The sequence below is a fragment of the Ranitomeya imitator genome, chromosome 2 (genome assembly GCF_032444005.1).
Source record: "Ranitomeya imitator isolate aRanImi1 chromosome 2, aRanImi1.pri, whole genome shotgun sequence".
In the NCBI taxonomy this organism is placed as follows: Eukaryota; Metazoa; Chordata; class Amphibia; order Anura; family Dendrobatidae; genus Ranitomeya; species Ranitomeya imitator.
Window position 1 is genome coordinate 382,402,052 of NC_091283.1, and position 72,089 is coordinate 382,474,140.

Sequence of the window (72,089 nt, forward strand, 5' to 3'; positions counted from 1 at the left end):
ACTTTTACTGTGATAAAGGTCCAGGATACAAGTTCCCATTGATGCAAAACTATAAATCGCGAGATCTGGGAGACCCAATCCACCTGTCAGTTTAGATCTACTTAATGTTGTATATGAAATACGTGCCCGATTATGAGACCAAATAAAACGAGTAATTATTTGTTTGAGGCGGGAAAAGAAGGAAGCTGGTAGGTATAGGGGAATTGTTTGAAAAAAATATAAGAGACGAGGTAGGAGGTCCATCTTAACTGCATTGATCCTACCCAGCCAGGACAATTGGAGCTTGTGCCATTTCTCCAGATCTGAGTTTGTTTTCTGTAGAATTGGTGCAAAGTTGGTTTCAAACAGTTTAGACGTTTTGCTTGTAATTTTGATACCTAAATATGTAAGGGAATCAAAGCGCCATTTGAATGGGAAAGTCTTCCTTAATTGATCCACCAAGGGGAGTTGGAGTGAAATGTTTAGGATTTCGGATTTATGGGAATTCATTTTGAAGTTACTTAGGAGGCCAAATTTATGTAGTTCCGAAATAATGTTTGGTAGGCTCGTAGAGGGGGACGTAATATATATAGGAGAATTGCATCTGCAAAAAGTGCTAGCTTATGTTCTTCAGAACGTAGTTTTATACCCTTAATTGATTAGTTGTTTCTCAAGGCCACAGCTAAATGCTCCATTGTTAGGATATATAAGAGGGGAGAGAGTGGGCACCCCTGCCTTGTACCATTTCTGATCGGGAACATTTCTGATAGTGTGCCGTTTACCTTGACCTGAGCACTAGGAGAAGAATACAAGGCGGAGATCCTACGCAGCATATTTTCTTTTAGGCCAATTTCCTCTAGGGTCTGAGAAATAAATTCCCAATGGACCCGGTCAAAGGCCTTTTCAGCATCAATTGACATGATACACAGGGGGTCCCCCGCTCTGTCAATTAGAGAGATAGTTCGGATTGTGTTGTCTCTCGCCCTGGAACGAAGCCCACCTGGTCCTGGTTTATTAGTTTTGGTAAAAGGGGGCATAATCTATTGGCTAACATTTTTGCATATATTTTAATATCCAGGTTTTTTAAAGAGATCGGGCGGTAATTATCGCACGTAGAAGAGTCCTTGCCAGGCTTAGGGAGAACTTTTATGTGAGCGATGAGTGCCTGTGTAGGGAAAGAGCCCCCAAGAGAGACAAAATTACAAGCCTTCAGAAATATTGGACTAAGCAGAGTGTTGAACGACTTGTAGAAGCCTGCTGAGAACCCATCGGGGCCCGGGCTCTTGCCCTGTTTCAAGGCGCTAATGATTTCCGATACCTCCTCCACTGAGAATTCCTTTTCAAGATCAAGTAGATCACCTTCAGGCAGAGTGGGTAGTTTATGTTCCTGTAAATATGATTTGATTTTATTACGGAGAGAATGTAGTGGAGCCTCTTTATAGTGTCCCGCTATATTATATAGAGATTTGTAGTATTCGCTGAAGTTGGACAGAATATCTCTGGTGTTAAACACTTTCTTCTCCTCTTTGTTTTTAATAAAAGGAATGTAGGTATTGGGATTACGTTGATTAAGGGCTCTGGCCAAGAGTCTACCACTTTTATTGCCGAGCTGGTAGAAGCGGCTCTTGAGTCTTTCTCTGAGCCATTTGGATTTTTGGTCTATTATAGATAGCAGTTTTTGTCTGGCCGAGGAGAGCCTAGCAAATGTGCTGGCTTCAAGGTCTCGTTTATGTTTGTTTTCTAATTGGTGGATTTGTTCTGTTAAGCTAAGTATTTCCGCTGCTCTTTCTTTTTTCAACCTAGCGCCATGAGAGATGAGGACGCCTCTTATTACACTTTTCAAAGCTTCCCATTTTACAGTGGGGGACGTGGTGTCTTCCTCGTGGTCAGTCAGGAAATCTGTGATTGTTTGATCAATCTTGGATTTACATATGGGATCTTGTAGCAAGTTTTCATTCAGACGCCAGGAGAAACCTGGTCTCGAGGCAGAATGAAGTGAGATTGTTAGGTAAATAGGAGCGTGATCTGACCACAATATCGACCCCACATCCGCCTTTACCTGCATATCAAGCAACTTATGTGAAACGAAAAAATAATCTATTCTACTCTAAGTGTTATGTATTTTTGAGAAAAAGCTATAGTCCTTAGTTGGGTTAAGAACCCTCCAGACATCTTCCAGTCTCATGCTGCGCAGCTGGGATCTTATTTTGTTAATAGAAGATGTAGAATATGAAGACTTACCCGAAGAGACATCCACCACAGGGTTCATAGGAATATTAAAGTCGCCCCCAAGTATCACAGGAGAGGAACCAGCAAACTCCTCAAGACGTTTTTTGCAATCGGCTCCAAACTTCTGTTGCCCTTGATTTGGGAAATATACGTTAGCTATTACAAGTTTATGAGCTGCCCATGTGATAAGTAGGAAGATATATCTACCATTTTTATCATTTGGGAGTCCAAGATCTCAGGCATAAAGGATTTGTGGAAGGCTATTAAGACACCCTTTGACTTTGAAAATGGATTTGTGCTGTGATACCATTTGGGGTAATTTTTCTTGATAGAGTGTGGCACCACACCAGTTTTGAAATGTGTCTCTTGAAGCAGTAGCACAGAGACCCGTTGTTTGTGACTATCAAATAGGACCCGCCTTCTCTTTTCTGGGATATTTAGCCCCTTCACGTTAAAGGAGCAAAATTTAATTTCATCCATTATCAAATACTTTTACGCCATCTCGCGACACCACGCGCTCCATCCGCCGAAACAAACGACAGCCAAGTGTAGTAGGGAAAAAACACTGGGAGGGAGGGGAGAAAGACAGGGTGAAGAAGAAATACTAGAACATAGAAAACATAGAAGAAGGTGCGTTAGGGTTGACGCACCCAATCTGACTTTGCATCTGTATAGTTAGGGCAAAAGAAAGGAGAAGAATAATTCTCCCCCCCCTTCCCTCGCCCGTGCACCTTTAGTGGAGTAGGGAAGCCAAGGGGAACACTGGCTCCCCCATCCCCCCGCGAACTTGTTAGGTCCCATGAACAAAAACTTGTAAACGTGTAAAATCTATTTAAGCATAACAATAACCCTTGCATAGGCAAGATGTCCCGCGTGCCATCAGAGAATAAGAGAGAAAAAAAAAGGGGGGGGGGAAGCGAAAACACTGATGACAAGCAAGACACCACGCGCTCAAATGTCCAGGGATTAAGACTAAACCTCCAAGGCGAACCCACAGTGAAACCATCCGCCCCATCAGGAGATTCAATCAATTAACAATAAGTATCCATGGGACCACTCAACTGCAGCAGAGTGTCTAAATACATTGCAGCAATGAGTAGAAGCTAATTATAACTAGAGAGAGAAAAAAAAAATGGGAACAAAAGAAAAGAACTTCATGGAGGATCAGAAGAGCCTTCATTGGTGTGTCGATTCTTGGAACGGGGGACCTTGAGCCACCTTGGAGGAGCATCTGGGAGTGTTGGAGTTAGAGGCCAGTCTGGAAGATCTATTAGTGGAAGTTCGAATGTGCCTAGGAAGTTAGCCAGGTCCCCGATCCGGCAAAAGTATGCGCTTTTGCCTCCTTTGGATGCTGTTAGTTGGAATGGGAACCCCCACCTGTAGGGGATATCTCTTTCCTTGAGAGCCGCCAGCAAGGGTTTCAAGGCTTTGTGCAGGAATAGGGTGCGTCTGGATAGATCTGACAGGAGTAGTATTGGTTGGCCTTCAAACTGGAGAGATCCCTTTTTCCTAGAAGCTATAATAATGGCCTCCTTAATTCTAAAGTAGTGCACCCTGCAGATGACATCTCTAGGGTGTGACTCAGACGTGGGTTTAGGACCAAGAGATCTATGAATCCTGTCGAACTCAATGGTGTTGTCTTCGTGATCGCCGAGAATGTCCAGGAATATTCTCTGGACTGTGCGGTCTAAATCCTGAGGACTGACGGATTCTGGGAGGCCACGTATACGGATATTGTTACGCCTGTTGCGGTTTTCCAGGTCTTCAAGGCCAGATGACATTTCCTCCAGTTTCATGGTATGATCCATTAAGATTTCTCTGTGAGCCTGGAGTTCTTGTGAGATATCTTCTTGTGTCTTTTCCACGTCCTCTATACGCGATGTGAATTCCATCTGCGGATTATGTATCTCCTTTTTATACGAGTTCTCAAGTCTGCACGCAAAGCTTTCTAGATCTGTTTTGGTTGGGAGAGCTTTAATATATTTACTCAGCTCAGCTATATTCATGTCCTCAGGCAGGTCTTTGTCTCCATTACTATTGTCTGTTGATTTTTTAGAAGAGATATGTGAAGACTGAGGCTCTTTGGAGGAGGAACCATTTTTATGCGGGGTTTGCGACATTGTTGATCTGGTATTCCTTGTTTGGAGTGGCTGGTTTAAAAACCGTTCCATGTCCTCTAGAGAAGACTCCTTGTGTAAGCTTGTGGGTTGTCCAGAAATCCTTTTAGTTTTACCCATGTATGTCTGCTGCTATTAATTGCCCGTGATAGTGTTCAGGGGAACATGGGGGTGCAGTGATCACCACATTAGGCCCAGCCCCCCATCAGCAAGCCCCCTCCGAGGTGCATTTGATTACGATCTTAGGGTTAGTGGGGCATGTATAATGTTCTGAGCCAGGAAGGGGGAACCTCTGGATGCTATAATCGATCCCAACACTAGGTGTCACCAGAGGTCTAGATTTGTAGAATGCAGGCTTACTGAGTAATATGCTGGCAGTCTGTGTTTCCAATATTAATGTAGGAAAGGCACAATGACAGCCCCGTATAAAGCAATGGCAGGGTGACTGCACCGCTTCTGCAGTAAGGCTGGTGAGCAGGACAGTATGCTGGTGTGCCGAGAGTCTTAGGTATGCCCGCACTATGATGGTGTTTCTCTGTAAGGGGATCTGTCCCCAAGATGGCATCCACCCTCCCACTGGCGGGAAAACGACCAGCACAGGGAACACAATGGTGGGCGTCCCGGGGGGTCTCCCGTCCCACCTGTACCAGTCCCACCTTGGTCGCCCCTCTCCTAGGTGAGGAGTGGTCTGCGCACTCTTCAGGGTCTTCCCTGCAGGAGCTCTAGCTGAGCGCGCCTGCGATGCTCTCCTCTCGGGTGCCGCGGGAGGTCCAAGGGTGGGAGGGCCTCTCTCTCACCACCCCCTAGCTCGGCGGGGGGTCCGCAGTCCTCTCACTGCCGCCTCGCACCTCACCATGCGCCGTCTGCCGGACTTCCCTTTGCCGTCAGCGGTACCTGAGGAGTCCTTGCTGTGCCAGCCTGTTTCTGGTGCGGCTGTGCTGCAGGGCCGCTCTGTGCCTGAGGGTCCGGTGGGAGATCGCCTGAGATGTGCCTGAGGGTCCGCGGGAGATCGCCGGCCAGGGGTCCCCCTTGATCCAGGTGTATTGCCAGGTAATAACTGGTGGTCCGTTCTTGGTTGAGGTCTGGGGAAAGACCTATATCTCCTCTTTGCTGGAGGAGATCTCCACCATGCGTCCTTCTTCTCCAGCAGCTGGACACGCCCCCCTTTTTGATCACTTTTTATTCAATTTTTCTGTCAGTTTGATGAAAAAGCATCATTTTTGTGCGATTATTAATTGTTATGGTGTTTAATAATTAATAAATAAAGTGACCGTTTTATAGTTCCGGTTATTCCGGATGCATCGATACCAATTTTATGTTCTTTTTTTTTTTTTTTATCTTAACTAGTGATGAGCGAATATACTCGATACTCGAGATCTCTCGAGCATGCTCGGGGGTCTTCCGAGTATTTTTTAGTGTTCGGAGATTTAGTTTTCTTCACCGCAGCTGAATGATTTACATCTGTTAGCCAGCATAAGTACACGTGGGGGTTGCCTGGTTGCTAGGGAATCCCCACATGTACTTATGCTGGCTAACAGATGTAAATCATTCAGTTGCGGTGAAGAAAACTAAATCTCCAAACATTAAAAAATACTCAGAGGACCCCCGAGCATGCTCGAGAAATCTCGAGTAACGAGTATATTCGCTCATCACTAATCTAAACACAAAAGCTGCGTTTTTAATGGTAAAATGGGTTTTCGTGATCTTTGTGTGCTTTTTATGTGGGGAGGTGGTGTTTCAGATTTTATTTTTTTAATCTTGTCCTCTTAGTCCCACTAGGGGCATGAGTTCTTTTCATTTTGATTGGTGGTTTTATGTACTGTAGTGCTTCTGTACATGAGACCATTTGGACACGTTGAGTATTTGAGTTTTTTACCTCAGTATGTGTAAGCCAAAACCAGGAGTGGGTGATAAATACAGCAGTGGTGCATATGTTTCTATTATACTTTTCCTCTCATTGTTCCTCTCCTAGTTTTGGCTTACAAATACTGAGGTAAAATACTGACCCAACACTGAACATGTGAACGTGGCCTTACTCAATCTGTAAGACTCTTCATATATGAGTGCAAAACAGGCCATCGTACGCTGGGGTTATTAGATGATCTCGGGATGAAATGGCATCCATGGGCACTCTCAATGACAATCTTTGGGGGGTCTGATAGTGTTAAAGGGGGAGTTTTAACTAACTTTTAACAACTTAGATGCCACTGTCGGGAGAAATCGGTTCAAGAACTTGTCAAGGCCAAAGCCTCTGGGTGTCAGCTGTCGTAGGATTTGTGCTCGCTGGGGAAGTACTATATACTTAAGTCTCAGTGCTGCGAAAAAGCGTATTAGCGCTCGTTAAAGTGTTAAAAAAAAAATATCTCTAATTAATTATCCAGCACCATTAATTTGTAGGACACCAGTCAGTGATAACTCCGTCTGTGCTAGTATAATTATATGGGATTTGTTATTTCTGATGAGGATAATCTCATAACATTGTAGTCCTATTAATGAGGGTCAGGAACAATCTCAGACAAATCCATAAAAGGCGGCTCAAAAATTATCCTTCCCCTCATCCAGCACCATGACAACCAGCACAGCAGAGTCCTGCAGACACTGAGGTCCCTGATCATGTGACCCCTGACTCCTCCCCTCCTGTGACCTCATCACAGGTCCTGTGCACACAGAACAGCCATATATGTGGAGTGCGGCTCTGCAGGTGGAGGTAGGTGCTGGAGATTCCCCATTACTGGGCGCAGGGGATATTAACCCCTTAGGTACTGAGAACATTTCGGGTTATTACGTAGTCGTATCCCTGTTAGGCTTTGTTCACACTGCATTCTGGGGCTTCCTTCTGAATTAGGGGATAGATTGCAATGATGTGATTGTAGTGAAGTGGTCATTTGTTCAAATGGGGACGTAGATGTAGCAGATCACATTTCGATCACTGTAAAATCGAAAAAAAACTATTAAATTGACAATATATGCTCATTGGTAAAGAAAAACTCATATACTTCAATAAAGGGGTGGTTCCGAGTAAAAACCAAATTTAATTCTAACTCCTTATGTAATTAGTCCCATAATCTAAGCTGTTTTGTAATATACTTTGTATTAAAACATCCCCACCGTTCCCTAACTGCACTGTCTAACTGCTATGCTATTTTTTTTGCCTATTTCCTGTGTGACGCTTCGTTTGAGAATTCCTATGTATGATATATATATAGTTAGGTCCATCTATACTTGGACAGAGACAACATTTTTCTAATTTTGGCTATAGACATTACCACAATGAATTTTAAACAAAACAATTCAGCTGCAGTTGAAGTTCAGACTTTCAGCTTTCATTTGAGGGTATCCACATTAAAATTGGATGAAGGGTTTAGGAGTTTCAGCTCCTTAACATGTGCCACCCTGTTTTTAAAGGAACCAAAAGTAATTGGACAGATTCAATAATTAAAAAAAAATGTTCATTTTTAGTAGTTGGTTGAAAACCCTTTGTTGGCAATGACTGCCTGAAGTCTTGAACTCATGGACATCACCAGACGCTGTGTTTCCTCATTTTTGACGCTCTGCCAGGCCTTCACTGGTGGTTTTCAGTTGCTGTTTGTTTGTGGGCCTTTCTGTCTGAAGTTTAGTCTTTAACAAGTGAAATGCATGCTCAATTGGGTGGAGATCAGGTGAATGACATGGCCATTCAAGAATATTCCACTTATTTGCTTTAATAAACTCCTGGGTTGCTTTGGCTTTATGTTTTGGGTCATTGTCCATCTGTAGTATGAAACGACGACCAATCAGTTTGGCTGCATTTGGCTGGATCTGAGCGCACAGTACGGCTCTGAATACCTCAGAATTCATTCGGCTGCTTCTGTCCTGTGTCACATCATCAATAAACACTAGTGACCCAGTGCCACTGGCAGCCATGCATGCCCAAGCCATCACACTGCCTCCACCGTGTTTTACAGATGATGTGGTATGCTTTGGTTCATGAGCTGTACCACGCCTTCGCCATACTTTTCTCTTTCCATCATTCTACAGGCTGATCTTGGTTTCATCTGTCCAAAGAATGTTCTTCCAGAACTGTGCTGGCTTTTTTAGATGTTTTTTAGCAAAGTCCAGTCTAGCCTTTTTATTCTTGATGCTTATGAGTGGCTTGCACCGTGCAGTGAACCCTCTGTATTTACTTTCATCCAGCCTTCTCTTTATGGTAGATTTGGATATTGATACGCCGACCTCCTGGAGAGTGTTGTTCACTTGGTTGGCTGTTGTGAAGGGGTTTCTCTTCACCACGGAGATTATTCTGCGATCATCCACCACTGTTGTCTTCCGTGGACCCCCAGGTCTTTTTGCATTGATGAGTTCACCAGTGCTTTCTTTCTTTCTCAGAATGTACCAAACTAGATTTTGCCACTCCTGATATTGTAGCAATTTCTCGGATGGGTTTTTTCTGTTTTCGCAGCTTAAGGATGGCTTGTTTCACCTGCATGGAGAGCTCCTTTGACCGCATGTTTACTTCACAGCAAAACCTTCCAAATGCAAGCACCACACCTCAAATCAACTCGAGGCCTTTTATCTGCTTAATTGAGAATGACATAATGAAGGGATTGCCCACACCTGTCCATGAAATAGCCTTGGAGTCAATTGTCCAATTACTTTTGGTCCCTTTAAAAACAGGGTGGCACATGTTAAGGAGCTGAAATTCCTAAACCCTTCATCCAATTTTAATGTGGATACCCTCAAATGAAAGCTGAAAGTCTGAACTTCAACTGCATCTGAATTGTTTTGTTTAAAATTAATTGTGGTAATGTCTATAACCAAAAGTAGAAAAATGTTGTGTCTGTCCAAATTTATATGGACCTAACTGTGTGTGTGTATGTATGTATGTATATATATATATATATATCAAAAAACACACTCTCCTATGAACACCGGCTATGAGCTGGCGTTCACAGGTGATTCACAAAGACAGGCATGGGGTTCTTCTGCAGACCCCCGACTGTCATGGCAACCCATCTGTGCCCGAAATCAAATGACCGGGGCGCTGATGGGCTGGATTTGTCATACGCTTCTGACTGGCGGGTGTTGAATCTCTGTCAGTGATTGACAGCAAAATTTAACTGTTAAAGGCACTTGATGGCTGATTGAATTAGCTAGTATAGCAAGTCAATTTTTATTATTATACTTTAATAATTTACTGTCTTTGTGAAAACCTAGACAAAGAAAAAGTGGGGTAGTAGCTTCTTTTGAATACACTCACCCCAATATAGGTTGATAGCCTTAATGATAGGTAAGCATTACTATATACTATGTGCACACGTTCAGGATTTCTTGCAGAAAATTCCTGAGAAAAACCTGAAATTTTCTGCAAGAAATCTGCATGCGTTTTTTGCGCGTTTTTGATGCTTTTTTTGGTGCATTTTTTATGCGTTTTTTTTCTGGAGATTTGCCAATGCATTTTGTAGTGGGAAATCCACAAAAACAACACGCAAAATTAACCCCTTTACCCCCAAGGGTGGTTTGCATGTTAATGACCGGGCCAATTTTTACAATTCTGACCACTGTCCCTTTATGAGGTTATAACTCTGGAACGCTTCAACGGATCTTGGCGATTCTGACACTGTTTTCTCGTGACATATTGTACTTCATGATAGTGGTAAAATTTCTTCAATATAACTTGCGTTTATTTGTGAAAAAAATGGAAATTTGGTGAAAATTTTGCAATTTTCCAACTTTGAATTTTTATGACAGAGATATGTCATGTGAAATAATTAATAAGTAACATTTCCCACATGTCTACTTTACATCAGCACAATTTTGGAACTAAAATTTTTTTTTGTTAGGGAGATATACGGGTTAAAAGTTGACCAGCAATTTCTATTCTATTTTTACAACACCAATATTTTTTAGGGACCACATCTCATTTGAAGTCATTTTGAGTGGTCTATGTGATAGAAAATAACCAACTGTGACACCATTCTAAAAACTGCACATCTCAAGGTGCTCAAAACCACATTCAAGAAGTTTATTAACCCTTCAGGTGTTTTACAGGAATTTTTGGAATGTTTTAAAAAAAATTAACATTTAACTTTTTCACAAAAAATGTACTTCAGCTCCAATTTGTTTTATTTTACCAAGGGTAACAGGAGAAAATGGACCCCAAAAGTTGTTTTACAATTTGTCCTGAGAACGCCGATACCCCATATGTGGGGGTAAACTGCTGTTTGGGCGCATGACAGAGCACGGAAGCGAAGGAGCGCCATTTGACTTTTTAATGCAAAATTGACTGGAATTGAGATGGGACGCCATGTCACGTTTGGAGAGACCCTGATGGGTCTAAACATTGAAACCCCCCACAAGTGACACCATTTTGGATAGTAGACCCCCTAAGAAACTTATCTAGCTGTGTTTTGACAGCTTTGAACCCCCAAGTGTTTCACTACAGTTTGTAATGCAGAGCCGTGAAAATAAAAATTTCACAAAAATTATTTTTTAGCCCCCAGTTTTGTATTTTCCCAAGGGTAACAGGAGAAATTCGACCCCAAAAGTTGTTATCCAATTTGTCCTGAGTACGCTGATACCCCATATGTGGGGGGAAACCACCGTTTGTGCACATGGCAGAGCTCAGAAGTGATGGAGCGCCATTTGGAATGCAGACTTAGATGGATTGGTCTGCAGGCGTCACGTTGCATTTGCAAAGCCCCTGATGCACCTAAACAGTAGAAACCCCCCACAAGTGACACCATTTTGGGAACTAGACCCCCAAAGGAACTTTTCTAGATGTGTTGTGAGAGCTTTGAACCCCCAAGTGTTTCACTACAGTTTTTAACGCAGAGTCGTGAAAATAAAAATTAATTTTTTTTCCACAATGTTTTTTAGACCCCCAAATTTTTATTTTCCCAAGGGTAACAAGAGAAATTGGACCCCAATAGTTGTTTTCCATTTTGTCCTAAGTATGCTGATACCCCATATGTTGGGGTAAATCCCTGTTTGGGCGCACGGGAGAGCTCAGAAGGGAAGGAGCACTGTTTTTTACTTTTTCAACGCAGAATTGGCTAGAATTGAGATCGGACGCCATGTCGCGTTTGGAGAGCCCTGATGTGCCTAAACAGTGGAAACCCCCAATTCTAACTGAAAAGCTAACCCCAACACACCCCTAACCCTAATCCCAACCATAACCCTAACCACACCCCTAACCCTGACTCACCCCTAACCCTAATCCCAACCGTAAATGTAACCCTAACTTTAGCCCCAACCCTAACTTTAGCCCCAACCCTAACTTTAGCCCCAACCCTAGCCCTAACCGTAATGGGAGAATTTTTTTATGTTTCCCTAACTAAGGGGGTGATGAAGGGGGGTTTGATTTATTTTTATAGCTGGTTTTCTAGCGGATTTTTATGATTGGCAGCTGTCACACACTAAAAGACGCTTTTTATTGCAAAAAATATTTTTTGTGTTACGACATTTTGAGACCTATAATTTTTCCATATTTTGGTCCACAGAGTCATGTGAGGTCTTGTTTTTTGCGGGACGAGTTGATGTTTTTATTGGTAACATTTTCGGGCACGTGACATTTTTTGATCGCTTTTTATTCTGATTTTTGTGAGGCAAAATGACCAAAAACCAGCTATTCATGAATTTCTTTTTTTTTTTTTTGGGGGGGGGGGGGGGCGGCGTTTATACCGTTCCGCGATTGGGAAAATGGATAAAGCAGTTTTATTCTTCGGGTCAGTACGTTTATACCGATACCTCATTTATATCATTTTTTTATGTTTTGGCGCTTTTTATACGATAAAATCTATTTGATAGAAAAAATAATTATTTTTGCATCGCTTTATTCTGAGGACTGTAACTTTTTTATTTTTTCGCTGATGATGCTGTATGGCGGCTCGTTTTTTGCGGGACAAGATGTCGTTTTCAGCGGCACCATGATTATTTATATCCGTCTTTTTGATCGCGTGTTATTCCACTTTTTGTTCGGCGGTATGATAATAAAGCATTGTTTTTTGCCTCGTTTTTTTTTTTTTACGGTGTTCACTGAAGGGGTTAACTAGTGGGACAGTTTTATAGGTCGGGTCATTACGGACGCGGCGATACTAAATATGTGTACTTTTATTGTTTGTTTTTTTTATTTAAAGAAATGTATTTATGGGAACAATATATATTTTTTTCTTTATTTAGGAATTATTTATTTATTTTTTTACACATCTAAAAAAATTTTTTCTTTTACTTTGTCCCAGGGGGGACATCACTGTATAGTGACAGATCACTGATCTGACACTTTGCAGAGCACTGTGTCAGATCAGCAATCTGGCATGCCCTGCTGCTGGGTTACCAGAGCCTGCTCTGGACCCGGAAGTACTCCCTGCAGGACCCGGAAGTAGCCTCACGGCCATTTTGGATCCAGGGCTTGCAGGCAGGAGACGCTCGGTACAAGGTGAGCACTTCGCCTTGTACCTATCGTCTCAGGGAAGCCCCCTCCCTGCGCGATGCTTCCCTATACCGCCGGCACACCACGATCATGTTTGATTGCGGTGTGCCGGGGGTTAATGTGCCGGATGTCAGCTGCGATAGTCAGCTGACACTCGGCCGCGCTCCCCCCATGAGCGCGGCCGATCGCGCTGGACATACTATTCCGTCCTTGGGACTTAGGGCCCACCCCACATGGACGGAATAGTACTTCCAATGTCAGAAAGGGGTTAATGAACATGCTGCGTTTTTTACCGCAATGCATTTTTTTCGCGGAAAAAATGTATCATGTGCACAAAACATGCGGAATTCATTCTAAATGATGGGATGCATATTGTATGCTGGTTTTTGTGCGGTTTTATAAAGTTTTTATCGCGAAATAAACGCGAAAAATCAGGAACGTGTGCACACAGCCTTACAGTTGGTGTTGGTTATGCATCAAAATCAAGATATTTGCTCAAGGCAGTTTTAAGAAAACCAGGCTCAGTCTTGGTTTGCAAGCTGCAGAGCAGATGGCTCTGCAACACGTGGCTTGTGTGAAGTAACACGGAGCTAAGGGCAGCAATAGTGCCTGACATCCCTTAGCGTGACACGGCGGTGCAGTCACCCTCGGCAACAGGTCTCAGATACAGACTGTCTTGATACCCCGGTTGCGATCCAGAGGATACAATTTGCTTTCCATTTGTGAGTTTCTTTGGACATTAAACACATTTGCTTTGAACTTTTCTGTGGTCCCTACCTATCTGTTGCACTGCACCCACTCCGCTGCACTACATTAGGTAGGAGAATGTGGACAGTGTGAACTGAGACATACCCAAAGACCGGTGCATGTCAGTTATTAGGCCTGCAACACTGCAGCCCAAGCCTACCAACAAAATTGAGGAGCTTTTGAAGCAGTTGATCCTCACTCAGTGACAACAACAGAAGCAGCAGCAGCACAATCACCAGCAGCAGCTGCTGTATCGTCAGCAGCAGAAAACTAATGAGCTGATCCTACACACCTGCCACCACGGTTCGTTCAGAGGCACAGTATAAAATGTGGTCAGCCTTGAGGAAGATGAGTTCTGAGGATGATTTGCTGGCCTTCCTCTCCGTGTTTGAGTGCACAGCAGAGCGGGAGAGCTTGCCGGCGTCGCAGTGGGCTGAAGTGCTGGTCCCCTTCCTGTCGGGAGATGCCCAGAAGGCCTACTTGGACCTCAGTTTGGATGATGCCCTGGACTATGAGAAACTCAGAGGTGAGATGCTTGCCAGACTGGGGGTTAATACATATGTACAGGCTCAGCAGGTGTTCTAGTGGTTCTTTGCAGAGTCTCCCCCTGCCAGGTCTCAGGCATATGACTTGTTACAGCTGGTAAAAAAATGGCGTCAGCCTGAGTCCTTAACCCCTTACCGGATGGTGGAGAGGGTGATGGTCGATCAGCTAGCAAGAACTCTGCCAACCGCTATTTAGCGTTGGGTGGGCCAAGGGGATCCCGGCACTCTAGACCAGGTGGTCAGCCTCATTGAGCGGAATACAGCCACTCAGGACTTTGTACGGGACTCTGCTCCACTACGATTAGCACATTGGACCCCACTAGCCCAGGAACCTGGGAAAGGTCCATGACCCTTTGCTGGGGCCAATCAGGACCAAGCCCGTACTGAGGGGGTACCCTGAAGTGAGAGTGACAAGAGACCAGTTTCCCCTAAACTAGTCCCGGAGTCCAGTTGTGCCACAGCTATTAGTTGGCAGTGCCATGGGCCAACTGCCCCTTGACAGCTGAACCCTTAGACTGTGGGTTTACTTGGCATGTGTCAATGTGTGCCCGGGCACTTTTCGCCGTGGATCCGTTTGTTCTAGTGGGTGAACGACATCTGTGCCAGGTGTGTGTAAACGGACACCAGGCCGAGGCCCTCATGGACTCAGGAAGCCTATTGACACTGGTACATGGGTTGATGATCTCGGGCTTGGAACCCACTGGAAAGAAAGTGGGCATGGTTTGTATACATGGTGAACTTCGAGGGTTCCTCACAGCAGAGGTTACTTTTCCCACCCTGTGTGGAGAGATACAATATGTGGTGGGAGTGTTGGAAGACCCTTCCCTATGGGACTGTTTTGGGAAGAGACTTGCCCCTGTTCTGGTCCCTGTGGGAGAACAGGGTTAACCCTCCCACGATAAGTGCTATTCCGAGTGCGGAATCTGAAGATCCCAAGTCAGGGATACCTACCGTAGGGGTTGCCAACTTAGGGACAGAATGTAACCTCAATAGGTCTCCCCTAGAGATATTGGCAGGAGAGGTTGAGGAAACTCCGCCATTCCCCGAGCCAGAAGTGTCTTCTGGTACGTTCAGGACAGCTCAGCTCCAGGATCCCACTCTGGCCTTGGCACGAGAAAGGGTAATAGAAATATATTGGGTGGCAAAGCAACTGGATGCAGAGGCAGTTTTCCCCTGCATGGTTATCCACCAGGATTTGTTATACAAGGTGGATAAAATCTGGGATAAAGTGGTGGAACAGCTGGTAGTGCCCCAGATGTACCGTCGAGCAGTGCTAGAGATGGCACACGCATACATGCTGAGGGGGCACTTAGGGGTAAAGAAAACACAAGAACGTATTCTGCAGGGGTTCTTTTGGCCTGGGATTTATGCTGAGATACAGAGGTATGGTGAATCATGTCCCGAGTGTCAACTGACCACACCCACTACACATTTCAGGAGTTCTTTGGTACCTAGTGTCTATTATAGAGGTACCATTTGAGCAGATAGCAATGGATCTGGTGGGACCTATAGCAAAATACATCCGTGGCCATCAGCTATTCTGGTCGTAGTGGACTATGCCACACGGTACCCAGAGGCGATACCACTTGGTCACACCTCGGCAAAAGTAATCACCCGCGAGCTGTTTGCAATGTTCTGCCGCCTTGGACTCCCAAAGGAGATCCTTACAGATCAGGGGAATCCTTTTATGTCCAATGTGACAAGGGAGCTATGTAAGCTGCTCCACATTAAACAGCTGCGCACCTCGGTGTACTACCCACAGACCAATGTGTTGGTGGAAAGATTTAATAAAACCCTTAAATCTATGCTGAAAAAGGTGGTTTCCAAGGATGGAAAGGATTGGGACATGTTGTTGCCCTACTTGATGTTCGCCGTTGGCGAGGTACCGCAGACTTCCACGGGATTTTCACCCTTTGAGCTACTGTATGGCAGGCATTCTAGGGGTCTGCTGGATGTAGCCATAGAGACGTGGGAGCAGGAACCTACGCCATATAAAAGTGTAATGGAGCATGTGGCCAATATGCAGGATCGGATCTCAGCAGTCATGCCTATCTTAAAGGAGCATTTGGTGGATGCTCAGGTGGCGCAGAGCCACGCATATAACAGAAAGGCCATGGTACGCTCCTTTAAAACAGGAGATCGAGTTTTGTTCTTAGTACCCACCACCAAAAGCAAGCTTATGGTCAAGTGGCAAGGGCATATGAAGTTCGGGAATAGGTTGGGGAGGTGAACTACCAAATATACCAGCCCGGGAAGAGAAAACCCAAACAGTTGTACCACATTATTCTCTTAAAGGCGTGTATGCTTACGCATGTGACTCCCAAAGTGTCATCTGGGGATACTCCGACAGCGTCCCGGACGGAGGCCGAGAGAGAGGTAAAGATAGGAGGCACTCTCTCGAAGCTGCAGTGTCGAGAGGTGCGGAAATTAGTACAAGAGAATACTGATGTATACTCTGAACTACCCAGTCGCTCAATCTGGCTCGATCGTCACGTTCCCAAGGCTGATGGACATATTGCTACCCCATCCAAAGTATGCGTCAGCGTACTTGGATGACATCATCATCTTTGGTACTGAATTGCATACCCACATGTCTCGAGTTCAAGAGCCTTTAAGAGAATAATGTGGTACAACTGTTTGGGTTTTCTCTTCCCGGCGAATCCCAAGATATGTGCAATATGGCTCGGGGAAGCCTGACACTTGGGATAAGTGATCGGCCATGGGGTTATCAAACTCCAAATAAATAAAATCAACGAACGATCTTTCACGTAAAACAGTCTTATGTGGTTTATTTTCTCCATAAACCATAGAAACATGAACAAAAGGCAAACAGTCTTACATCAGACAGACGAATCCTCAATGTCCATAGTAGATCTCCGCTCTCTCAGGTCTGTGGGCACACAGGCGGTGCCATGTCCAGCAGACAGGCTCTATGGCCTAAACACGGTCTCTCTGTGTACTGTTCAGGATGTCCATCCCCACTTGGAACCGTCCAACACACAGGCCCTTCTGTAGTGTCCAGCCGGGACACATGGAAATCTATCCACACTGACAGACTCCCAAAAACTCTCCACCCATGTGCCAAACACACCTCCATTACATAGTTGTAACCACACCCAGGTACCTATCACATGGCTAGTCAGGTGATCGTGACATCACCGCAGGTCCTCAAACATACAACCACACACAGGCTTCATCTTGGGTGTTCAGACACCCCCTTTGGTGGGTATGTAGGTGACTGGACCCACCCAACTCTTCAAGTCACCTGGAAGCCTCCCAATGTAAAGTAAATCTCTCAGCAGTAGATCTGCTGAGAAAAACACACCCAGGCTTCCATCACAGGGCCACCCTCCTCTGTGATACATAATAGCCATTCATCACGACACCGGTCAGTGTCTCACCATCACAGTTACGCCTCCAAGCGTATCCTGAGGAGCCCATACAACGCCCCCTAGCTGTAACAGGGGTCACTGTCTCACAATATAGACATTAAACTTATATTGTGAGACAAGTAAGTATACATTGAATTAAACTTTTCATACTGAAGATGACTCAAACAAATGGAAAGATCTCATCTCATAAGTTGGAACCCTCACAGATACATGGTAGTAGCTTGCATCTGGCATCAGACAGGAAATAATTGCAGGCTGTCTGATCCTGTGCCCCAAAACTCCCACCCTTGCAAGACAGTCCACAGCTGACCATGGAAAACTACTTCATATCTTGAAGTTCCCTATGCGCCTCCCGACGCGTTTCCTCCATTATGACTTGCTCAGGGGAATAGCATATATGACTTGATTAGTCCATGGGGGATGATGAAATGGAATCTCTCATACAGCAGTCCAGTATATGTGTCAATACCTCTGTCACCTGTCTTTAACTGGGGCTATTTAAATACAAGTTCATCATCTACAGGTACATTCAATGTGTATTGATCAAAATGTAATTACCTTATATGCACCAGTCATACCCTTCATACCTTTCACCTCCTGTTATCTGATTGCATCAGCCATCAAGTGCATGGAAAGATGCGGGCTCAGTATCGGAGCCCACATCATAGACAAGGACACAGCCTTTGACTTAAATTTATGTTAAAGGTCGTGAAGGGGTTAAGCAAAGTATCACGTCAGCTAAAGTATCTTGAAGTGCAGTTATTTCAACTGCCTGGAATTAACATCCATCTCCTCTCTTTACACAGGTACAATATCTGCTTGCTGTCATCTACTGCTTATTATCCTGCAACATTCCCTTTAATGGTACAGTGTCTTCTTGCTGTCATTTACTGCTTATTATTCTGCAACATTCCCTTTAATGGTACAATATCTGCTTGCTGTCATCTACTGCTTATCATCCTGCAACATTCCCTTTAATGGTATATAACTGCCTACTGAATGTGTGCTAAATCCATTTGTTGCATTCTACTCACTGCTGTGTATCCATGCTGCAGCTACAGGAGATGTTATCCGGTGCAAGGTGTTACAGCATATGGATGTGGCCAGGCCCAGTGCCTTTGATCATGTCACCTCCCCTGGTGTGTTGGCCAATTGCTAATTTATCCCAAATTAGGTCCCACAATCCCTTTCACCTGATCCTCTACTTGGTCCTATTAATTTAGTAGCTTTCTAGGGGGGCATGCATGGGGGTCAGGCACACGTCTCTTTGCAGCAAAAGTATCACGGCAGCTAAAGTATTGTGAAGTGCAGTTATTTCACGGCAGTTAGTCACGGCAGTAGTCAGGACCCCACTCTATGTATCTGTCTCTTTTGAGTATGTCAGCTGAGTAAGCACTTATTACTTGATTTTAGCTTTTCTATTAACCCATCTTACTCCTTCAACATGTTTACATATGCCCTTACAGTGTTTGCTCCACTAATCCTCTCCTTCGCTATCCACAAACCCCAGCACCCTCTAACGAAATAATCATCTCCCCTTCCCTCTTACCTACCCACCTGTCCTCCTCTGCTGACCTGTTCCTCAACCTCAAATCTGTCCTAATAAAACATAACTTGAAGCTGACGCCCACCCCCCTGCTCCCTCTCTCTTGAGCACTCTGGAATGCCCACTCAATCTGCAATAAGCTTCATGTGATTCATGACCTTTTTCTCTCTCACAAGCTTGCCTTCCACGGCCTCACAGAAACATGGCTAACACCCTCTGACACCGTCTTCCCTGCGCTGTGTTACGGCGGCCTCCACTTCACCCACACCCCTCTCCCCGGCAACAGACATGGTGGAGGAGTGGGTCTTCTCCTTTCTTGTAACTTCACCTTTAACCCAATCCCACCTCTACTCTTCTTATGCTCCCCTCTTTTGAAGTCTACTCTGTCCGCATCTACTCTCCCTCCAACCTCCAAGTGGCCGTCATATACCAACCTCCAGGCCCAGCCACTGCCTTTATTGACCAATTCTCCACCTGGCTTCTTCACTTTCTCTCTGCTGACATTCCCACCATCATCATGGGTGACTTCAACATCACCACTGATACCCTTCAGTCAACAGCCTCCAAACTTCTGTCCCTTACTTAATCTTTTGGACTTACTCAGTGGTCCTCCGCAGCACCCACGCAGATGGACATACACTAGACCTGGTCTGCACCTGTCTCTACTCTCTGTCTAACTTCACCACCTCCCCTCTATCCGACCACCATCTGCTCACTTTCTCATCCCTTTCCTCCTCATCAGTCACCCATGTCCATCAACATGCGCACCCCCCGCAGAAACCTCGCACATCTAAACACCCACACACTCTCTGACTCTATCCTACCACTGGCATCCATATCCTCACTCGACGACACAGACAGTGCCACTGCTTTCTACAATGCCACTCTCGCATCGGCTATTGACACGGTTGCCCCTCTCGCTCATGGCAGAGTGCGACGCATCAATAGACAACCCTGGCACAATAACATCACTAAAAAGCTCCGGCAAGTGTCCACGGTTGCAGAGCGGCGTTGGAAGAAAACACATTCACAAAACGACTTCACTGCATTCAAACAGGCAACACTCGTTTTTAAATCTGCTCTCACCTCTGCTAAACAGGCCTACTTCACAACCCTCCTATCTTCCCTATCCTCCAAACCCAAACAGTTATTCAAAACCTTTAACCCCTCAGTGACCGAGCCAAATTTTTGAAATCTGACCAGGGTCACTTTATGTGGTAATAACTCTGCAACGCTTCTACAAATCCCAGTGATTTTGAGATTGTTTTTTCGTGACACATTATACTTTATGATAATGGTAAATTTTGTTCAACATTTTTTGTGTTTATTTATAAAAAATATCAAAAATTTGAGAAAAATGTTAAAAAATTAGCAATTTTCTAAATTTGAATGATTATCCCTTTAATCCAGATAGTCATACAACAGCAAACCATTAATAAATAACATTTCCCACATGTCTGCTTTACATGAGCACCATTTGTAAAATGTTATTTTATTTTGTTAGCATTTTAGGAGGTTTAAAAATGTAGCAGCAATTTTTCATTTTTTCAAAGAAATTTACAAAATTTATTTTTTTAGGGACTTATCCATGTTTGAAGTGACTTTAGGGGTCCCATATATTGGGAAACCCACAAACGTGATACCATTTTAAAAACAGCACCCCTAAACATATTGAAAACTGCTGTCAGGTAGTTTATTAACCCTTCAGGTGCTTTACAGGAATTAATGCAAAGTGGTATGACAGAAATGAAAATGTGTATTTTTACCACCTAAATGTTGCTAACTTCTAAACAGATTACTACAGCCGTCAGACTCTAAGGCCACTATTTGGTCATGAATTGCCATGGCAAACATCAGGACCACACAATCATGATCTGAGGGCACCAATTGTGACAAAGAAGAAGCCCCCACACTCTGTTAACCATTTATAATGATGTCACTATTGACAGCAGCATCTAAGGGGTTAAACAGATTTAGTTGGTGCAAATACTGATCGTGGCTGGTACAGCAAGTTGTCAGCTATAGTGTACAACCGACAGATGCTGGATTGTCATCTGTATGGGGAGGCTATTCTCTTATATCTCAGGTCAGTTAAAAGACGTATTGGCGGTCATTAAGGGGTTAAGTCCCTCCATCAACCCCCCCCCCCCCACTGCCACCTTCAATCTCCCTCATCTCTGCTGAGGACTTTGCAACACACTTTAAAAATAAGATCGACCAAACAAGACAAGTCTTCATTGTTCAACCACCACAACCCCTTTGTATACCAGACCAATGCCTAAACCCCATAATCTCCCACATCACTGAAGGGGGGCTTAATTGTCTCCTCTCCAAATCGCACCTTACCACCTGTGCACTTGACCCCATCCTATCTCCTCCCCAACCTCACCGCCACTCTTAAACCATCCCTATCCCACCTCTTCAACCTATCACTAACTTCTGGCACCATCCCTTCTGCTTTCAAAAATGCCACAATCGCCCGTATCCTTTAAAAAGCCAACCCTCGATCCAACTGCTATGTCCAGCTATCGCCCAATATTGCTGCTCCCATTTGCTTCCAAACTCCTGGAGCAGCACATCCACGCTGAACTTTCCTCCCACCTCTCATCTAACTTGCTCTTTGACAATCTGCAATTGAGTTTCCGCCCCATCACTCAACTGAGACAGCCCTGACCAAAATTACTAATGACCTACTTACCGCGAAAGCTAATGGACAATACTCTGTACTCCTCCTTCTAGACATGTCCTCTGCTTTCGACACAGTTGACCACTGCCTCTTACTACAGATCCTCCCCTCCTTTGGCATCAAAGACCTCGCCCTATCCTGGATCTCCTCATACCTTTCCAACTGCACATTCAGCGTCTCCCACTAATACATTACCTCCTCATCCCACCCCCTCTCTGTTGGAGTCTCCCAAGGCTCTGTTCTAGGACCCCTACTCTTCTGAATCTATACACTTGGCCTGGGACAACTCATAAAGTCCCATGGATTATAGTACCACCTTTACGCTGATGACACTCAGCTCTGCCTTTCTGGCCCAGACGTCACCTCTCTGCTGTCCAGAATCCTGGAGTGTCTATCAGCCATATCCTCCTTCTTCTCCTCTCGCTTCCTCAAACTCAATGTGGAAAAATCTGAACTCATCATCTTTCCTCCATCTCATAGATTAACGACATGCTTTCCCCCGTACCGTAAGTCTGTGCCTCAGAGTAGCCCTTGACTCTGCCCTGTCCTTCAAACCGCACATTCAAGCTCTTTCCACCTCCTGTCACCTCCAGCTCAAAAATATCTCCAGAATCCGTCCTTTCCTCAACCGTCAATCTACTAAAATACTTGTTAATGCCCTCATCATCTCCCGCCTTGACTACTGCAACATCCTTTTCTGTGGCCTCCCTGCTAACACCCTTGCACTTCTCCAGTCCATCCTTAACTCTGCTGCCCGACTTATTCATCTCTCTCCTTGCTACTCCTCCACTTCCCCCCTCTGCAAATCTCTTCACTGGCTCCCATTCCCTCAGCGTATCCAATTCACAAATTACTAATACTGACCTACAAAGCCATCCATAACCTGTCTCCTCCATATATCTCTGAACTAATCTCCTGATATCTTCCTTCACGTAATCTCCGGTCCTCCCAAGACCTTCTTCTCTCCTCCACACTTATTTTCTCCTCATCCAACCGCCTCCGAGGTTTCTCCCGAATATCCACCATCCTCTGGAATTCTTTGCCTCAACACGTCCGACTTTCAACCACATTCGGATCCTTCAGACGGAACCTGAAAACCCACCTCATAAGGAAAGCCTACAGCCTGCACTGACCCCGCTGCCTCCTCACCACTACCGGAGCTACTGCCTCAGCAACACCGGAGCTGCTGCAACCCTCGACCAGCTGTCTCCTTCCCCACCATCCTGTAGAATGTAAGCCCGTAAGGGCAGGGTCCTCGCCCCTATGTATCAGTCTGTAACTGTTAATCTGCTTACTATAAGTGATATCTGTAATTTGTATGTAACCCCTTCTAATGTACAGCACCATGGAATCAATGGTGCTATATAAATAATAATAATGATATTATATTGGCTCATCTTCACCTCATTCAGGTACCTACAATATTGGATCAGTAGAGATCTTCTATATAAGAGAATTTTCCTGTTTGACCCGTCAAGGACGGATAAGGAAAAGGACAAGATGGTGGAGAGGATATTACACCTCACCCTAGAGATCCTCTTCCGGCTTACTGGAGAGGTGAGAGATTCTGATGACGTCACATTACATCATTTTTATCTATGGGAATAACAGATGGACAGAACTGGAGAGGTGAGGACTCTGGAAATGTCTGTAGTGAGATATATTAATGTGTCTCTCCCTAACAGGATTACACAGTAGTGAAGAAGACCTCTAGTGAGCGCTGTAAGGGCCCTGTGTCTGAGGGATGGGGAAGACCCCTGAGCTCAATCACTGGGTCTCCACCTCACCCCCTGATACATGAGGACATCAATTACCAGAAGATCCTAGAACTCATCTACAAGATGATTGAGCTGCTGACTGGAGAGGTGACACTGCTGGGAATGCTGGGACATTATACAGTAACACTATGGAGGGATCGGGGGGATGACGGTATCATTGTATGTGTCAGGTTCCTATAAGATGTCAGGATGTTACCATCTTTCTCTCCATGGAAGAGTGGGAGTATTTAGAAAGACACAAAGATCTGTACAAGGACGTCATGATGGAGGATCCCCAGCCCCTCACATCACCAGGTAATAGATAGTACTAAATACACATGGCCTATAATTATCTGTATGTAAAGAATGAATTCAGTCCCTGTATGTGTTTCCTCCAGTTTTATCCAGTAAGAAGACAACACCAGAGAGATGTCCCCGTCCTCTTCTTCCACAGGATTGTAAGCAAGAAATTCCCAATGTTCCTCAGGATCATCAGGTAGATGGAGAGAAGGTGTTATGAGATTACATCCATGATTTATAGAAGACTTTGAAGGTCTTGTGTTCAGTCTTGTTTTATCCACCAGTATTATACACTGAATTGCCAATTTATTAGAAACATCTGTATGGAAATTAGAACTGTAACCCCAGAGTGCAGCAGGTTTTGTAGATTAGTTGCAGTGTGAATCCACAAAAAATGGGAAAAACAAGCTATCTGGGCAGGTTTGTACTTTATTTACGTGTATTGGTATAGAGATTCTGCCAGCTATAGTGGATCCTGTGGATATTAGCAACTCCTCAATGGAAGGAGTCATAGGATTTTAAGAATTTTTCTAAGAACAGGTGGTGCACAGTTACGTACTGCAGATGAATACTATAGAGCTACAACTAACATATCCAAATTAACAACTCTTCATCATAGATGGAGACAGAAAGTTCCAGTGTTATTGATATCTAAGGTATCAAAAAAGTCTTCAGTGGACAAAAGAGAGTAAAAATTATATGTGGACTAACATTGTGTGGTCAGATGAATCGAGATTTCTGTTGCACCGTTCTGACGGGAGGGTAGCATAGATCTATGTGCGCTTCCTGTGTGGTGTCAAGATTTCAGGCTGGTTGAGGTGAGGTAATGGTGTGGAGAAGATTTTTGTGTCACATCTTAGGTGCCCTGATATCTGTTCATTTACACAGTAATGCTTACCTAAGCATTGTGCGCAAACATTGTGGTTCATGCCTTTATGGCAGAAGGACAAGGCACCATGCCATAAAGGTCATTTAGTCATGGATTGCTTCTGAGAACATGATAGCTAGGTTTTTATTTCTTCCCTGACTTTCACTGTTCCTTTAATTTAGTCTGGGATAAAGACCTGTCCATATAATTTGAGGCAACTGTAAAAAGCTACGCTGGGGTTTCTCATAGTTTTCTGGTTATGGAGACTGCTGGTTAGAATTAGGAGGACAGGTTGGATTTATACAGGAGACATGCAGCTATGTGATAACTACTGCTGTCATTTTTGTTCGACATGTTAATTTATTATCTTTGTTTATTCATCTAAATCATCTCACACAACTTCTCCATTTGTCTATGACTTATAATATTTCAGGGTAAAGATCTGACCCATATTACTACTACAGAGACATATGTGAAGGGTGATGAGCAGTGCAAGGAGGAGATTCCCACAGATAACCTCACAGGTGAGTAGTGCCCACTAAATGCAGAGAAGTCACAGATTCTACAAAATAAAAATAATAATAAAAAATATATCTATATCTATATATATAATTGTCTAAGGGGCACTTCCATCTGTCTGTCACAGAAATCGCCGCATCAGCGACGGCCACAGCCCGGCCGAGAATTAGTCCCTTGCAAAATTGTCAGTGTATCAAATATTTATTTTCCCTACTGTATGTAAACCAAACTCGCCAATTCAAGTATATGGGTCTGTAAACAAACAATGGAGAGCACTAAGATACAATCCATATGTCATTTGAGTTTTGTAAATTTTTCACTGAGCAGTTAATAAGAAAAACTTACTATATATATATATATATATATATATGTATATATATATATATATATATATATATATATATATATATATATATATATATAGGAAAAAAGCATTTGACACAGATTGAAAAACCTGACTCATGGACCAGAATGGATCCATCACACTGAAAAATCAGTTTTCACATTTAACCAAAAAAGTATGATTGAGGCCTAAGGCCTCCTTTATAAGCCTTTACTCATGTAAATGGCAATGAGTGGTGACACACATACATAGACGATGGCTTCAGAAGAGTAGTGAACAAATGATAGAGCACAACTTGGTGGCCTAAAATCATAATCTAGTAGTCCATGCTTTGTGGTCTACTGTCTTAGTCAATAATTGAATTACAATTTGTAAGTAAATGTTATAAAATTTGTAATATATGTAAATTAATAACATTTCAAGGCACGGTTATTGAAAAATAATAAAATCTGTTTTATTCTTGGCAGATGTCTGTGCCAGCAGCTCAGAAGGACATCTGATATTTTCAGATTTTACAGCAGATGCCATTATACCAGATAGACCTCCAGTCCTTCAAAGAAGAAATCTTTCAACTGATCCTTTTCAACAGATCCATCCTTCTGCTTCATCAAAGACCGATATGCAAAACAAGAGTCAAGGAAGTGCTGCTGAACATGAAATAGCTCACATTGGGGAGAAAACCTTTTCATGTTCAGAATCTAGGAAATGTTTTGCAGAGAAATCACATCAGAGAAGCTACTCATCAGAGAATCCATTTTCATGTTCAGAATGTGGGAAACAGTATAGCGAGAAATATCGACTTGTAACACATCAGAGAATTCACACAGGGGAGAAGCCATTTTCATGTTCAGAATGTGGAAAATGTTTTAATCAGAAAAAAAATCTTGCTACACATCAGAGAATTCACACAGGGAATAAGCCTTTTTTATGTGCGGAATGTGGGAAATGTTTTAACTGGAAAACAAATCTTGTTATACATCAGAGAACTCACACAGGGGAGAAACCATATTCTTGTTCTGAGTGTGGGAAATGTTATACTGAGAAATCCAAACTTAATGCACATATGAGAATTCACACAGGAGAGAAGCCATTTTCATGTTTGGAATGTGGGAAATGTTTTAACTGGAAAACAGATCTTATTAGACATCAAAGAAATCACACAGGGGATAAGCCATTTTCATGTTTAGAATGTGGGAAATGTTTTACCTGCAAAACAGATCTTATTAGACATCAAAGAACTCATACAGGGGATAAGCTATTTTCATGTTCGGACTGTGGGAAACATTATAGCACGGAATCCAGACTTGTTAAACATCAGAGCATTCACATAGGGGAGAAGCCATTTTTATGTCCAGAATGTGGGAAAAGTTGTATCACGAAGTCCAAACTTGTTACACATCTGAGAACTCACACAGGGGAGAAGCCATTTTCATGTTTGGAATGCGGAAAATGTTTTACAGAAAAAACAAATCTTGTTACACATCAAAGAATTCACACAGGGGAGAAGCCATTTTCATGTTTAGAATGTGGGAAATCTTTTAATCAGAAATCAAATCTTGTTACACATCAGAAAATTCACACAGGGGAGAAGCCATTTTCATGTTCAGAATGTGGGAAATGTTTTATAAATAAACCATATCTTGTTTCACATCTGAAAATTCACACAGGAGAGAAACCATTTGCATGTTTAGAATGTGGAAAATGTTTTAATCAGAAATCAAATTTTAATATACATCAGAAAATTCACACAGGGAAGTAGACATTTTCTTTTTTTAATAATTTAATTGACAATATGAACAAGAAAAGTATACACGTTATAGTCAAGTAAAAAACGCAACTACAAGAGCAGAATATTATGTAGATAGTGGCAGAGACCCTGTTTCCAGTGATGTATCACGTAGTTTACTAGTTGCAGCAGTTGTAATAGAATCACAGCTTTCCGTGTTGCAGATTTAGCAGAGCTGAGATGCTGAGCTGTGTATCACTCCAGCCACAACACTAATTAACAGCTTTTGTGTACGCTGTATCATTGCTGGGTGGCATGTTTGGACCAGGAGGCACCAGACACCTTGTCCTGCAGTGATACTCTCTTGCTGATATAACACTGATTGAAGTGAGATAGTAAAAAACAGCCCAGAAAGGGACACATCACTGTAATCTGTAGCTCTCTCCCTACATCACGGTGTCCTCAGATTAAAAGCAAAAACTTGATGACAAATTGTCTTTAATGTCTCGCCCACTACATTACTACCCTTTGATTCTTTCCATACAGTATGATGCCCCCACGATTTCTTTAAACAAAGTTGTCCCCACAGTGAACCCACTACACATCTTCCCCCTACAATGAGAAACACAAAGGAAGCTCGTATGGGAGTAAGGAAAGGATCCGTGCAGAGTGAATATACAGTGACGTATTAGTGCTTACTACCAAGAGACAGGACCGGTGTAAAATACACTGGACAGTAGGACAAAATATTGAACACAACCTAAGAAGACCATATAGTCCAATATAATGCAGTTTTATTGTATAAATACCGTATATATAATTACAGTAAAAAGCTCTATAACGGGAAAATTTACAGGAGAAAATATAGATCACAATGCCAAGGTCGGTTGTGGTGCTCTTTTTAGGTTGTGTTCAATCTATCCCCTACAGTACTTACCGCATGCACATTATGATGCCCCCCCAATGTGCATTCCCCCACATATAATATGATGCTCGAACAGTGTTTGTATGTCAGTTGCCGATTTTGAGTTTTAAGTTAATCAATTACTAGATTCTTATTAGCGTATGTGTATATGTATATATATGACAACTACATTGTACATTTCTCTGTTCAACTGCAAAAAAAATGTATTGATAAGAATCTTAGGATGCAGATTTCTTGTCTTTAACTGAAAAACAATGTTGATTTGGTTATCAGTATCAAATGATTCTTGAAAAGTGAAATTTTAGTTAAATGTTTTGATTGTTTCTGATGAGCAAAATTATTTTGGTATCTGTGAGCCAGAATTTTAATGTGAATGGTAACCTTTCACCTGAGTCATGCAACCCAAACCACGGGCAGCATGAATCAGAGCCTGGCTGCACATTTGCTGCCCGGTATATGTTTCTCTGAAATATTTTAGAGAAAATATACTTTACAGGGATTATTTACTAGTAGGACAACCTCTTCTTGATCTGATTGCTCGCCCCCGATAAAATAAAACCACCTTCCTTTCTGGCGCTGTTCTAGCCTGGTGCTCTCAGGGCTATCGTGTGATTTAATCAGTGCTGGCATCGCTGTTTCCGTCTTCAGGCATTAAAGTAATTAAGAGGAAGTGAGCGACCAGTCGCAGATTTCACTTCTTTTTGATTGCTTATATGTGTAAAGGCGGGGACAGTGACGCCAGCGCTGATCGAGTGTAGGGCACATGTGATGTAACAAACACGTGAGCCAACACCGCTCGAGCGGCACCAGCACAAGGACTGTGGAGTACGTAAGCTAAACCTCCGACTTCTCATGTTCCCTGCCTCCGACTCCACAGCACTGCCTCACTACTGAACATGTACAATAATGTGCAGCACAGATTCATCTGAACTAAAAGCCAAGATCCTTAGATCAGGTGCAGAACAGACATTTACAGGACATTTCAGAACTATCCCAAATTATTATGAAAAAATTTACCGCACATCCTGCATTGTGCTACTGTACACAATTTATTATATATTTTAGTAGTCGAAGTTGGTCCATTTTATACCAACTCCACCAAAATGAACCACGACTCCCGATGACTCCATAGCCCTGGCCAGCACGGCCAATGAGTATAGGTGTTTTTATTTTAACGGGAGCAAACATTCAGATTGTGACGGGGTTGTCCAAGTAGTGGACAAGCCCTTTAAAGATGTGGCCACGGACCATCGCAAGAGATGAGACTAGTCAAGCTTTTCCCACCACTGCTCGAGGTGATTCACAAGTCTCTTCCATAGCAAAGACCTTTCAATCATCTCTAGCAGCTCTGAGAAAAGGTAGCCGAGGGCGACTTCAGACGAGTCTTTACTTTGGCTGTGGTCCCAGGCCGTATCTTTAAAGTATATACGTGGCTGTGCGAGGAGGTTGCGAGATGCAGTAACGGAAAGGCGGCAGAACAAGGGTTAAAGTTAATTTTTTTTACTTGAATAGGGAATGATCCATGCAGGGAGGGGGAAGGAGAGGCAGGGGCATGGCCTCTTGTCTAAAGTCCAAAGTCTTGTCTAAAGTCCACTTTAAGGGAGGATATTAGCGAAGGGAATGAGGATGTCGAGTCCATATGGGTCGAAATTCATGGAGGGAAAAATGGTAACAAAATTCTCATTGGGGTCTGTTACAAACCCCCAAATATAACAGAAACCATGGAAAGTCTACTTCTAAAGCAGATAGATTAAGCTGCAACCCATTATGAGGTCCTGGTTATGGGGGACTTTAACTACCCGGATATTAACTGGGAAACAGAAACCTGTGAAACCCATAAAGGCAACAGGTTTCTGCTAATAACCAAGAAAAATTATCTTTCACAATTGGTGCAGAATCCAACCAGAGGAGCAGCACTTTTAGACCTAATACTATCTAATAGACCTGACAGAATAACAAATCTGCAGGTGGTTGGGCATCTAGGAAATAGCGACCACAATATTGTGCAGTTTCACCTATCTTTCACTAGGGGGACTTGTCAGGGAGTCACAAAAACACTGAACTTTAGGAAAGCAAAGTTTGACCAGCTTAGAGATGCCCTTAATCTGGTAGACTGGGCAATATTCTCAGAAATAAGAATACAGATAATAAATGGGAAATGTTTAAGAACATCCTAAATAGGCACTGTAAGCGGTTTATACCTTGTGGGAATAAAAGGACTAGAAATAGGAAAAACCCAATGTGGCTAAACAAAGAAGTAAGACAGGCAATTAACAGTAAAAAGAAAGCATTTGCACTACTAAAGCAGGATGGCACCATTGAAGCTCTAAAAAACTATAGGGAGAAAAATACTTTATCTAAAAAACTAATTAAAGCTGCCAAAAAGGAAACAGAGAAGCACATTGCTAAGGAGAGTAAAACTAATCCCAAACTGTTCTTCAACTATATCAATAGTAAAAGAATAAAAACTGAAAATGTAGGCCCCTTAAAAAATAGTGAGGAAAGAATGGTTGTAGATGACGAGGAAAAAGCTAACATATTAAACACCTTCTTCTCCACGGTATTCACGGTGGAAAATGAAATGCTAGGTGAAATCCCAAGAAACAATGAAAACCCTATATTAAGGGTCACAAATCTAACCCAAGAAGAGGTGTGAAACCGGCTAAATAAGATTAAAATAGATAAATCTCCGGGTCCGGATGGCATACACCCACGAGTACTAAGAGAACTAAGTAATGTAATAGATAAACCATTATTTCTTATTTTTAGGGACTCTATAGCGACAGGGTCTGTTCCGCAGGACTGGCGCATAGCAAATGTGGTGCCAATATTCAAAAAGGGCTCTAAAAGTGACCCTGGAAATTATAGGCCAGTAAGTCTAACCTCTATTGTTGGTAAAATATTTGAAGGGTTTCTGAGGGATGTTATTCTGGATTATCTCAATGAGAATAACTGTTTAACTCCATATCAGCATGGGTTTATGAGAAATCGCTCCTGTCAAACCAATCTAATCAGTTTTTATGAAGAGGTAAGCTATAGGCTGGACCATGGTGAGTCATTGGACGTGGTATATCTCGATTTTTCCAAAGCGTTTGATACCGTGCCGCACAAGAGGTTGGTACACAAAATGAGAATGCTTGGTCTGGGGGAAAATGTGTGTAAATGGGTTAGTAACTGGCTTAGTGATAGAAAGCAGAGGGTGGTTATAAATGGTATAGTCTCTAACTGGGTCGCTGTGACCAGTGGGGTACCGCAGTGGTCAGTATTGGGACCTGTTCTCTTCAACATATTCATTAATGATCTGGTAGAAGGTTTACACAGTAAAATATCGATATTTGCAGATGATACAAAACTATGTAAAGCAGTTAATACAAGAGAAGATAGTATTCTGCTACAGATGGATCTGGATAAGTTGGAAACTTGGGCTGAAAGGTGGCAGATGAGGTTTAACAGTGATAAATGTAAGGTTATACACATGGGAAGAAGGAATCAATATCACCATTACACACTGAATGGGAAACCACTGGGTAAATCTGACAGGGAGAAGGACTTGGGGATCCTAGTTAATGATAAACTTACCTGGAGCAGCCAGTGCCAGGCAGCAGCTGCCAAGGCAAACAGGATCATGGGGTGCATTACAAGAGGTCTGGATACACATGATGAGAGCATTATACTGCCTCTGTACAAATCCCTAGTTAGACCGCACATGGAGTACTGTGTCCAGTTTTGGGCACCGGTGCTCAGGAAGGATATAATGGAACTAGAGAGAGTACAAAGGAGGGCAACAAAATTAATAAAGGGGATGGGAGAACTACAATACCCAGATAGATTAGCGAAATTAGGATTATTTAGTCTAGAAAAAAGACGACTGAGGGGCGATCTAATAACCATGTATAAGTATATAAGGGGACAATACAAATATCTCGCTGAGGATCTGTTTATACCAAGGAAGGTGACGGGCACAAGGGGGCATTCTTTGCGTCTGGAGGAGAGAAGGTTTTTCCACCAACATAGAAGAGGATTCTTTACTGTTAGGGCAGTGAGAATCTGGAATTGCTTGCCTGAGGAGGTGGTGATGGCGAACTCAGTCGAGGGGTTCAAGAGAGGCCTGGATGTCTTCCTGGAGCAGAACAATATTGTATCATACAATTATTAGGTTCTAGGAACACATGGGCTACTTGCACAGTGAACAAGTCTGTATGATCATGTTCACACACCACCAAGAAACCTGAAGACACAAAAGAGAATAGTAAAACCAAAAACACTCAGTTTGAAAAAATGTTGCAGTAATCCGCAAGTGCTAGTAAAAGATGTAAAAAACAGGGTATTTGGTTGATACGTTTTTTGCAAAAAATGTATACTAAGCTGCTCTACCAATCTTCACGGTATACCCTTATCAGAGCAGTCCTAACTAATGTATGCAATCCCTATCTGATGTATTTAAAAACCTGATCATCTGTATATAACCTGTGTGAACAGGGTTCAGAGAGGAAAAATCCATGTGTGCATACAGGGTAGAACAGCTTTTGTGCAGATAGCCCAAGAGGAGTGGTGGAACTCCCCAGTCTTGTAGACACAAGAGAACAATTATGGAAACAGGAACACATGGGCTACTTGCACAGTGAACAAGTCTGTATGATCATGTTCACACACCACCAAGAAACCTGAAGACACAAAAGAGAATAGTAAAACCAAAAACACTCAGTTTGAAAAAATGTTGCAGTAATCCGCAAGTGCTAGTAAAAGATGTAAAAAACAGGGTATTTGGTTGATACGTTTTTTGCAAAAAATGTATACTAAGCTGCTCTACCAATCTTCACGGTATACCCTTATCAGAGCAGTCCTAACTAATGTATGCAATCCCTATCTGATGTATTTAAAAACCTGATCATCTGTATATAACCTGTGTGAACAGGGTTCAGAGAGGAAAAATCCATGTGTGCATACAGGGTAGAACAGCTTTTGTGCAGATAGCCCAAGAGGAGTGGTGGAACTCCCCAGTCTTGTAGACACAAGAGAACAATTATGGAAACAGGAACACATGGGCTACTTGCACAGTGAACAAGTCTGTATGATCATGTTCACACACCACCAAGAAACCTGAAGACACAAAAGAGAATAGTAAAACCAAAAACACTCAGTTTGAAAAAATGTTGCAGTAATCCGCAAGTGCTAGTAAAAGATGTAAAAAACAGGGTATTTGGTTGATACGTTTTTTGCAAAAAATGTATACTAAGCTGCTCTACCAATCTTCACGGTATACCCTTATCAGAGCAGTCCTAACTAATGTATGCAATCCCTATCTGATGTATTTAAAAACCTGATCATCTGTATATAACCTGTGTGAACAGGGTTCAGAGAGGAAAAATCCATGTGTGCATACAGGGTAGAACAGCTTTTGTGCAGATAGCCCAAGAGGAGTGGTGGAACTCCCCAGTCTTGTAGACACAAGAGAACAATTATGGAAACAGGAACACATGGGCTACTTGCACAGTGAACAAGTCTGTATGATCATGTTCACACTCCACCAAGAAACCTGAAGACACAAAAGAGAATAGTAAAACCAAAAACACTCAGTTTGAAAAAATGTTGCAGTAATCCGCAAGTGCTAGTAAAAGATGTAAAAAACAGGGTATTTGGTTGATACGTTTTTTGCAAAAAATGTATACTAAGCTGCTCTACCAATCTTCACGGTATACCCTTATCAGAGCAGTCCTAACTAATGTATGCAATCCCTATCTGATGTATTTAAAAACCTGATCATCTGTATATAACCTGTGTGAACAGGGTTCAGAGAGGAAAAATCCATGTGTGCATACAGGGTAGAACAGCTTTTGTGCAGATAGCCCAAGAGGAGTGGTGGAACTCCCCAGTCTTGTAGACACAAGAGAACAATTATGGAAACAGGAACACATGGGCTACTTGCACAGTGAACAAGTCTGTATGATCATGTTCACACACCACCAAGAAACCTGAAGACACAAAAGAGAATAGTAAAACCAAAAACACTCAGTTTGAAAAAATGTTGCAGTAATCCGCAAGTGCTAGTAAAAGATGTAAAAAACAGGGTATTTGGTTGATACGTTTTTTGCAAAAAATGTATACTAAGCTGCTCTACCAATCTTCACGGTATACCCTTATCAGAGCAGTCCTAACTAATGTATGCAATCCCTATCTGATGTATTTAAAAACCTGATCATCTGTATATAACCTGTGTGAACAGGGTTCAGAGAGAAAAAATCCATGTGTGCATACAGGGTAGAACAGCTTTTGTGCAGATAGCCCAAGAGGAGTGGTGGAACTCCCCAGTCTTGTAGACACAAGAGAACAATTATGGAAACAGGAACACATGGGCTACTTGCACAGTGAACAAGTCTGTATGATCATGTTCACACACCACCAAGAAACCTGAAGACACAAAAGAGAATAGTAAAACCAAAAACACTCAGTTTGAAAAAATGTTGCAGTAATCCGCAAGTGCTAGTAAAAGATGTAAAAAACAGGGTATTTGGTTGATACGTTTTTTGCAAAAAATGTATACTAAGCTGCTCTACCAATCTTCACGGTATACCCTTATCAGAGCAGTCCTAACTAATGTATGCAATCCCTATCTGATGTATTTAAAAACCTGATCATCTGTATATAACCTGTGTGAACAGGGTTCAGAGAGGAAAAATCCATGTGTGCATACAGGGTAGAACAGCTTTTGTGCAGATAGCCCAAGAGGAGTGGTGGAACTCCCCAGTCTTGTAGACACAAGAGAACAATTATGGAAACAGGAACACATGGGCTACTTGCACAGTGAACAAGTCTGTATGATCATGTTCACACACCACCAAGAAACCTGAAGACACAAAAGAGAATAGTAAAACCAAAAACACTCAGTTTGAAAAAATGTTGCAGTAATCCGCAAGTGCTAGTAAAAGATGTAAAAAACAGGGTATTTGGTTGATACGTTTTTTGCAAAAAATGTATACTAAGCTGCTCTACCAATCTTCACGGTATACCCTTATCAGAGCAGTCCTAACTAATGTATGCAATCCCTATCTGATGTATTTAAAAACCTGATCATCTGTATATAACCTGTGTGAACAGGGTTCAGAGAGAAAAAATCCATGTGTGCATACAGGGTAGAACAGCTTTTGTGCAGATAGCCCAAGAGGAGTGGTGGAACTCCCCAGTCTTGTAGACACAAGAGAACAATTATGGAAACAGGAACACATGGGCTACTTGCACAGTGAACAAGTCTGTATGATCATGTTCACACACCACCAAGAAACCTGAAGACACAAAAGAGAATAGTAAAACCAAAAACACTCAGTTTGAAAAAATGTTGCAGTAATCCGCAAGTGCTAGTAAAAGATGTAAAAAACAGGGTATTTGGTTGATACGTTTTTTGCAAAAAATGTATACTAAGCTGCTCTACCAATCTTCACGGTATACCCTTATCAGAGCAGTCCTAACTAATGTATGCAATCCCTATCTGATGTATTTAAAAACCTGATCATCTGTATATAACCTGTGTGAACAGGGTTCAGAGAGGAAAAATCCATGTGTGCATACAGGGTAGAACAGCTTTTGTGCAGATAGCCCAAGAGGAGTGGTGGAACTCCCCAGTCTTGTAGACACAAGAGAACAATTATGGAAACAGGAACACATGGGCTACTTGCACAGTGAACAAGTCTGTATGATCATGTTCACACACCACCAAGAAACCTGAAGACACAAAAGAGAATAGTAAAACCAAAAACACTCAGTTTGAAAAAATGTTGCAGTAATCCGCAAGTGCTAGTAAAAGATGTAAAAAACAGGGTATTTGGTTGATACGTTTTTTGCAAAAAATGTATACTAAGCTGCTCTACCAATCTTCACGGTATACCCTTATCAGAGCAGTCCTAACTAATGTATGCAATCCCTATCTGATGTATTTAACCCCTTCCCGACCTTTGACGCCACGTAGGCGTCATGAAAGTCGGTGCCAATCCGACCCATGACGCCTATGCGGCGTCATGGAAAGATCGCGTCCCTGCAGATCGGGTGAAAGGGTTAACTCCCATTTCACCCGATCTGCAGGGACAGGGGGAGTGGTAGTTTAGCCCAGGGGGGGTGGCTTCACCCCCTCGTGGCTACGATCGCTCTGATTGGCTGTTGAAAGTGAAACTGCCAATCAGAGCGATTTGTAATATTTCACCCATTATAACGGGTGAAATATTACAATCCAGCCATGGCCGATGCTGAAATATCATCGGCCATGGCTGGAAATACTAGTGTTCCCCCACCCCACCCCTCCGATCGCCCCCCCACCCCCCCGATCTGGCCGGTACACTGCTCCGGCTCCCCTCCGCCCTGTGCTCCGCTCCCCCCCGTGCTCGTGTCCGCTCCCCCCGTGCTCCAATCACCCCCCCGTGCTCCAATCACCCCCCCTGCACTCCGATCCACCCCCCCCCGTGCTCCGTTCCACCCCCCCGTGCTCCATTCCAGCCCCCCCGTGCTCCGTTCCACGCCCCCCGCGCTCCGTTCCACCCCTCCCGCGCTCCGATTCCCCCCCCCGTGCTCCGATCCCCCCCCCCGTGCTCCGATCCCCCCCCCCCGTGGTCCCCCCCCACCCTATCATACTTACCGATCCAGCCGTGGTCCCGTCCGTCTTCTCCCGGGCGCCGCCATCTTCCAAAATGGCGGGCGCATGTGCAGTGCGCCCGCCGAATCTGCCGGCCGGCAGATTCGTTCCAAAGTGCATTTTGATCACTGAGATATAATCTATCTCAGTGATCAAAATAAAAAAAATAATAAATGACCCCCCCCCTTTGTCACCCCCATAGGTAGGGACAATAAAAAAATAAAGAAATTTTTTTTTTTCCACTAATGTTAGAATAGGGTTAGGGTTAGGGGTAGGGTTAGGGTTAGGGGTAGGGTTAGGGGTAGGGTTAGGGGTAGGGGTAGGGGTAGGGGTAGGGGTAGGGTTAGGGGTAGGGTTAGGGTTAGGGCTAGGGTTAGGGGTAGGGTTAGGGGTAGGGTTAGGGTTAGGAATGTGCACACGTATTCTGGTCCTCTGCGGATTTTTCCGCTGCGGATTTGATAAATCCGCAGTGCTAAACCGCTGCGGATTTATGGTGGATTTACCGCGTTTTTTTCTGCGCATTTCACTGCGGTTTTACAATTGCGATTTTCTATTGGAGCAGTTGTAAAACCGCTGCGGAATCCGCACAAAGAAGTGACATGCTGCGGAATGTAAACCGCTGCGTTTCCGTGCAGTTTTTCCGCAGCATGTGTACAGCGATTTTTGTTTCCCATAGGTTTACATTGAACTGTACACTCATGGGAAACTGCTGCGGATCCGCAGCGTTTTCCGCAGCGTGTGCACATACCTTTAGAATTAGGCTATGTGCACACGGTGCGGATTTGGCTGCGGATTCGCAGCAGTGTTCCATCAGGTTTACAGTACCATGTAAACATATGAAAAACCAAATCCGCTGTGCCCGTGATGCGGAAAATACCGCGCGGGAACGCTGCGTTGTATTTTCCGCAGCATGTGAATTCTTTGTGCGGATTCCGCAGCGTTTTACACCTGTTCCTCAATAGGAATCCGCAGGTGAAATCCGCACAAAAAACACTGGAAATCCGCGGAAAATCCGCAGGTAAAACACAGTGCCTTTTACCCGCAGATTTTTCAAAAATGGTGCGGAAATATCTCACACGAATCCGCAACGTGGGCACATAGCCTTAGGGTTAGGGTTGGAATTAGTGTTGTGGTTAGGGGTGTGTTGGGGTTAGGGTTGTGATTAGGGTTATGGCTACAGTTGGGATTAGGGTTAGGGGTGTGTTGGGGTTAGTGTTGGAGGTAGAATTGAGGGGTTACCACTGTTTAGGCACATCAGGGGTCTCCAAACGCAACATGGCGCCACCATTGATTCCAGCCAATCTCGTATTCAAAAAGTCAAATGGTGCTCCCTCACTTCCGAGCCCTGACGTGTGCCCAAACAGTGGTTTACCCCCACATATGGGGTACCAGCATACTCAGGACAAACTGCGCAACAATTACTGGGGTCCAATTTCTCCTGTTACCCTTGTGAATCTAAAAAAATGCTTGCTAAAACATAATTTTTGAGGAAAGAAAAATGATTTTTTATTTTCACGGATCTGTGTTGTAAACGTCTGTGAAGCACTTGGGGGTTCAAAGTGCTCACCACATATCTAGATAAGTTCCTTGGGGGGTCTAGTTTCTAAAATGGGGTCACTTGTGGGGGGTTTCTACTGTTTAGGCACACCAGGGGCTCTGCAAACGCAACGTGACACCCGCAGACCATTCCATCAAAGTCTGCATTTCAAAAGTCACTACTTCCCTTCTGAGCCCCGACGTGTGCCCAAACAGTGGTTTACCCCCACATATGGGGTATCAGCGTACTCAGGAGAAACTGGACAACAACTTTTGGGGTCCAATTTCTCCTGTAACCCTTGGGAAAATAAAAAATTCTGGGCTAAATAATTATTTTTGAGGAAAGAAAACGTATTTATTATTTTCACGGCTCTGCATTATAAACTTCTATGAAGCACTTGGGGGTTCAAAGTGCTCACCACACATCTAGATAAGTTCCTTTCAGGGTCTAGTTTCCAAAATGGGGTCACTTGTGGGGGGTTTCTACTGTTTAGGCACATCAGGGGCTCTGCAAACGCAACGTGACGCCCGCAGAGCATTCCATCAAAGTCTGCATTTCAAAACGTCACTACTTCAATTCCAAGCCCCGGCATGTGCCCAAACAGTAGTTTACCCCCACATATGGGGTATCACCGTACTCAGGAGAAACTGGACAACAAATATTGGGGTCAAATTTCTCCTGTTACCCTTGGGAAAAATAAAAAACTCTGGGCTAAATAATTATTTTTGAGGAAAGAAAACGTATTTATTATTTTCACGGCTCTGCATTATAAACTTCTATGAAGCACTTGGGGGTTCAAAGTGCTCACCACACATCTAGATAAGTTCCTTTGGGGGTCTAGTTTCCAAAATGGGGTCACTTGTGGGGGGTTTCTACTGTTAAGCCACATCAGGGGCTCTGCAAACGCAACGTGACGCCCACAGAGCATTCCATCAAAGTCTGCATTTCAAAACGTCACTACTTCACTTCCGAGCCCCGGCATGTGCCCAAACAGTGATTTACCCCCACATATGGGGTATCAGCGTACTCAGGAGAAACTGGACAACAACTTTTGGGGTCAAATTTCTCCTGTTACCCTTGGGAAAATAAAAAATTGCAGGCTAAAAGATCATTTTTGAGAAAATAATTTTTTTTTTTTTTTTCATGGCTCTGCGTTATAAACTTCTGTGAAGCACTTGGGGGTTCAAAGTCCTCACCACACATCTAGATTAGTTCCTTTGGGGGTCTAGTTTCTAAAATGGTGTCATTTCTGGGGGATCTCCAATGTTTAGGCACACAGGGGCTCTCCAAACGTGACATGGTGTCCGCTAATGATTGGAGCTAATTTTCCATTTAAAAAGCCAAATGGCGTGCCATCCCTTCCGAGCCCTGCCGTGCGCCCAAACAGTGGTTTACCCCCACATATGGGGTATCAGCGTACTCAGGACAAACTGGACAACAATATTTGGGGTCCAATTTCTCCTATTATCCTTGGCAAAATAGGAAATTCCAGGCTAAAAAATCATTTTTGAGGAAAGAAAAATTATTTTTTATTTTCATGGCTCTGCGTTATAAACTTCTGTGAAGCACCTGGGGGTTTAAAGTGCTCAATATGCATCTAGATAAGTTCCTTGGGGGGTCTAGTTTCCAAAATGGGGTCACTTGTGCGGGAGCTCCAATGTTTAGGCACACAGGGGCTCTCCAAACGCGACATGGTGTCCGCTAACAATTGGAGCTAATTTTCCATTCAAAAAGTCAAATGGCGCGCCTTCTCTTCCGAGCCCTGCCGAGTGCCCAAACAGTGGTTTACCCCCACATATGAGGTATCGGCGTACTCGGGAGAAATTGCCCAACAAATTTTATGATCCATTTTATCCTACTGCCCATGTGAAAATGAAAAAATTGAGGCGAAAAGAATTTTTTTGTGAAAAAAAAGTACTTTTTCATTTTTACAGATCAATTTGTGAAGCACCTGAGGGTTTAAAGTGCTCACTAGGCATCTAAATTAGTTCCTTGGGGGGTCTAGTTTCCAAAATGGGGTCACTTGTGGGGGAGCGCCAATGTTTAGGCACACAGGAGCTATCCAAACGCGACATGGTGTCCGCTAACGATGGAAATAATTTTTCATTCAAAAAGTCAAATGGCGCTCCTTCCCTTCCGAGCCTTACCATGTGCCCAAACAGTGGTTTACCTCCACATGTGAGGTATTGGTGTACTCAGGAGAAATTGCCCAACACATTTTAGGATCCATTTTATCCTGTTGCCCATGTGAAAATGAAAAAATTGAGGCTAAAAGAATTTTTTTGTGAAAAAAAAGTACTTTTTCATTTTTACGGATCAATTTGTGAAGCACCTGGGGGTTCAAAGTGCTCACTATGCATCTAGATAAGTTCCTTGGGGCGTCTAGTTTCCAAAATGGGGTCACTTGTGGGGGAGCTCCAATTTTTAGGCACACGGGGGCTCTCCAAACGTGACATGGTGTCCGCTAAAGAGTGGAGCCAATTTTTGATTCAAAAAGTCAAATGGCGCTCCTTCCCTTCCAAGCCCTGCCGTGCGCCAAAACAGTGGTTTACCCCCACATATGAGGTATCAGCGTACTCAGGACAAATTGGACAACAACTTTCGTGGTTCAGTTTCTCCTTTTACCATTGGGAAAATAAAAAAATTGTTGCTAAAAGATAATTTTTGTGACTAAAAAGTTAAATGTTCATTTTTTCCTTCCATGTTGCTTCTGCTGCTGTGAAGCACCTGAAGGGTTAATAAACTTCTTGAATGTGGTTTTGAGTACCTTGAGGGGTGCAGTTTTTAGAATGGTGTCACTTTTGGGTATTTTCAGCCATATAGACCCCTCAAACTGACTTCAAATGTGAGGTGGTCCCTAAAAAAAATGGTTTTGTAAATTTCGTTGTAAAAATGACAAATCGCTGGTCGAATTTTAACCCTTATAACTTCCTAACAAAAAAAAATTTTGTTTCCAAAATTGTGCTGATGTAAAGTAAACATGTGGGAAATGTTATTTATTAACTATTTTGTGTCACATATCTCTCTGGTTTAACAGAATAAAAATTCAAAATGTGAAAATTGCGAAATTTTCAAAATTTTCGCCAAATTTCCGTGTTTATCACAAATAAATGCAGAATTTATTGACCTAAATTTACCACTAACATGAAGCCCAATATGTCACGAAAAAACAATCTCAGAACCGCTAGGATCCGTTGAAGCGTTCCTGAGTTATTACCTCATAAAGGGACACTGGTCAGAATTGCAAAAAACGGCAAGGTCTTTAAGGTCAAAATAGGCTGGGTCTTGAAGGGGTTAAAAACCTGATCATCTGTATATAACCTGTGTGAACAGGGTTCAGAGAGGAAAAATCCATGTGTGCATACAGGGTAGAACAGCTTTTGTGCAGATAGCCCAAGAGGAGTGGTGGAACTCCCCAGTCTTGTAGACACGAGAACAATTATGGAAACAGGAACACATGGGCTACTTGCACAGTGAACAAGTCTGTATGATCATGTTCACACACCACCAAGAAACCTGAAGACACAAAAGAGAATAGTAAAACCAAAAACACTCAGTTTGAAAAAATGTTGCAGTAATCCGCAAGTGCTAGTAAAAGATGTAAAAAACAGGGTATTTGGTTGATACGTTTTTTGCAAAAAATGTATACTAAGCTGCTCTACCAATCTTCACGGTATACCCTTATCAGAGCAGTCCTAACTAATGTATGCAATCCCTATCTGATGTATTTAAAAACCTGATCATCTGTATATAACCTGTGTGAACAGGGTTCGGAGAGGAAAAATCCATGTGTGCATACAGGGTAGAACAGCTTTTGTGCAGATAGCCCAAGAGGAGTGGTGGAACTCCCCAGTCTTGTAGACACAAGAGAACAATTATGGAAACAGGAACACATGGGCTACTTGCACAGTGAACAAGTCTGTATGATCATGTTCACACACCACCAAGAAACCTGAAGACACAAAAGAGAATAGTAAAACCAAAAACACTCAGTTTGAAAAAATGTTGCAGTAATCCGCAAGTGCTAGTAAAAGATGTAAAAAACAGGGTATTTGGTTGATACGTTTTTTGCAAAAAATGTATACTAAGCTGCTCTACCAATCTTCACGGTATACCCTTATCAGAGCAGTCCTAACTAATGTATGCAATCCCTATCTGATGTATTTAAAAACCTGATCATCTGTATATAACCTGTGTGAACAGGGTTCAGAGAGGAAAAATCCATGTGTGCATACAGGGTAGAACAGCTTTTGTGCAGATAGCCCAAGAGGAGTGGTGGAACTCCCCAGTCTTGTAGACACAAGAGAACAATTATGGAAACAGGAACACATGGGCTACTTGCACAGTGAACAAGTCTGTATGATCATGTTCACACACCACCAAGAAACCTGAAGACACAAAAGAGAATAGTAAAACCAAAAACACTCAGTTTGAAAAAATGTTGCAGTAATCCGCAAGTGCTAGTAAAAGATGTAAAAAACAGGGTATTTGGTTGATACGTTTTTTGCAAAAAATGTATACTAAGCTGCTCTACCAATCTTCACGGTATACCCTTATCAGAGCAGTCCTAACTAATGTATGCAATCCCTATCTGATGTATTTAAAAACCTGATCATCTGTATATAACCTGTGTGAACAGGGTTCAGAGAGGAAAAATCCATGTGTGCATACAGGGTAGAACAGCTTTTGTGCAGATAGCCCAAGAGGAGTGGTGGAACTCCCCAGTCTTGTAGACACAAGAGAACAATTATGGAAACAGGAACACATGGGCTACTTGCACAGTGAACAAGTCTGTATGATCATGTTCACACACCACCAAGAAACCTGAAGACACAAAAGAGAATAGTAAAACCAAAAACACTCAGTTTGAAAAAATGTTGCAGTAATCCGCAAGTGCTAGTAAAAGATGTAAAAAACAGGGTATTTGGTTGATACGTTTTTTGCAAAAAATGTATACTAAGCTGCTCTACCAATCTTCACGGTATACCCTTATCAGAGCAGTCCTAACTAATGTATGCAATCCCTATCTGATGTATTTAAAAACCTGATCATCTGTATATAACCTGTGTGAACAGGGTTCAGAGAGGAAAAATCCATGTGTGCATACAGGGTAGAACAGCTTTTGTGCAGATAGCCCAAGAGGAGTGGTGGAACTCCCCAGTCTTGTAGACACAAGAGAACAATTATGGAAACAGGAACACATGGGCTACTTGCACAGTGAACAAGTCTGTATGATCATGTTCACACACCACCAAGAAACCTGAAGACACAAAAGAGAATAGTAAAACCAAAAACACTCAGTTTGAAAAAATGTTGCAGTAATCCGCAAGTGCTAGTAAAAGATGTAAAAAACAGGGTATTTGGTTGATACGTTTTTTGCAAAAAATGTATACTAAGCTGCTCTACCAATCTTCACGGTATACCCTTATCAGAGCAGTCCTAACTAATGTATGCAATCCCTATCTGATGTATTTAAAAACCTGATCATCTGTATATAACCTGTGTGAACAGGGTTCAGAGAGGAAAAATCCATGTGTGCATACAGGGTAGAACAGCTTTTGTGCAGATAGCCCAAGAGGAGTGGTGGAACTCCCCAGTCTTGTAGACACAAGAGAACAATTATGGAAACAGGAACACATGGGCTACTTGCACAGTGAACAAGTCTGTATGATCATGTTCACACACCACCAAGAAACCTGAAGACACAAAAGAGAATAGTAAAACCAAAAACACTCAGTTTGAAAAAATGTTGCAGTAATCCGCAAGTGCTAGTAAAAGATGTAAAAAACAGGGTATTTGGTTGATACGTTTTTTGCAAAAAATGTATACTAAGCTGCTCTACCAATCTTCACGGTATACCCTTATCAGAGCAGTCCTAACTAATGTATGCAATCCCTATCTGATGTATTTAAAAACCTGATCATCTGTATATAACCTGTGTGAACAGGGTTCAGAGAGGAAAAATCCATGTGTGCATACAGGGTAGAACAGCTTTTGTGCAGATAGCCCAAGAGGAGTGGTGGAACTCCCCAGTCTTGTAGACACAAGAGAACAATTATGGAAACAGGAACACATGGGCTACTTGCACAGTGAACAAGTCTGTATGATCATGTTCACACACCACCAAGAAACCTGAAGACACAAAAGAGAATAGTAAAACCAAAAACACTCAGTTTGAAAAAATGTTGCAGTAATCCGCAAGTGCTAGTAAAAGATGTAAAAAACAGGGTATTTGGTTGATACGTTTTTTGCAAAAAATGTATACTAAGCTGCTCTACCAATCTTCACGGTATACCCTTATCAGAGCAGTCCTAACTAATGTATGCAATCCCTATCTGATGTATTTAAAAACCTGATCATCTGTATATAACCTGTGTGAACAGGGTTCAGAGAGGAAAAATCCATGTGTGCATACAGGGTAGAACAGCTTTTGTGCAGATAGCCCAAGAGGAGTGGTGGAACTCCCCAGTCTTGTAGACACAAGAGAACAATTATGGAAACAGGAACACATGGGCTACTTGCACAGTGAACAAGTCTGTATGATCATGTTCACACACCACCAAGAAACCTGAAGACACAAAAGAGAATAGTAAAACCAAAAACACTCAGTTTGAAAAAATGTTGCAGTAATCCGCAAGTGCTAGTAAAAGATGTAAAAAACAGGGTATTTGGTTGATACGTTTTTTGCAAAAAATGTATACTAAGCTGCTCTACCAATCTTCACGGTATACCCTTATCAGAGCAGTCCTAACTAATGTATGCAATCCCTATCTGATGTATTTAAAAACCTGATCATCTGTATATAACCTGTGTGAACAGGGTTCAGAGAGGAAAAATCCATGTGTGCATACAGGGTAGAACAGCTTTTGTGCAGATAGCCCAAGAGGAGTGGTGGAACTCCCCAGTCTTGTAGACACAAGAGAACAATTATGGAAACAGGAACACATGGGCTACTTGCACAGTGAACAAGTCTGTATGATCATGTTCACACACCACCAAGAAACCTGAAGACACAAAAGAGAATAGTATAACCCTGTTCACACAGGTTATATACAGATGATCAGGTTTTTAAATACATCAGATAGGAATTGCATACATTAGTTAGGACTGCTCTGATAAGGGTATACCGTGAAGATTGGTAGAGCAGCTTAGTATACATTTTTTGCAAAAAACGTATCAACCAAATACCCTGTTTTTTACATCTTTTACTAGCACTTGCGGATTACTGCAACATTTTTTCAAACTGAGTGTTTTTGGTTTTACTATTCTCTTTTGTGTCTTCAGGTTTCTTGGTGGTGTGTGAACATGATCATACAGACTTGTTCACTGTGCAAGTAGCCCATGTGTTCCTGTTTCCATAATTGTTCTCTTGTGTCTACAAGACTGGGGAGTTCCACCACTCCTCTTGGGCTATCTGCACAAAAGCTGTTCTACCCTGTATGCACACATGGATTTTTCCTCTCTGAACCCTGTTCACACAGGTTATATACAGATTATCAGGTTTTTAAATACATCAGATAGGGATTGCATACATTAGTTAGGACTGCTCTGATAAGGATATACCGTGAAGATTGGTAGAGCAGCTTAGTATACATTTTTTGCAAAAAACGTATCAACCAAATACCCTGTTTTTTACATCTTTTACTAGCACTTGCGGATTACTGCAACATTTTTTCAAACTGAGTGTTTTTGGTTTTACTATTCTCTTTTGTGTCTTCAGGTTTCTTGGTGGTGTGTGAACATGATCATACAGACTTGTTCACTGTGCAAGTAGCCCATGTGTTCCTGTTTCCATAATTGTTCTCTTGTGTCTACAAGACTGGGGAGTTCCACCACTCCTCTTGGGCTATCTGCACAAAAGCTGTTCTACCCTGTATGCACACATGGATTTTTCCTCTCTGAACCCTGTTCACACAGGTTATATACAGATGATCAGGTTTTTAAATACATCAGATAGGGATTGCATACATTAGTTAGGACTGCTCTGATAAGGGTATACCGTGAAGATTGGTAGAGCAGCTTAGTATACATTTTTTGCAAAAAACGTATCAACCAAATACCCTGTTTTTTACATCTTTTACTAGCACTTGCGGATTACTGCAACATTTTTTCAAACTGAGTGTTTTTGGTTTTACTATTCTCTTTTGTGTCTTCAGGTTTCTTGGTGGTGTGTGAACATGATCATACAGACTTGTTCACTGTGCAAGTAGCCCATGTGTTCCTGTTTCCATAATTGTTCTCTTGTGTCTACAAGACTGGGGAGTTCCACCACTCCTCTTGGGCTATCTGCACAAAAGCTGTTCTACCCTGTATGCACACATGGATTTTTCCTCTCTGAACCCTGTTCACACAGGTTATATACAGATGATCAGGTTTTTAAATACATCAGATAGGGATTGCATACATTAGTTAGGACTGCTCTGATAAGGGTATACCGTGAAGATTGGTAGAGCAGCTTAGTATACATTTTTTGCAAAAAACGTATCAACCAAATACCCTGTTTTTTACATCTTTTACTAGCACTTGCGGATTACTGCAACATTTTTTCAAACTGAGTGTTTTTGGTTTTACTATTCTCTTTTGTGTCTTCAGGTTTCTTGGTGGTGTGTGAACATGATCATACAGACTTGTTCACTGTGCAAGTAGCCCATGTGTTCCTGTTTCCATAATTGTTCTCTTGTGTCTACAAGACTGGGGAGTTCCACCACTCCTCTTGGGCTATCTGCACAAAAGCTGTTCTACCCTGTATGCACACATGGATTTTTCCTCTCTGAACCCTGTTCACACAGGTTATATACAGATGATCAGGTTTTTAAATACATCAGATAGGGATTGCAGACATTAGTTAGGACTGCTCTGATAAGGGTATACCGTGAAGATTGGTAGAGCAGCTTAGTATACATTTTTTGCAAAAAACGTATCAACCAAATACCCTGTTTTTTACATCTTTTACTAGCACTTGCGGATTACTGCAACATTTTTTCAAACTGAGTGTTTTTGGTTTTACTATTCTCTTTTGTGTCTTCAGGTTTCTTGGTGGTGTGTGAACATGATCATACAGACTTGTTCACTGTGCAAGTAGCCCATGTGTTCCTGTTTCCATAATTGTTCTCTTGTGTCTACAAGACTGGGGAGTTCCACCACTCCTCTTGGGCTATCTGCACAAAAGCTGTTCTACCCTGTATGCACACATGGATTTTTCCTCTCTGAACCCTGTTCACACAGGTTATATACAGATGATCAGGTTTTTAAATACATCAGATAGGGATTGCATACATTAGTTAGGACTGCTCTGATAAGGGTATACCGTGAAGATTGGTAGAGCAGCTTAGTATACATTTTTTGCAAAAAACGTATCAACCAAATACCCTGTTTTTTACATCTTTTACTAGCACTTGCGGATTACTGCAACATTTTTTCAAACTGAGTGTTTTTGGTTTTACTATTCTCTTTTGTGTCTTCAGGTTTCTTGGTGGTGTGTGAACATGATCATACAGACTTGTTCACTGTGCAAGTAGCCCATGTGTTCCTGTTTCCATAATTGTTCTCTTGTGTCTACAAGACTGGGGAGTTCCACCACTCCTCTTGGGCTATCTGCACAAAAGCTGTTCTACCCTGTATGCACACATGGATTTTTCCTCTCTGAACCCTGTTCACACAGGTTATATACAGATGATCAGGTTTTTAAATACATCAGATAGGGATTGCATACATTAGTTAGGACTGCTCTGATAAGGGTATACCGTGAAGATTGGTAGAGCAGCTTAGTATACATTTTTTGCAAAAAACGTATCAACCAAATACCCTGTTTTTTACATCTTTTACTAGCACTTGCGGATTACTGCAACATTTTTTCAAACTGAGTGTTTTTGGTTTTACTATTCTCTTTTGTGTCTTCAGGTTTCTTGGTGGTGTGTGAACATGATCATACAGACTTGTTCACTGTGCAAGTAGCCCATGTGTTCCTGTTTCCATAATTGTTCTCTTGTGTCTACAAGACTGGGGAGTTCCACCACTCCTCTTGGGCTATCTGCACAAAAGCTGTTCTACCCTGTATGCACACATGGATTTTTCCTCTCTGAACCCTGTTCACACAGGTTATATACAGATGATCAGGTTTTTAAATACATCAGATAGGGATTGCATACATTAGTTAGGACTGCTCTGATAAGGGTATACCGTGAAGATTGGTAGAGCAGCTTAGTATACATTTTTTGCAAAAAACGTATCAACCAAATACCCTGTTTTTTACATCTTTTACTAGCACTTGCGGATTACTACAACATTTTTTCAAACTGAGTGTTTTTGGTTTTACTATTCTCTTTTGTGTCTTCAGGTTTCTTGGTGGTGTGTGAACATGATCATACAGACTTGTTCACTGTGCAAGTAGCCCATGTGTTCCTGTTTCCATAATTGTTCTCTTGTGTCTACAAGACTGGGGAGTTCCACCACTCCTCTTGGGCTATCTGCACAAAAGCTGTTCTACCCTGTATGCACACATGGATTTTTCCTCTCTGAACCCTGTTCACACAGGTTATATACAGATGATCAGGTTTTTAAATACATCAGATAGGGATTGCATACATTAGTTAGGACTGCTCTGATAAGGGTATACCGTGAAGATTGGTAGAGCAGCTTAGTATACATTTTTTGCAAAAAACGTATCAACCAAATACCCTGTTTTTTACATCTTTTACTAGCACTTGCGGATTACTGCAACATTTTTTCAAACTGAGTGTTTTTGGTTTTACTATTCTCTTTTGTGTCTTCAAATTATTAGGTTCTGTAGAAGGACGTAGATCTGGGGATTTATTATGATGGAATATAGGCTGAACTGGATGGACAAATGTCTTTTTCCGGCCTTACTAACTATGTTATTATGTTACTATGTATGAGCACAAAAGGTATGCTGAGGGAAGTAATAAGGGTAAATAGTATAACAGCTGTTCATTCAGATCAACTTATCAGTCTGACGGCTTCCTGACTGCAGAGTCTAAGGTTCCAACAGTGGTGCCAACACTGTTAGCACGTGTTGAATCCGGTGTCATCCTGCAGACGATGATCCAGTTCCTGGCAGTGACATAGAGTCCTCAAAGTCTTGTGCAGGGTCCTAGGACGGGGATTCGGGTTGTAGACTGGAGAGCAGCCTCCAATACTGCCGGCGCTTAATGAAGCTTGGCACAAGTATGCATGTGAGGGAGGGAACTGTTCTCGGTGAATCACTCTGTATTTCTTAGGCTGCACGTACACGATATTTACTGACCCACAACGTTGGGTGTCCTGAGCAGCGGGAGCCAACGGGTCATAGGCAGTTCTCCGGTAACAGTCTTTGTAAGTGGCCACAGGGATTCGATAGCGTGGACCTGCGCTGTCACGGTGCTCAGAGTACTGAGCACCAAACTTTCCCTGCTGCACGCTACATGCTCCCACCAAGTCTGACCCTCTCTTTGCTCGCTCTGCCCTTTTAGCCTAGCTACGCCCCTGCTTTTGAGTGCAATGGCCGGTCTGGGTTTCTAAGCTTTCCCCCAGACAACAAAAGGTGGCAGTCCCGACAGTTCTGGACCCAGCGCAAGAAAGGTACCCCCAGTCTGGTCTCTCTTCTTACAGCTGCATTAGTGCAGTCAGAATTAGATTCATGTTGCCTGGGATTTTGGGCAGCATGAATCCGGTGACAGGTTCCCTTTAAATTCTGCAGGCTTTATTTGACAAACCAGACTAGTCTTCAGAGACAGTTACCGTATATACTCGAGTATAAGCCGAACCGAGTATAAACCGACCCCCCTAATTTTGCCACAAAAAAAACTGGGAAAACTTAATGACTCAAGTATAAGCCTAGGGTGGAAAATGCAGCAGCTACTGGTAAATTTCAAAAATAAAAATAGATACCAATAAAAGTAAAATGAATTGAGACATCAGTAGTTTAAGTGTTTTTGAATATCCATATTGAATCAGGAGCCCCATATAATGCTCCATACAGTTTATGATGGGTTCCATAAGATGCTCCATATTAAAATATGCCCCATATAATGCTGCACAAATGTTGATTATGACCCCATAAGATGCTCCATACAGACATTTGCCCCATATAATGCTGCACAAATGTTGATTATGACCCCATAAGATGCTCCATACAGACATTTGCCCCGTATAATGCTCCACAAATGTGGATTATGGCCCCATAAGATGCTCCATACAGACATTTGCCCCATATAATGCTACACAAATGTTGATTATGGCCCCATAAGATGCTCCATACAGATAATTGCCCCATATAATGCTGCACATGGGCCCATAAGATGCTCTATACAGATATTTGCCCCATATAATGCTGCACATGGCCCCATAAGATGCTCCATACAGATAACTGCCCCATATAATTCAGCACATGGCCCCATAAGATGCTCCATACAGACATTTGCCCCCATATAATGCTGCACATGGCCACATAAGAGGCTCCATACAGATATTTGCCCCCATATCATGCTGCACATGGCCACATAAGATGCTCCATACAGACATTTGCCCCCATATAATGCTGCACATGGCCACATAAGATGCTCCATACAGATATTTGCCCCGTATAATGCTCCACAAATGTTGATTATGACCCCATAAGATGCTCCATACAGATATTTGCCCCCATATAATGCTGCACATGGCCCCATACAGATGCCCCATACAGATATTTGCCCCATATGCTGTTGCTGCGATTAAAAAAATCACATACCTCTCAGGCTCCCGGCACTTGCTATACTCACCTTTCCCGTTCCACCGCTGACCGCCACTGTGTCTTCCCATCCTCTGCGCCAACGTTCAGCAAGAGGGTGGCGTGCACTAATCATGTCACCGCGCCTTCTGAAATGAGCATCACTGCGGAAGACACAGCGGTGCGGACGATGGAACGAGGAGCAGGGGAATATCGCGCACTGCCCCCGTCATACTTACCTGCTCCTGGCGCCATCGCTGCACGTCTGTTTCCCGGCGCCGCATTTTCTTCCTGTAGTGAGCGGTCACCGTTACCGCTCATTACAGTAATGATTATGTGGCTCCACCTCTATGGGAGGTGGAGCCGCATATTCATTACTGTAATGAGCGGTACCATGTGACCACTCACTACAGGAAGAAGCTGCAGCGCTGTACGAAGCAGGGACGTGCAGGGACCGCGCCAGGAGTAGGTAAGTATAACTAGAGAGCCCCCGCTCCCCCTCCCCTGCTGACCCCTGGGTATGACTCGAGTATAAGCCGAGAGGGGGACTTTCAGCCCAAAAAAGTGGGCTGAAAATCTCGGCTTATACTCGAGTATATACGGTACTTCTTTTTATCTCATGTCATTATCTACCCTCTTTAATTGTAACTCTAATTCAAAATAAATTTATTTTTATTCCAATCATCTGTGAAGACTTCTTCTTTGCTACCAGCGCAAATATTTTCATCAATGCTCCCATATAGCATCTCATACAGAGCCATCCCCATCCCATACACTGTGCTTTCTGACCATATATACTGTGAGTAGAACCTTGGCTAAGGCATATAACGTAAACGCAGCACCCATATCAGCTTGTAAAAATTCACATGTATCTCCTAGCCATGTGTGTTGTGTGTACAGTATGTATGTACATATTTATATATATATATATATATATATATATGCGCTTCTCACAAAATTAGAATATCATCAAAAAGTAAATTTCAGTTCTTCAATGCAAAAAGTGAAACTCATATATTATATAACGTCATTATAGAGTGATCTATTTTAAGTGTTTATTTCTGTTAATGTTGATGATTATGGTTTATAGCCAATGAAATCCCAAAAGTCATTATCTCAGTAAATTAGAATAATTAACAAAAAACACCTGCAAAGGTTTCCTAAGCGTTTAAAAAGGTCCATTAGTCTGTTTCTGTAGGCTCCACAATCATGGGGAAGGCTGCTGACTTGACAGATGTCCAGAAGGCAGTCATTGACACACTCCACAAGGAGGGTAAGCCACAAAAGGTAATTTAAAGAAGCTGCATATTCGCAGAGTGCTGTATCCAAGCATATCAAAGGAAAATGGAGTGGAAGAAAAAAGTGTGGCAGAAAAAGTTGAACAAGCCATCGGGATAACCACAGCTTTGAAAGAATTGGTAGGAAAAGGACATTCAACATTTGGGGAGAGATTCACAAAGAGTGGACTGCTGCTGGAGTCATTGCTTCAAGAGCCACCACACACACACATATGCAGGACATGGGCTATAAGTGTCACATTCCTTGTGTCAAGCCACTTATGACCAATAGAAAATGCCAGAAGTGTCTTACCTGGGCTAAGGAGAAAAAGAACTGGACTGTTGCTCAGTGGTCCGAGGTGTTGTTTTCAGATGAAAGTAAATTTTGCATTTCAGTTGGAAATCAAGGTCCCAGAGTCTGGCGGAAGAGTGGAGAGGCACATAATCCAAGCTGATTGAGGTCTAGTGTGAAGTTTCCACAGTCAGTGATGGTTTGGAGAGCCATGTCATCTGCTGGTGTAGGTCCACTGTGTTGTATCAAGACCAAAGTCAGTGCAACCGTCTACCTGTACATTTTAGAGCACTTCATGCTTCCCTCTGCCGAAAAGCTTTTTGGAGATGGAAATGTAATTCTCCAGCAGGACTTGGCAGCTGTCCACACTGCAAAAAGTACTAATACCTGGTTTAAAAACAACAGTATCACTGTGCTTGATTGGCCAGCAAACTTGCCTGACCTCTATGGGGTATTGTCAGGAGGAAGATGAGACACCAGACCCAACAATGCAGACGAGCTGAAGGCTGCTATCAAATCAACCTGGGCTTCCATAACACCTCAGCAGTGCCACAGGCTGATCGCCTCCATGCCACGCCACATTGATGCAGTAATTGATGCAAAAGGAGCCCTGACCAAGTATTGAGTGCATTTACTGAACATACATTTCAACTCTTGAAATAGATCATTCTGTTTGTAATAACTATAATATAGAGTTTCACTTTTTGCATGGAAGAACTGAAATAAGTTAACTATTTGATGATATTCTAATTTTGTGAGAAGCACATGTGTGTGTGTGTATATATATATGAGATAGCATATAGATACAGAGCTATACATATAATTACCATATTTTTTGGACTATAAGATGCACCAGACCATAAGACGCAGCTAGGTTGTAGAGGCGGAAATTAGAAAAAAAAATAAACAAAAAAATATCAATTCTGTACTAATAACCCCTATACTGGTATATATGGTCTCCCCCCCCCCCCAGTATGCATGGCTCCCTTATCTCTATCCTAGTATGCATGGCCCCCTCATCCCTATCCCGGTATGCACTGCCCCCTCATCCCTATTCTGGTATGCATGGCCCCCTCATCTCAATCCTGGTATGCATGGCCCCCCATCCCTATCCTTGTAGGCATGGTCCCCCTCATCCCTATCCTGGTATGCATGGCACTCTCATCCCTATCCTGACATGCACGGCTCCCTCATCTCCATCTTGGTATGTATGGTCCCCCTATCCTGGTATGCATGGCCCTCTCGTCCCTATCCTGTTATGCAGGGCCCGCATCCTCATCCTGATATGGATAGCCTCCATCAGAAAAACATTGAAAAAAACATAAACCATTACACTTGCCTTCCTGCGCTCCCTGCAGCATTTCGTTCCAATGCCAGCTGCTTATGTATGCTTGTAAGCAGCGCATGGCAGGGACGTAATGTGCTTCTTAAGAGCAGAGGACAGCTGCCAGAATACTCGCTGCTCTCCACACCATAACAATTTGAGGTGACAACAGTGAATATTAATTGCTCTGTAATAGCGGGCACAGCCTAGCCACCGCCTAAGGGAGTGGAGAGCAGTGAATATTCATTGCCTTAAAGTGCCCATTGATGGCAATCCCCTGATGAGCCCCTTTGGACAGCCATATGGGGCGAAACGCGTAGGGATGAGACATTTGTCTCCACGAGATAAGTGCTTTTTCATTAATACTTTTGTGCTGCGAGGCTGATGGAGTGTATACTTTTTTTACTCTAATACATGGACAGGATATGGGCTACTAGGCACAACGTTAAATAATACCCCAATAACGCCTGACCACTGTTCATTATACTGTGGGGTCCATGGCGATCCTGGCTGTGAGGTTATGTGTAAAGCTCTATCTGCTAAGGGCGCCTCTTGACAGGAAATATAATTTTTTGTGCGTATATATTTCTGGCGTTGATGCCTGGTTTTTATGCCCTATCCTGCACTCTGGCAAGGACGCTTCCCTCCATAGTGACGCTCTTATGTGGTTACTAATAAACCTGTATTTTGGAACTCAGGGATTTGCCTTGATTCAAGAAGAGTCACTATATGTTGAGGGACGTTCTAAATGAGCTTTGAAAGTATGGTAATTATACCAACTTCTCTATACCTATGTCCTGTCTGGCGGTGATGCCATTAGGTCACTAAGTTTGTACTTGTGAACTTACTTTTATATCTATCTAAGTACTTGACACCACTGAGTTGAGTCTGATGAGAGTGACCGTACTATAAGATGTGCTTAACTGAGTTTTAGAGGTACGGGAATAATATCATCCTGTTTCTTCTGGCAGTGATGCCACTAGGCTAATAAAACTGTATCTGTAACTCTCTAATGTTGATATATATCTGAACTCACAGCACAAATGATCCGTGGCTGACAAGAGTTACTTCATTATTAGGTGCGTTCTTTAATGAGCTATGAGAGCATATCTACCTCTCGATGCTCATAGCTGTGCCTGATGGTGATGTCATTGAGTATCTATAACTCATTGGAAGTATGATAATAACATCTCCTTATGTATCTTTATGTTTTTTTCTGGCGGTGATGCCATTAGGTTATCAAATATTTATTTATAATTTACTTACTTCCACATTCACCTCAGCACGTATTGTGATTAAACTGAGTCAAGAGCTACTGCATTATTAAGTATGCCCTAAAGGAACGCTGAGGGTACGGTAATAATATCAATACTTTCAGAGGCTATTTTTGTGACCCTCTATGTTTGGTGTCCTGTACTCGAGTGATACTGTCCTATTGTATAGCAGGGATTTCCTGTCTGTATACCCTGAATTTGTAGAGGGACCTATTATGGATATCCTTATATTACTGCTATCTTTTTAGTATCACCACTACATATTTTGAGAGGCTCTACAGTGTTTAATATCTCTAATAACACTGTTTTTCCCTTCTTTTTTTTTTGTTTTTCCTCTCAGAGTACATCTTCAGCTCACAATATACGCCAGATTTTATATATATCAGCCGAATCGAGCTATTATTGCTCTTATAGTCAGCATATAGCAGCACAGGTATTCTATTTTCACTTGTTGTGTTTTTCTTTTTTGTGGTGTTATTGTTGGTGGTGGCTTTTTTTGAGGGATTCCTTTTTAGGGACTTCAGGGTCAGTCTACGTTGAGCGGGGGCGCCACAACGTATCCCAGGGTGCCAACCTCCGCTGTCAGGAAGGGATTTTTTTAGGGATAGGCACGTCTATCTTCCCTAGCCTTTTCCTGTACATTTGTATTTTTCTGGCATTTTTTATTGATACCAGAGACCCTGTTTTTCCGTAGGATCCCTCTTACTGGTCTTTATGATAATTTTTTACTTTTTAATTACTAAATTAAAATTCATTGTTTTAGGTCTTGTGTCAGTTTTTTGGTTTTTTCTCATTGCCTTAAAGGGAACCTGTCACCCCAAAAATTGAAGTTTAGCTAAGCCCACCGGCATCAGGGGCTTATCTACAGCATTCTGTAATGTTGTAGATAAGCCCCCGATGTATCCTAAAAGATGACAAAAAGGGGTTAGATTATACTCACCCAGGGGCGGTCCGATCTGATGGGCGTCGCGGTCCGGTCCGGAGCCTCCTATCTTCATAGGATGACGTCCTCTTCTGGTCTGCACGCTGCGGCTCTGGCGCAGGCGTACTTTGTCTGCCCTGTTGAGGGCAGAGCAAAGTACTGCAGTGCGCAGGCGCCGGGAAAGGTCAGAGAGGCCCTGCGCACTGCAGTACTTTGCTCTGCCCTCAACAGGGCAGACAAAGTGCGCCATAGCCGCAGCGTGAAGACTAGAAGAGGACGTAATTTGATTAACATAGGAGGCGCCGGACCGGACCACGACGCCCATCGGACCGGACTGGGACCGCCCCTGGGTGAGTATAATATAACCTCTTTTTCTCATCTTTTAGGATACATCGGGGGCTTATCTACAGCATTCCAGAATGCTTTAGATAAGCCCCTGATGCTGGTGGGCTTACCTCACCCTCGATTTTGGGGGTGACAAGTTCCCTTTAAGTAGCGGGCACATGTGAAAGCCCAGTAGCTGCAGGAAGTCGGCTGCTGTGGCTAACAGCATGTCCGCTATTAAAGAGAAATGAATATTCACTGCCCTCCATGCCCATGGGTGTAGAATGCAGTGAATATGCATTTCTCTTTAGCAGTGGGCACAAGAGTTATCCGTAGTTGCCGGCTCCTGCTTCCTGTGACCCGCTGCTCCACCGCTGCTGCTTTCCCCATATCCCCCCACAATCAGAGCAGGTACATACGGACTATAAGACGCACCCCCCCATTTTCCTCCACATTTTTGGTGGAAAAAAGTGCATCTTAAAGTCTGAAAAATATGGTATATCTTTTATAGAGGTATGTTTGTATTGTTTCTTTCTGTCTCAATGGGAGACAAGTTCGAAGATGCTGAAGGCCATAGTGGAACATTTAGGCTATACAGGCTGCTCACAGTAGTATGAGCAACATGCAGCCTGGCATTGAAACACAGCTCCTGGAACACTTTCACATTCCCCTGTGAAGGTGTCTCAATGGTATTGCTCTCATGGTTTCCAGACCAATCTCTGGCCATTAGGCTTGAGCGAAACAGATCGAACAAATTCAAAAGTTGCCGACTTTTGGCAAAGTCGGGTTTCATGAAACCCGACCCGATCCTAGTGTGGAATTGGCCATGCAGTCGGCGATCTTCGTGCCAAAGTCGCGTTTCGTATGACGAGTTTGGCGCCATTTTTTCAGCCAATGAAGGAGCGTGGGCAGAGTGATGACATAGATATGAAGAGAAAGAAAATTGCAGCACTCACCGATCTTCTTATGCAGGTGTCTTTATTGTTTAAAAATCTTCACGGCACGGGGGGTGTAACATAGGAATGCGGGAGCAGAACGACGGCCGTTTCGTGCCGGTCTGGCGCTTTGACGGGTTCAATCGTTGAACCGTTCATATCCACGTTATCTGGTTTTCCGGATTCAGCACCCGAGATCGGGGGACCAGCTGAGGCTAATTAGCCTAGAGCGGAGTTAGTCAGCTGCAGCGGTGGTGCGGTCAGCTGTGCTCTTGTAGATGATTCAAGAGTGATGACATAGGTCTTAGGGGCGTGCACGCCTATCACCATCTTCTCGCTTGTGCGCTGTAGCGATTTGCAATGTGTAACACAAGCTTTTCTGTTCAGGGACGGAGGAGAGAGAGAGAGAGATTTCCCATTGACTTTGCATTGGGTTTCGTGTTTCGGTCGATCCCCGACTTTTCGCAATAATCGGCCGATTTCACGCGACTTTTGAGATAGTCGGGTTTCGCGAAACCCGACTCGACCCTAAAAAAGTAAAAGTCGCTCAACCCTACTGGCCATCATTGTGTCAAAGACAAAAGAGAGACTCATTGCTGAAGACCTCCATTCCAATCTTTATTGCCTTCTTGTTCTGCTTCATGAGAAAGTAATGGTGTGAGTTCAACGCAACTTAAATATTATTGTCTGTGGATTTGTATCTAGAACGCTAGTATAGTGTTGGCTTGATCTTGGCAGCAAATATATTTGCACCTTTGATTTTCCGAGCTACAGCACCACCTATGGCCAACTGTGATATTAATGGCATTAATGGATAAATATTTTTTATAAATAATCTATTTGCACTAAGCACTTTATTTAATAATTTGATATTTGGTATATAGTTCTATTGATGAATATAATTTGCCATTTATTTATTGGTTGCCATTTGTGGTTATACTGTTATATTTAAAATTGTCTGCCATATATGTCAGCAGTGATCCTTTATGTAACATCCATCTTTCCAGTATTTTTATGTTCTTGAACATTTTTGAATCATGTTTTGTATAATTTGACAAACTATTTTAGTTTTAAAACTCTGTGTCAACTTCCAGGAAATTTTTTCCTGCGCCTCTTTTGTGATTATGGTGCATGAGAAATAAGGTCGTATTGTTGAACTAGTAGGAAGTGTTGGCCCTTATGTATGGGCGTTCTTGCTGATTGAAGAACTTGTTGGTTTGAGCCAGTGTCACTTTATGCGGTAATAACTCTGGAAGTCTTCAACGGATCCCACTGATTCTGAGACGTTTTTTTTTTTTCAAGATATATGGTACTTGATAATAGTGGTAAAATTTGTTCCATATGACTTGCGTTTACTTGTAAAATTATCATAAATTTGGTTAAAATGTTAAAACTTACTACATTTTTACATGTTTCATTCTTATGCCTTTAAAACAGAGTAATGTCACACAAAATAGTTAATAAATAACATGTATTACAGGTTTACTTTGCATCTGCATAATTTTTTAAGCATTTTTTTTGCTAGGAAGTTAGAAGGGTTAAACGTTTATCAGCGATTTCTCATCTTTCGAACAAAATTTACAAAACCATTTTTTAGGGACCACATCACATTTGAAGTGACTTTGGGGTGCCTATATGAAAAAAAATACCCCAAATTGACACCATTCTAAAACTGCACTTCTAGCTGGATCTCACAGGCCACCATACTCTGGGGTCATCACATGACATCAGGGTACCATGCTAACCATCATCACCTGCGATTCTCATCAGCGGCTATCCCTCTCTCTACCCCAGTTAAACCCTATTATAACTAGATGAACAGGTGAGAATTTAGCTGAGGTAAGAGATGAAGATGATATGACAATACAGCATAAATATAAAATTCAAATCCCATCATGATAAAGTTGTTGGTCCACACGGAGGCAGCTAGTATTGGGAAAGATGACCAAGTTTGGCTCTTCCTCTCTTCTCGTTATATCCTATTATAACTAGATGAACAGGTGTTATACTCCTTCCCATCCTGCAGGCCAAGGTCAATGTACACTTTCTGCACTTCCCCAGTAAGGTATGGACCTACGAGCTCTGCCCATTGCTCTGAGGGCAGTTTCTCTCTGCCACCCTCTCAAATATAGTCAGGAAAGCCTCAATGTAGTCCTTCAGAGTCATCTTCAGTAATTCTTCCTATAACATTCATCTCAGCCGGTTATCTTTGCTTTTTAAAGGGTGGTGCCATCTCTCGGGCTCAGACAATTTCTGCCAGGAGAGCCATCTGCTGTTGTTGCTGAACCTGCTGTAACTGATGCTGATTGCTTAAACTGAACATGTCGCCTTCTTTGACTGAAATGAGACAAGACCACCACCTTTCAACCTTGATATACAGCATTCTATAATGATGTACATATGCCCCCAACCCAACCTGCAAAACAATAAAAAGACTTATTATACTCACCTTTGGGGTGTTCCGGTCCGATGGGTGTTGCTGGTCTTGGTCCGGTGCCTCCCTTCTTCTTGTAATGCCATCCTCCTTCTTGTGTCGTATGGATGACGCTTCCCTACATCAGCCACACAGTCTCTTCGGCATCGCGTTCCTGCGGAGGCATACGTCTCCGCCCTGATGAGGGCAGAGCAAAGGATGCAGTGCACAGGTGCCTGGAAAGGTCAAATACTCCTGGCGTGAATGCCATTATAGTACTTTATTCTGTTCTTGTCAAGGCAGAGAAGTACACCTGCGCAGGAGCGTGATGCCAGGGAGACTCTGTGTATATGGATGCATCATCCACATGAAGCAAGAAGGAGGATGGAATCACAAGAAGAGGGGAAGAACCAGACCAAGACCAGAAACACACATCGGACCTGGACCACCCAGCATGTGAGTATAATAAAAGGTCTTTTTCGTGTCTTGCAGGTCCGATTTGGGGCATATATACAGCATTATAGAATACGGTATATCAGGCCTGAAAAGTGGTGGTCTTATCTCATTTTGGTCTAACCTGGTTACAGGTCCCCTTTAAAAAGCTCCTCCACGCTATTAGACTGTGTTTGCAATGCTGTAGCTGCCTTTATCAAGGACATTCAATCTTTACAATGCAATTGTCTGTGCTCTCTGGGACTTCACACCCGCATTTTATCTACAAATTTTAGGGATTCACTCTCAGATGTAGGTAGGCATTAGGTCGCATTCACGTGCAATTTTGGTCCAAACATGTGCAGTTTTATTGCTTTCCATAGGTTACACACTCCCCTGCAAGAGACTGTGAATGGACTGGACTGTGCAGAGGATGGGGGTGGAGCCTGAACAGCATGTGTGAGCTGAAGCTTCTGCAGAGAGAACTTTGTGCTGTTTGCTGCAAGAGAGGACACAGAGTGGACTTGTGAAATTTGACAGACGTTTCCGGGTGCAGCAAGAGTGGTTGTCCTGTGTGAGTTTGAGAAGCCACGAAGATACCGAGAAAGGGATTTACAGTTTCCAGGAGAACCTCCAGGACCCAGAAGCAAGGAGAAGACCACATTTCACAGAGCTGGCAGAAAGCCATGTGCACCACCGTACTAGACTGTTGGGGGCCCCCGGGACTGGATCTGAGTCCCCAACATCACCATGAGTTTGTTCCTGTTTTGTGCACATTGTAGGGCCTAGTGTAGGCTTCAGTAGTGAGTACACGGGAGCCGTATGGCCTTCTTAGTAAAGGCCAGGGAGGTTATACGAAGAGTAGAATTATTATATGTTTATTGTTTGCATTTCCTTATGTGACATATATTGAGTCTGTAACAGTTGGAGCACCGTGCTATTTTATGGACAAGCTAAAGAATATAACTCTTGTAAATTATCTTTTGCCATTGCATACCCCTGTTTGCATCTTCCTCATCCACTTCATTCCTTGCCTTCCAATAAATCTACCCTTTGTTGTTTGCACCTCATCTTGTGTACGGTAGTCTTCCTGCACCGTGGTGGTCCCCCGGCCATCACTTATTATTATTATTTATTGTTATAGCGCCATTTATTCCATGGCGCTTTACATGTAAGGAGGGGTATACATAATAAAAACATGTACAATAATCTGAAACAACACCAGTCATAACTGGTACAGGAGGAGAGAGGACCCTGCCCGCGAAGGCTCACAATCTACAAGGGATGGGTGAGAATACAGTAGGCGAGGGTAGAGTTGGTCATGCAGCGGTTTGATCGATCGGTAGTTACTGCAGGTTATAGGCTTGTCGGAAGAGGTAGGTCTTCAGGCTCTTTTTGAAGGTTTCGATGGTAGGCGAGAGTCTGATGTGTTGTGGTAGAGGGTTCCAGAGTAGGGGTAATACGCAAGAGAAATCTTGTATACAATTGTGGGAAGAGGAGATAAGAGGGGAGTAGAGAAGGACGTCTTATGAGGATCGGAGGTTGCGTGTAGGTAAGTACCGGGAGACGAGGTCACAGATGTATGGAGGAGACAGGTTGTGGATGGCTTTGTACGTCATGGTTAGGGTTTTGTAATGGAGTCTCTGGGCAATGGGGAGCCAGTGAAGGGATTGACAAAGGGGAGAAGCTGGGGAATAGCAGGGGGGACAGGTGGATTAGTCGGGCAGCAGAGTTTAGAATAGATTGGAGGGGTGTGAGAGTGTTCGATGGGAGGCCACAGAGCAGGAGGTTGCAGTAGTCAATACGAGAGATGATGAGGGCATGGACTAGGGTTTTTGCAGATTCTTGGTTGAGGAATGAACGGATTCGTGAAATATTTTTGAATTGAAGTCGGCAGGAAGTGGAAAGGGCTTGGATATGTGGTTTAAAGGAGAGATCAGTGTCAAGGATTACCCCGAGGCAGCGAGCTTGTGGGACTGGGGAGAGTGGGCAGCCATTTACTGTAATGGATAGGTTCGTTGGGGGGGGGGGTTCACGTGAGATGGGGGAAAGATGATGAATTCTGTTTTGTCCATGTTAAGTTTCAGAAATCTAGCGGAGAAGAAGGATGAAATAGTGGACAGACATTGAGGGATTCTGGTTAATAGGGAGGTGATATCTGGTCCAGAGATGTAGATCTGTGTGTTATCAGCATAGAGGTGATACTGAAAACCGTGAGATTCTGTGAGCTGTCCCAGGCCAAAGGTGTAAATGGAGAGGAGCAGGGGCCCTAGGACTGAACCTTGTGGGACTCCGACAGCAGGGGCGGGCTGGGCCATGGGGCAGAGGGGCAATTGCCCCCTGGGCTGGTCTCCAAGTTGCAGTTTTGGGCCGTTCAGCCAAATATTACTTTAGAAGCCGCACTGTACCTTTATTTGCTCTTCCCAACAAGCAGCATCATGCTGATTGGTGGAGCAGAGGTCACTCAAGGGTGCAATGTCCTTCCAGCTCTCTGATTGGTGGAGAAGCCGTCCCTAGAGGCTGTACTGTGTTTTTCCTTCTCAGTGTGTGCTCCCTTACCAATCGGAGAGCAGGAAGCAGACCGTGCAGCTCTGCTGAGGAGGCACCGGCTGCCCCACACACCATGTGTAAAAACCTTCATGCAGAAGTGTGAGTAGCTGCAGGCAATCATGGAGGCTTCTGGGAAGGTGTCTCTTTGATTCTTAGTTGTTTGGGGGATGCATGATTGAAACTCAGCTCGAGGGGAGCTATTGGGGTACATATCTGTGGGGCAGGCAGAAATAGCAGTGGAATTTTCTGTATGTCTCATTCTGTGTGATTAAATGCAGTCTCAAGTCCACAATTCAGTGTATTCCTTTGTTTGTGTGCGTGGTGACATGTGTATGTGTACATGCGTGTTATTGGTGAAGTGTGTATCCGTATATGTGGTAAAATGTGTGAGTATATGTGGTGATATGTGTACATGTGCGTCTGTGTGTGCAAACTGTGTATATTCGCAACCATGTACGTGGTGATATGTGTGTGTGGTGTCCTGTGTGTATGAGTGTGTACATAGTGACATGAGTGTGTATGTGGTGATGTGGGTGTGAATGTGTACATGGTGATGTGTGTATGAGTGTGTGCATGGTGACCTGTGTGTGTATGAGTGTGTACATAGTGACATGAGTGTGTACATGGTGACCTGTGTGTGTATGTGGTGACGTATGTATCAGTGTGTATATATGGTGACATGAGTGGGTACGTGGTGACCTGTGTGTATGAGTGTGTACATGGTGACTTGTGTGTGTATGAGTGGGTACGTGGTGACCTGTGTGTGTATGCGGTGACCTGAGTGTGTACGTGGTGACCTATGTGTGTATGAGTGTATACGTGGTGACATGAGTGTGTACGTGGTGACCTGTGTGTGTATGAGTGTATACGTTGTGACCTGAGTGTGTACGTGGTGACCTGTGTGTGTATGAGTCTACGTGGTGACCTGAGTGTGTATGAGTGTATACGTTGTGACCTAAGTGTGTACGTGGTGACCTGTGTGTGTATGAGTGTACGTGGTGACCTGAGTGTGTATGAGTGTATACATTGTGACATGAGTGTGTACGTGGTGACCTGTGTGTGTATGAGTGTATGTGGTGACCTGAGTGTGTATGAGTGTATACGTTGTGACATGAGTGTGTACGTGGAGACCTGTGTGTGTATGAGTGTACGTGGTGACCTGAGTGTGTATGAGTGTATACGTTGTTATATGAGTGTGTACGTGGTGACCTGTGTGTGTACGTGGTGACCTGTGTGTGTATGAGTGTGTACTTTGGGACATGAGTGTGTACGTAATGACCTGTGTGTGTATGAGTGTACGTGGTGACCTGTGTGTGTATGAGTCTGTACGCTGTGACATGAGTGTGTACGTGGTGACCTGTGTGTGTATGAGTTTGTATGTTGTGACATGAGTGTGTACATGAAGACCTGTGTGTGTATAAGTGTACGTGGTGACCTAAGTGTGTATGAGTGTATACGTTGTGACATGAGTGTGTACGTGGTGACCTGTGTGTGTATGAGTGTGTACGTGGTGATCTGTGTGTGTACGTTGTGACATGAGTGTGTAGGTGGTGTCCTGTGTGTATGAGTGTGTATGTTGTGACATGAGTGTGTACGTGGAGACCTGTGTGTGTATGAGTGTACGTGGTGACCTGAGTGTGTATGAGTGTATACGTTGTGACATGAGTGTGTACATGGTGAACTGTGTGTGTATGAGTGTGTACGTGGTGACCTGTGTGTGTATGAGTGTGTACTTTGGGACATGAATGTGTATGTAATGACCTGTGTGTGTATGAGTCTGTACGTTGTGACGTGAGTGTGTACGTGGTGACCTGTGTGTATGAGTGTGTACGTGGTGATCTGTGTGTGTACGTTGTGACATGAGGGTGTACGTGGTGACCTGTGTGTGTATGAGTTTGTATGTTGTGACATGAGTGTTTACGAGGGGACCTGTGTGTGTATGAGTGTACGTGGTGATCTGTGTGTGTACGTTGTGACATGAGTGTGTACGTGGTGACCTGTGTGTGTATGAGTGTATACGTTGTGACATGAGTGTGTACGTGGTGACCTGTGTGTGTATGAGTGTACGTGGTGACCTGAGTGTGTATGAGTGTATACGTTGTGACATGAGTGTGTACGTGGTGACCTGTGTGTGTATGAGTGTGTACGTGGTGACCTGTGTGTGTATGAGTGTGTACTTTGGGACATGAGTGTGTACGTAATGACCTGTGTGTGTATGAGTGTACGTGGTGACCTGTGTGTGTATGAGTCTGCACGTTGTGACATGAGTGTGTACGTGGTGACCTGTGTGTGTATGAGTTTGTATGTTGTGACATGAGTGTGTACGTGGAGACCTGTGTGTGTATGACTGTATACGTTGTGACATGAGTGTGTACGTGGTGACCTGTGTATGTATGAGTGTGTATGTTGTGACATGAGTGTGTACGTGGAGACCTGTGTGTGTATGAGTGTACGTGGTGACCTGTGTGTGTATGAGTGTATACGTTGTGACATGAGTGTGTACGTGGTGACCTGTGTGTGTATGAGTGTACGTGGTGACCTGTGTGTGTATGAGTGTGTACTTTTGGACATGAGTGTGTACGTAATGACCTGTGTGTGTATGAGTCTGTACGTTGTGACATAAGTGTGTACGTGGTGACCTGTGTGTGTATGAGTGTGTACGTGGTTATCTGTGTGTGTACGTTGTGACATGAGTGTGTACGTGGTGACCTGTGTGTGTATGAGTTTGTATGTTGTGACATGAGTGTGTACGTGGTGACATGAGTGTGTATGAGTGTATACGTTGTTACATGAGTGTGTACGTGGTGACCTGTGTGTGCATGAGTGTACGTGGTGACCTGTGTGTATACGTTGTGACATGAGTGTGTACGTGGTGACCTGTGTGTGTATGAGTGTACGTGGCGACCAGTGTGTGTATGAGTGTATACGTTGTGACATGAGTGTGTACGTGGTGACCTGTGTGTGTATGAGTGTACGTGGTGACCTGAGCCATCACTCTGTATACTCAGAGCGGTGACTGAATCCGCGCCGGCGCTTCTCCCACCCCGTGACTGAAACCCGAACGCTGGAGGGGCAAAAAAAAATTTTCTCCCACACAGTGTTCGGCTAAGGCTACTTTCACACATTAGGTTTTTGCTTTCTGGCACAATCCGTCAACTGTTGAAAAAAAACGGATCTGTCGCAAATTGTGAAAAACTGATGCGACAGATCTGGGGGTTTTTTCCGGATCCTTCTAGGTGATCCGGGATCCTAAGCAATCCGTCACAATCCATCGCTAATACAAGTATATGAGAAAAAAACTGATTCGGTGGCAATTGTTGCCAGATCCGTTTTTTTTTCAAAATTCGCCGGATTGTGCCTGACGGCAAAAAACCTATGTGTGAAAGTAGCCTAAGTGTGGGCACTGGGCAGATTAGTAACACTATTAATATGCAGATAATTCCCATAGCTGTAGGTTACGAGTGTTTTTCTGCAGTCAGGCTATGTTTGCGCAGTCAGGAATCCCTGCCCTTTGTACGCAGCGGGGACCCCACTCCACCCAAAGCGCCGCCCACTGTTGTACGCACGGTAATTCCGGATGTGTTCATTGAACAAATGCGGAATCACCTCATCGTATTCATAGACTGTGTTATTTATCTTGCGGAGACTGAGCGTCTCTGCAAGATAAATAGACATGCTGCGGTCTATAAAGACGCGCTGCATGTCCGGTTATGCAGGCCCGCTGGATGCAGCCCTGCACGCATAGTGGAGATGGGATTTCATAAAATCCCCTCCACTATGCTGTAACATCTGGACACTCCGAATTGGACGCTGCTGCTGTACGCAGCGGCCAATCCGCAGCAAAAACTGAAGAAATCCGGACAGTGGAAACATACCCCTAGAGATTAGATAGGTAGAGAGTAGTGATGAGCGAACATGCTTGGGTGGTCTCTGAGTATCTTGGGCATGCTCGTAGATTATGTTTGTGTCCACGTAGCTGCATTTTTTGCGGCTGCTAGACAGCCTGAATACATGTGGGGATTCCCTAACAAACAGGCAACCCCTGCATGTGTTTAGGTTGTCTAACAGCCGCAAATCATGCAGCTACAGGGACACAAACATAATCTATGAGCACGCCCAAGATACCATGCTCGCTCATCACTAGTGGGGAGAAGCGTAGGGTGTTGTGTAATAAAGCTCATTACAAAGCAGTTAGGGTGTAAGGATAGAAATGTACAAAGGACATTATAGGTACCGGACCATCCCTCTAATGTTGGCAGTGCAGGTGTAAGATTCATTAACCCCTTTACCCCCAAGGGTGGTTTGCACGTTAATGACCGGGCCAATTTTTACAATTCTGACCACTGTCCCTTTGTGAGGTTATAACTCTGGAACACTTCAACGGATCCCAGTGAATCTGACATTGTTTTCTCGTGACATATTGTACTTCATGACAATGGTAAAAATTATTTGATAGTACCTGCGTTTATTTGTGAAAAAAACGGAAATTTGGCGAAAATTATGAAAATTTCGCAATTTTCCAACTTTGAATTTTTATGCAATTAAATCACAGAGATATGTCACACAAAATACTTAATAAGTAACATTTCCCACATGTCTACTTTACATCAGCACAATTTTGAAACCAAAATTTTTTTTTGTTAGGGAGTTATAAGGGTTAAAAGTTGACCAGCAATTTCTCATTTCTACAACACCATTTTTTTTTAGGGACCACATCTCATTTGAAGTCATTTTGAGGGGTCTATATGATAGAAAATACCCAAGTGTGACACCATTCTAAAAACTACACCCCTCAAGGTGCTCAAAACCATATTCAAGAAGTTTATTAACCCTTCTGGTGCTTCACAGGAATTTTTTGAATGTTTAAATAAAAATGAATATTTAACTTTTTTTCACAAAAAATTTAATTCAGCTCCAATTTGTTTTATTTTACCAAGGGTAACAGGAGAAAATGGACCCCAAACATTGTTGTACAATTTGTCCTGAGTACGACAATACCCCATATGTGGGGGTAAACCACTGTTTGGGCGCATGGCAGAGCTCGGAAGCGAAGGAGCGCCATTTGACTTTTCAATGCAAAATTGACTGGAATTGAGATGGGACGCCATGTTTCGTTTGGAGAGCCCCTGATGTGCCTAAACATTGAAACCCCCCACAAGTGACACCATTTTGGAAAGTAGACCCCCTAAGGAACTTATCCCAAGAAATCCCAAGAAACAATGAAATCCCAAGAAACAATGAAAACCCTATATTTAGGGTCACCAATCTAACCCAAGAAGAGGTGCGAAACCGGCTAAATAAGATTAAAATAGATAAATCTCCGGGTCCGGATGGCATACACCCACGAGTACTAAGAGAACTATGTAATGTAATACATAAACCATTATTTCTTATTTTTAGGGACTCTATAGCGACAGGGTCTGTTCCGCAGGATTGGCGCATAGCAAATGTGGTGCCAATATTCAAAAAGGGCTCTAAAAGTGAACCTGGAAATTATAGGCCAGTAAGTCTAACCTCTATTGTTGGTAAAATATTTGAAGGGTTTCTGAGGGATGTTATTCTGGATTATCTCAATGAGAATAACTGTTTAACTCCATATCAGCATGGGTTTATGAGAAATCGCTCCTGTCAAACCAATCTAATCAGTTTTTATGAAGAGGTAAGCTATAGGCTGGACCACGGTGAGTCATTGGACGTGGTATATCTCGATTTTTCCAAAGCGTTTGATACCGTGCCGCACAAGAGGTTGGTACACAAAATGAGAATGCTTGGTCTGGGGGAAATTGTGTGTAAATGGGTTAGTAACTGGCTTAGTGATAGAAAGCAGAGGGTGGTAATAAATGGTATAGTCTCTAACTGGGTCGCTGTGACTAGTGGGGTACCGCAGGGGTCAGTATTGGGACCTGTACTCTTCAACATATTCATTAATGATCTGGTAGAAGGTTTACACAGTAAAATATCGATATTTGCAGATGATACAAAACTATGTAAAGCAGTTAATACAAGAGAAGATAGTATTCTGCTACAGATGGATCTGGATAAGTTGGAAACTTGGGCTGAAAGGTGGCAGATGAGGTTTAACAATGATAAATGTAAGGTTATACACATGGGAAGAAGGAATCAATGTCACCATTACACACTGAATGGGAAACCACTGGGTAAATCTGACAGGGAGAAGGACTTGGGGATCCTAGTTAATGATAAACTTACCTGGAGCAGCCAGTGCCAGGCAGCAGCTGCCAAGGCAAACAGGATCATGGGGTGCATTAAAAGAGGTCTGGATACACATGATGAGAGCATTATACTGCCTCTGTACAAATCCCTAGTTAGACCGCACATGGAGTACTGTGTCCAGTTTTGGGCACCGGTGCTCAGGAAGGATATAATGGAACTAGAGAGAGTACAAAGGAGGGTAACAAAATTAATAAAGGGGATGGGAGAACTACAATACCCAGATAGATTAGCGAAATTAGGATTATTTAGTCTAGAAAAAAGACGACTGAGGGGCGATCTAATAACCATGTATAAGTATATAAGGGGACAATACAAATATCTCGCTGAGGATCTGTTTATACCAAGGAAGGTGACGGGCACAAGGGGGCATTCTTTGCGTCTGGAGGAGAGAAGGTTTTTCCACCAACATAGAAGAGGATTCTTTACTGTTAGGGCAGTGAGAATCTGGAATTGCTTGCCTGAGGAGGTGGTGATGGCGAACTCAGTCGAGGGGTTCAAGAGAGGCCTGGATGTCTTCCTGGAGCAGAACAATATTGTATCATACAATTAGGTTCTGTAGAAGGACGTAGATCTGGGGATTTATTATGATGGAATATAGGCTGAACTGGATGGACAAATGTCTTTTTTCGGCCTTACTAACTATGTTACTATGTTACTATGTTACTATGTTATCTAAAGGTGTGGTGAGCACTTTGACCCACCAAGTGCTTCACAGAAGTTTATAATGTAGAACCGTAAAAATAAAAAATCATATTTTTTCACAAAAATTAACTTTCCGCCCCCAATTTTTTATTTTCCCAAGGGTAAGAGAAGAAATTGGACCCCAAAAGTTGTTGTACAATTTGTCCTGAGTACGCTGATACCCCATATGTGGGGGTAAACCACTGTTTGGGCGGATGGGAGAGCTCGGAAGGGAAGGAGCGCCGTTTGACTTTTCAATGCAAAATTGACAGGAATTGAGATGGGACGCCATGTTGCGTTTGGAGAGCCCCTGATGTGCCTAAACATTGAAACTCCCACAAGTGACACCATTTTGGAAATTAGACCCCCTGAGGAACTTATCTAGAGGTGTGGTGAGCACTTTGACCCACCAAGTGCTTCACAGAAGTTTATAATGCAGAGCCGTAAAAATAAAACAAAAAATTGTTCCCACAAAAATTATTTTTTTAGCCCCCAGTTTTGTATTTTCCCGAGGGTAACAGGAGAAAGTGGACCCCAAAATTTGTTGCCCAATTTGTCCTGAGTGCGATGATACACCATATGTGGGGGGAACCACTGTTTGGGCGCATGGGAGGGTTCGGAAGGGAAGGAGTGCCATTTGAATGCAGACTTAGATGGAATGGTCTGCAGGTGTCACATTGCGTTTGCAGAACCCCTAATGTACCTAAACAGTAGAAATCCCCCACAAGTGACCCCATATTGGAAACTATACCCCCCATGGAACTTATCTAGATGTGTTGTGAGAACTTTGAACCCCCAAGTGTTTCACTACAGTTTATAACGCAGAGCCGTGAAAATAAAAAAATCTTTTTTTTTTCCCACAAAAATTATTTTTTAGCCCCCAGTTTTGTATTTTCCCAAGGGTAACAGGAGAAATTGGACCCCAAAAGTTGTTGTCCTATTTGTCCTGAGTACACTGATACCCCATATGTTGGGGTAAACCCCTGTTTGGGCACACGGGAGAGCTCGGAAGGGAAGAAGCACTGTTTTACTTTTTCAACGCAGAATTGGCTGGAATTGAGATCGGACGCCATGTCGGGTTTGGAGAGCCCCTGATGTACCTAAACAGTGGAAACCCCCCAATTATAACTGATGCCCTAATCCAAACACACCCCTAACCCTAATCCCAACAGTAACCCTAACCACACCTCTAACCCTGACACAACCCTAATCCCAACCCTATTCCCAACTGTAAATGTAATCTAAACCCTAACGTAACTTTAGCCCCAACCCTAACTGTAGCCTTAACCCTAGCCCTAACCCTAGCCCTAACCCTAACCCTAGAACTAACCCTAGCCCTAACCATAACCCTAGCCCTAACCCTAACCCTAGCCCTAACCCTAACCCTAGACCTAACCCTAGCCCTAACCCTAATCCTAACCCTAACCCTAACCCTAGCCCTGACCCTAGCCCTAATGGAAAAATGGAAATAAATACATTTTTTTAATTTTTCCCTAACTAAGGGGGTGATGAAGGGGGGTTTGATTTACTTTTATAGCGGGTTTTTTAGCGGATTTTTATGATTGGCAGCCGTCACACACTGAAAGACGCTTTTTATTGCAAAAAATATTTTTTGCGTTACCACATTTTGAGAGCTATAATTTTTCCATATTTTGGTTCACAGAGTCATGTGAGGTCTTGTTTTTTGCGGGACGAGTTGACGTTTTTATTGGTAACATTTTCAGGCACGTTACATTTTTTGATCGCTTTTTATTCCGATTTTTGTGAGGCAGAATGACCAAAAACCAGCTATTCATGAATTTCTTTTGGGGGAGGCGTTTATACCGTTCCGCGTTTGGTAAAATTGATAAATCAGTTTTATTCTTCGAGTCAGTACGATTACAGCGACACCTTATTTATATCATTTTTTTATGTTTTGGCGCTTTTATACGATAAAAACTATTTTATAGAAAAAATAATTATTTTTGCATCGCTTTATTCTCAGGACTATAACTTTTTTTTTTTGCTGATGATGCTGTATGGCAGCTCGATTTTTGCGGGACAAGAAGACGCTTTCAGCGGTATCATGGTTATTTATATCTGTCTTTTTGATCGCGTGTTATTCCACTTTTTGTTCGGCGGTATGATAATAAAGCGTTGTTTTTTGCCTCGTTTTTTTTATTTTTACGGTGTTTACTGAAGGGGTTAACTAGTGGGCCAGTTTTATAGGTCGGGCCGTTACGGACGCGGCGATACTAAATATGTGTACTTTTATTGTTGTTTTTTATTTAGATAAAGAAATGTATTTAGGGGAATAATATTTTTTTTAACTTTTTTACATTGTCCCAGGGGGGAACATCACAGATCAGTGATCTGACAGTGTGCAAAGCACTCTGTCAGATCACCGATCTGACATGCAGCAGTGCAGGCTTCACAGTGCCTGCTCTGAGCAGGCTCTGTGAAGCCACCTCCCTCCCTGCAGGACCCGGATCTGCGGTCATCTTGG

At 43.1% G+C, this 72,089-nt stretch overlaps 1 protein-coding gene across 1 annotated transcript; it reads left to right on the forward strand.

Moving 5' to 3' along the window:
* Window positions 1-6,935: 6,935 nt before the first annotated feature.
* LOC138664078 (oocyte zinc finger protein XlCOF22-like) lies at window positions 6,936-28,302 on the forward strand. Its single transcript, XM_069750509.1, has 7 exons — window positions 6,936-7,032; window positions 23,061-23,205; window positions 23,334-23,513; window positions 23,597-23,720; window positions 23,804-23,901; window positions 25,007-25,097; window positions 25,903-28,302. The coding sequence occupies exons 2-7, from the start codon at window positions 23,149-23,151 to the stop codon at window positions 27,192-27,194; spliced, it is 1,842 nt and encodes a 613-aa protein (XP_069606610.1). The 5' UTR covers window positions 6,936-7,032; window positions 23,061-23,148; the 3' UTR covers window positions 27,195-28,302.
* The last annotated feature ends 43,787 nt before the right edge of the window (window positions 28,303-72,089 follow it).

What these genes read in the sequence shown, in the direction of transcription:
- LOC138664078 (XM_069750509.1), top strand. Translation starts at nt 23,149, where the DNA reads ATGGTGGAGAGGATATTACACCTCACCCTAGAGATCCTCTTCCGGCTT. An exon ending in TTGAGCTGCTGACTGGAGAG is followed by an intron (nt 23,514 to 23,596) that starts GTGACACTGCTG and finishes TGTATGTGTCAG; the next exon opens with GTTCCTATAAGATGTCAGGA. An exon ending in ATGTTCCTCAGGATCATCAG is followed by an intron (nt 23,902 to 25,006) that starts GTAGATGGAGAG and finishes ATAATATTTCAG; the next exon opens with GGTAAAGATCTGACCCATAT.